The sequence below is a fragment of the Erinaceus europaeus genome, chromosome 3 (genome assembly GCF_950295315.1).
Source record: "Erinaceus europaeus chromosome 3, mEriEur2.1, whole genome shotgun sequence".
Taxonomy (NCBI): domain Eukaryota; kingdom Metazoa; phylum Chordata; class Mammalia; order Eulipotyphla; family Erinaceidae; genus Erinaceus; species Erinaceus europaeus.
In genome coordinates this window covers 63,030,516-63,092,414 of record NC_080164.1, presented here as the reverse complement: position 1 = coordinate 63,092,414, position 61,899 = coordinate 63,030,516, and the positions used below count along the sequence as shown (strand labels likewise).

At 42.6% G+C, this 61,899-nt stretch overlaps 1 protein-coding gene and 1 long non-coding RNA gene across 2 annotated transcripts; one reads left to right on the top strand and one right to left on the bottom strand.

Annotated features, from left to right (window-relative positions):
* Positions 1-1,498: 1,498 nt before the first annotated feature.
* On the bottom strand, positions 1,499-4,668 carry LOC132537668 (uncharacterized). Its single transcript, XR_009549132.1, has 4 exons — positions 4,555-4,668; positions 4,359-4,443; positions 2,381-2,469; positions 1,499-1,939 (listed from the first exon to the last, which is right to left on the bottom strand). It is a non-coding gene; the product is annotated as an uncharacterized LOC132537668 (long non-coding RNA).
* Positions 4,669-4,882: 214 nt separating this feature from the next.
* SNRNP200 (small nuclear ribonucleoprotein U5 subunit 200) lies at positions 4,883-52,804 on the top strand. The gene is made up of 45 exons (XM_060187298.1): positions 4,883-5,046; positions 5,585-5,748; positions 8,607-8,778; positions 9,913-10,105; positions 11,331-11,386; positions 15,095-15,193; positions 15,610-15,762; positions 15,868-15,967; positions 16,128-16,264; positions 18,256-18,339; positions 18,433-18,606; positions 18,854-18,991; positions 19,264-19,419; positions 20,889-21,059; positions 23,211-23,404; positions 23,752-23,875; positions 25,690-25,839; positions 26,073-26,183; positions 27,965-28,096; positions 28,619-28,807; positions 30,185-30,382; positions 31,082-31,234; positions 31,341-31,421; positions 31,916-31,999; positions 33,020-33,126; positions 34,357-34,475; positions 38,863-39,017; positions 39,134-39,323; positions 39,508-39,681; positions 41,394-41,554; positions 42,223-42,450; positions 43,156-43,347; positions 43,437-43,615; positions 43,827-43,978; positions 45,693-45,801; positions 46,720-46,828; positions 48,070-48,259; positions 48,348-48,512; positions 48,701-48,822; positions 49,061-49,204; positions 49,297-49,473; positions 49,903-50,063; positions 50,169-50,250; positions 52,201-52,293; positions 52,388-52,804. The coding sequence occupies exons 1-45, from the start codon at positions 5,002-5,004 to the stop codon at positions 52,529-52,531; spliced, it is 6,411 nt and encodes a 2,136-aa protein (XP_060043281.1). The 5' UTR covers positions 4,883-5,001; the 3' UTR covers positions 52,532-52,804.
* The last annotated feature ends 9,095 nt before the right edge of the window (positions 52,805-61,899 follow it).

Below are 61,899 nucleotides of genomic sequence, written 5' to 3'. Positions count from 1 at the left end.
TATTTAAAGTAAAAGCCTAAGTATTTAAATTGACTAACTTCTTAAGAGTGTCAACGTGACAATTCTTCATCTCCAAATTAGTCCACAACAAAATTTGTTGTTTGTTTGGCACTGTAAATCTTCTGAGAAGCATTGTCACAAATGTGTGTTGACTCTTTAAGTAACTTGAGTTTGTTTAAAGTTTAAAGTAAAATTAATTAAAAAAAAATCAATATACTTTAGTTAAATTTGGTTTAAAGATCCTGACATTCAGAGATTGATAGATAAGGTTAAATAAGCTAGACTTTAGATTTACTTCTTTTAACCCTTGATAAGTGCTTATTTTGCCTTTTACCTGTTTCACTCTAATAAAACTTCTATTGTTTAAACCAAAAAAAAATTATTGGATAGAGACAGAAATTGAGAGGAGAGGGGAAAACAGAGACACCTGCAGCACTGCTTCACCATTCGAAAAGCTTGTGCCCTGCAGATGGGGACTGGGGGATTGAACCTTGGTCTCTGCTCTGTAATGTGAGTGTTTAATCTGGTATGATAATGCTTGACCCTGATTTTTTTTCTTCTAGTTTATTTATTGGAGAGAGACAGAGAAATTGAAAGGGGTGGGAAAGATTGCAAGGGAGAGAGACAGAGAGACATCTGCATCACTGCTTCACCCCTTGTGAAGGGTTAAGAGTACACTAGGTCCAAGGGCAACAAAAGGGAATAAATAAATAAATATTAAAATTCAAACAGAGCCTTTTAAAATAGATATCACACACTTAGGGTGTGTCTCAATTTTAACTGAGTGTGACAAAAGACTAAAAGAGATATTATTGATATATATAAAGTTGTCAAGTACCTTCTCATTTAAAAAGATAAAATAAACCTAGATAAACAAAAAATAACTTGTCAATAGTTATGCTGATAAATTTCATGCCTAAAGCTTTTGCTCTGGTACCCCTCTATATATCTTTCCACATTAAAAAATATCTCATTTATTTCAAGACAGTGTCAAAAGTCTATTCTTGATAAGTTGATAGATACATATGTTTCTGATCTGATAAAAAGTTTAATATTTGATAAATCCTTATTAAACAAAATTAGTCTAAAGATGTCATTATAAGATGGTGTAAAATAAAAGATTATTTTAAACATATATGACTTTTATAATGAGTAAAGTACTATGATCCTAACATTAAACTAAGTTCTAATAATATGCTTAAATTGTTTGATTTTAAAATTATACTACAAAGATGATAATCATTTTATTATTTAAAAGGCCTTCTAAAATTATATATATTTAAACAAATTCTAAGTCATTAGATTATCAATTTTAATATTTTTCCTGGCCTTGTGTATGTCTTGCTGGTCACAAATAAAAGACTACAACCATGACAAGCCTTCACATAAAGAACCAGCCTTTCATATGGTGAAAAGTTTTCTTAAAATAAAAAATTCCCTATATGTAGCCCAATTTCAGTTTATGTGACTTAATAATGTTTTTATGTTTTTCCAAAGATAACAAAATCTCAGCTGATTCCAACAGCCTTAGTAGTCTTTACTGATGGGTCCTCCTCAAAGACAGGCCATCATTAAACATGCTAATAAAACACTAAAACAGACAATTCATGTGTTTTGAAAAATAAAAAGAGGGAGACAGGACCACAGACTCCACACAACATTCTTAATAGAGCACTCTTTACCATTAATATTTTAAATTTGGACACACAAAGAAAATCTGCCAGTGATAAGTTCTAAAAAACTACAACTAACAGTAGATATGCACTGGTTAAATGGAAAGACCCCCTGTCAGGGTCCTGGAAAAGACCAGATCCCATCCTCATATGGGGACAAGGGCATGTTTGTGTTTTCTCCCATACAGATAATGATGCTCGTTGGCCACCAGAGAGGTCCATCCAACAAACGGAAGAGGAGACAAAATGCCTGCAGATGCCGAGACCTATGAAAATTGACAGAAAGGATGGAGAGGCTGAGGCTTGAGATCACCCCGGTTGTTGTTGATAATGATTATACCGGAGAAATTAAGCTCATGATCTCCTCCCCATATGGGGTCGCTGCCATTACTAAAGGTCAACGGGTGGCTCAGCTACTCCTCTTACCCTTGACATCCACAGACAACCCCAGCTGCAAGAAAACCCAGAGAGATAAAGGCCTTGGCTCCTCTGATACATATTGGGTACAAACTGTCTCTAACAATAAACCCATGTTAATATTTCCCATGACATTGATACCCTTCAGGCCCAGATTAGCGCCATAAGCGCTTTCTCCCTAGATACTCCCGATGTTGGGAATTTGCGCAATCTCTAAAACAGGGCTTAACATCTCTCAACCCTATTAATTCTACATATTCTCATATCACTGGGAGGCATTGTTTTTGTACTAGTAATTGTTCTGCTTATTCTTCCAGTCCTCTTCAAGCTCCTCTCCAGATCCATCAGACAGCTCCAAACCGAATTCCACCACTTTAAACTAAATAAAAAAGAGGGAAATGTGCCGCCCCGTCACTATCGCCAGGGAGCCTGACAAGGTCATCTCCTCTGGACCTGCATTCAGACTTCAAGGAAGCTGGGCAGGAGGATGAGAATGGGTTGACGCATTCTCCCCGTTATTGCTACAAATAATTATACTGTCACAATTGATTAATAGTGCTTTGGCAGTGCCTGGTGGGAATGGAGAATCAGAAGCACCCCCTCTCCCTTACACAGGGGCATATTTGAAAGTTACATTATGAAAGTGGGGAAGGTGGGTCAACATAGATGGACAAAAGAAGTCATGTTATGACTTGCCCCTCAAAGAAAGAATGCAGAGATTGAGGCCTCCCTGGTACAAGTTGACGTATTGAAACAAAGAAAGATTAATAGTTAAACTGTACCAGACCTAGATGAGCAGTGGTCCACGACTAGGCAAAGATCTGTATGCTCCCCCATAGAAGATTAATGATAGAAATAGCCCTCAGCAAAAGCCAAAAACAATTCTGGGTATGACCTCCCCTGAGAACAGGGTGATATTAAGTACTGTGCCATTCTTTACAGTTATAGGGGAGTAACATGTAGCATGCCAAAGCCACAAGACTAAGCTGGTTGTTTAGGCAACCTGAATGTAACCTGAAAAAAGTATAAAAGCTAATGCAGTTTCACTATTAAAATGAGTCCAGATTCACCCTCCAATAGAGTGTGGTGTCTATCTGTTCTGCGCCGACTCCTGACCCACCCGGGAGGTTGCCTTCGAGACCCCTGACCCTCCTGCTGCTCATCCACTGTGGTGGTCCGCGGCAAGAGACCCAAAGCATACTAGTACACATGTCGCTGTCTATCCCTCTCTCACACAAGTCTGTTGGTGCCTCTGTCCCACAGAACTTGTTTTTCTCTCTACCCCCAGGGCTTGATGGAGAAAGAAGCACATAGAAAACACCAGTCAGGGAGTCAGGCGGTAGTGCAGCAGGTTAAGCGCACGTGGCGCAAAAGGCAAGGACCCGCGAAAGGATTCCGGTTCAGCCCCCAGTTCCCCACCTGCAGGGGTGTCACTTCACAAGTGGTGAAGCAGGTCTACAGGTGTCTATCTTTCTCTCCCCTCCTCTCTCCATTTCTCTCTGTCCTATCTAACAACGATGACATCAATAAAAATAATAACTATAATAATGAAAAACAAGGGCAACAAGAAGGCAAAACAAATAAACATTAAAAAATTTTAAAAAAGAAAGAAAACATCAGTCAGGCGGTAGTGCAGCAGGTTAAGCACACGTGGTGCGATGCAGGGGAGTCGCTTCACAGGTGAAGCAGGTCTGCAGGTGTCTATTTTTCTCCTCCTGTCTTCCCCTCCTCTCTCCATTTCTCTCTGTCCTAACAACGATGACATCAACTACAACAATAACTACAACAATAAAAGACAAAGGCAATAAAAGGGAAAATAAATATAAAACCAAAAAGAAAACACCAGTCAAAGGTCAGGCAGGATAGCTCACTTAGGTAGTGCCCTGCTATGCCATGTATGCAACCCCCAATCCAGCACTGCCCCATGTATTGAAGGAAACTGTTGCTGTGGTTTCTTTTTCCTTTTCTCTCTGCCTGCCTCGGTCTTTCTATCTGAAAAAGTTTACCTGGAGCCCTAAAAGTGACAAAGCCAAAAAAATAAAACAAACAAAAAGCCAAGGAGCACCAAAAAGTGGTACAATGGATAAAGCATTGGATTCTCAAACATGAGGTCCTGAGTTCAGCCCCAGTTAGTCCAAGTGCCAGAGTGATGCTTTGGTTCTCTTTCTGTTTCATAAATAAATAAATATTGGGCTGGGTGGTGGCGCACCTGGTCGAATGCACATGTTACAGTGCGCAAGGACCCGGGTTCGAGCCCCCGGTCCCTACCTGCAGGGTGGAAGCTTCACAAGTGGTTGCAGGTGTTTCTCTGTCTCTCTCCCTCTCCTCCTCCCCTCCGGATTTCTGGCTGTCTCTATCCAAGAAATAAATACAGACAACAAAAAAACAAACAAACAAAAAAATAAATCTTTAAAAAAAAAGGAAGAAAAAAAAGGAAGGAAGTGGCTGGAGGACTTAAGCACACCCTTCAGTCCTGAAGTTGAAAGGTCTGCACCCAAGGAAGGATGATATGAACCACAGGTTGGAAGAAAAGGTTTGATTGTAGAGACAGTGCAGGTCAGGATGCATTGGATTGACCTTCCGTGGTGCATCCCGTGAGTACCCATTCATTGGGGAAACTGACGATCCTTCCTAGCCGACTGAATCCACATGGAGCCCAGTCACTTTCAAAGCCATTAACTGGCTACGGAAGGGCAAACGCTAGAAGAAGTACCGCAAGCCAGGAAAGTTTTACCAGCAACAGGTCCCGCCCATTTCCGGCGCGTGACCCGGAAGCGGAAAGGAGGCCCCGAGTCTACCTTCTATGCGTATCTCCTGCGTCGTTCCCGCTCGGCTGCGGCGGAGAACGGCGGCGGTTCGCAACGTGAACTGAGTAGTTTCCGGGCTCTTCGGACCGGGAGCAGCTGCAGCCATGGCGGATGTAACCGCCCGTAGCCTGCAGTACGAGTACAAGGCGGTGCGTTTGGGCTGGGGAGCGTTAGCAGAGTTCACTGGGGGACCGCAGGAAGGGAGTTTCAGCCTGAAGGCCTGCTGATGATCAACGAGAAGGGGAGGGGAGACCCGAGGGGGCGAATGTGGGGGTGCACTTGCATCTGAAGCGGGCAGGATGGGCCAAGATCTCTGCCCGCCGGGCTTGTTCCCGGCCTCCTTGGCACTGTTAAACTCTACCCTTTCCACATGTCACCCCAACACGCCCAACACTTTCCCCAGATGTGCGTTACTGGCGGCAGTGTTAGCGGCAAGGACTGTGTAGCTCTCTGTTTGGCTGTGGGGTTTAGGCCAGCACAGTGCTGTGTTCATGTGTGTAGCGTTATATGTGCTATTTCTTAGGGGAAACAATAGGTTTTTTTTGTTGTTGTCGTTGTTACTAGTGATTTCTCAGCACCTAAGGCACTCAGATTCTTCCTTTGTTGTGAGCCATTGGTGGCCTCATTTCCTGCATTGTAGAAGTTGGACCCATTCATGAGAGAGTTTCCACAATGTGATCTTTTCAGAATTCGAATCTTGTCCTCCAAGCTGACCGCTCTCTCATTGACCGAACCCGCCGGGATGAACCTACTGGAGAGGTGTTATCCCTCGTTGGGAAGCTGGAGGGAACCCGAATGGGAGACAAGGCTCAGCGGACCAAACCGCAGATGCAGGAGGAGAGAAGAGCCAAGTGAGTAGCAAGGAGGGGAAATGGTGCTCCTCACATCCAAAGTCCATCTTTCCTTGAGCAGCATTTTTGCTGGAACACATGGTACAGAAAAAGACACCAGTGAAGTCAAGAAACTTGGTGATGGACGAGGGGGAAACAAAAGAGTTAAGGGTCTTTAATTCAACTAATGAACCTGAAGTGGAAACCATCTCCTAGACCTTTTTTTCTGGCATTTGTTTCTTTTTATTTATTTATTAGATAGAGACAGAAGTCAAGAGAGTAGGGGGAGATAGAGAAGGAGAGAGATACCTGTAGCCCAGCTTCACCACTTTTGAAGCTCTCCTCCTGCAGGTGGGGACCCCGGGGGGCTCACACCTGGGTCTTTGCACATTGTCATGTGAGCCACTACTCAGTCCCCAACATATATTTTTCCATTCTATAGAGTGATCTTAATTTTCCACATAGTATTTTCACGACCTTTGCTATTTCTTTCTCTCAATAAAATTTTTCTTCCATTATTAACTCCCCACTTTTTTATCATTTCTTCTATTATTGCCCCTTCCAACTTACTCTGCTGTTTTAACTAATGTTCAAGGATCTTCAGTGTGAAAAAGTTATTTTAATTGGTTGATATTTATTATGAAGAGAAGAAAGAGAATGAGAGACACAAGAGAGAGGTCAGAACACTGCTTAGTTCTGGCATAAGGTGGTACCAGGGATCAAATCTGCCATCTCTGGGGTCTCACTCATATATAAGATTTGTGCTCTAATAGGCCCACCTATCTCCCTGATTCCTGAGACTGTTTCAAAACTTTAAAAAATTTGAACTTTATGTTAACATTACTTTATTGTTGATCTTGGTCATCTCTGTGTCTTGTTCCTCTTAATGATAAAGTCTCAAAAATGCATAGTTCTGGACTAGGGAAATAGCATAATGGCTAGGCAAAAGACTTTCATGCCTGAAGGGCTAAGGTTGCAGGTTCAATCACCAGTACAATAAGCTAGAACTGAGCAGTGTTCTGATATCTCTATTTATTTATTAAAAAATATTTTATTGATCTCGGCGGAGGTGCGCCAGGTTCCATGGCTACTTCTCCTGGGAACTGAACACGTGTGACTCTGCTAGCTGGTAAACTTTTACACCCCTCTATAGCCATGAACAACCTTTACCAGACCTGGGACTAAACTTTTGATAACTATATCCAGACTTTATGGACCTAGTGTACTCTTTTTTTTTTTTTCTTTAAATATTTATTTATTTATTCCCTTTTGTTGCCCTTGGACCTAGTGTACTCTTAACCCTTGACGATAAGTGCTTATTTTGCCTTTTACCTGTTTCACTCTAATAAAACTTCTATTGTTTAAACCAAAACCAAAAAAAAATTATTGGATAGAGACAGAAATTGAGAGGAGAGGGGAAAACAGAGACACCTGCAGCACTGCTTCACCATTCGAAAAGCTTGTGCCCTGCAGATGGGGACTGGGGGATTGAACCTTGGTCCCTGCCCTGTAATGTGAGTGTTTAATCAGGTACGATAATGCCTGACCCCGATTTTTTTTCTTCTAGTTTATTTATTGGATAGAGACAGAGAAATTGAAAGGGGTGGGGAAGATTGCAAGGGAGCGAGACGGAGAGACATCTGCATCACTGCTTCACCACTTGTGAAGCTTTCCCCCTGCAGGTGGGGACCAGGGGCTTGAATCATGGTCCTTGAGCACTGTAATGTGTGCACTCAACCAGGTGTGCCACTGCCCGGCCCCATCTCTCTTTATTTTTGAAATAAAATATTTACAGTTTGTAGATCCAATTTTGATTAGTTATACTTAAAATGAGCAAATACATCATTGGTACTTTGTATTGTATGACTTCTTTTCAACTTTTATATATTTTATACGTTAGGAGTCAGTGACAGTAGGTTTATTTGGACATTCATCTTTTCTGTATATAAAAAAGAAAGTGATAGGAAACAAGTTAAAATATGATTGTAGGGATAGCAAGTTAGCTCACCTAGATAGTGTGACTTTTTAAAAAAATTTAATTAAATTAATTAATTTATTTTTGCCAGAGCACTGCTCAGCTCTGGCTTATGGTGGTACAGGGGATTGAACCTGGGACTTTGGAGCCCCAGGCATGGGAGTCTGTTTGCACAACTATTATGCTATCTACCCCTGCCCTTTTGTTTTTTATTTAAAATTTTTAAAAAATATTTATTTCCGTTTGTTGCCCTTGTTGTTTTATTGTTGTTGTTATTGATGTCATCGTTGTTGGATAGGACAGAGAAATGGAGAGAGGAGGGAAAGACAGGGGGAGAGAAAGATAGACAACTGCAGACCGGCTTCACCACTTGTGAAGCGAATCCCCTGCAGGTGGGGAGCTGGGGGCTTGAACCGGGATCCTTACACTAATCCTTGCACTTGGTGCCATGTGTGCTTAACCTGCTGTGCTATCGCCTGACTCCCAGTGTGACTATTTTGTTATGTACAGAACCTAAGTTCTACCCAGTCACCCACCACACTGGACAAAGCTTTGTCTTATGGCCTCTTTCCCTCTGTCTCTGTCTTTCTGTCTGAAAAGAAGTCAACTCTGAGGGGTAAAGCACTGGTGATAGTAACAACAACAAAATATGATTGTGTTGTCATAAAAAGTAAAAAAAAAAAAATCATCTTTTAGTTTATCTAGTGAGACAATGACAAGTTCCCTGTTACTCTGATCTTATAAAGAAATACTGCTGCAAGTGACTAAGACCAGATAGGAGCCATTCAGTGCTTTTCCATATTACTCGTGTGCCATACAGCTAAAGAGATGAGGATAGACTTAATTTAATCTTGCCTTTGGGAGGGAAGGCTTCCTGTTCAACATGATATCCTGTGTCTTTTAGGCGAAGAAAGCGTGATGAGGACCGGCATGACATCAACAAGATGAAGGGTTATACTCTGTTGTCAGAGGGCATTGATGAGATGGTGGGCATTATCTATAAACCCAAAACTAAAGAAACTCGAGAGACCTATGAAGTACTACTTAGCTTCATCCAGGCTGCCCTTGGAGACCAGGTAAGGCAGCTAGAGGAAAGCATGATGAGGACTGGCATAATAACAAGAGGAAGTCTTATACTCTTTATCAAAGAGCATCAAGGCCATGCTTAGGGAGTGAGAGAACCACAGCTAGGAGACACCTGAAGAATCTTGTCTCTGGATTTTCCTGTGTGGGCTATACCAATTTGAAGAAGTGGCTAATGTTTATTTTATGTGGGGGTAGTGTTTTTCATTTCTTTTTCAATCTTCATATTAACTCTGAGTGCTCTTCATACTTAACAGCTAAGTATTTTTTCATGGATCGCATTTAGGAAAAGATTTCTACAGAAAGTTACTCAGAGTCATGATAGGAACCCGAGTAGTCTTTATTTGGACCTTTACACCTGTATGCTTAGATTGACTCCCTTTATGGATCTCTGGTGAGATGGATGTTAAAGGAAGTGAGGATGAAAAATTGCCAAAAGTTTGTAGAGCAGAATAACTCAGTGTCTCAGCTACCTAGAGACATGTGACTGACCATTGTGGAAGTCATGTCCTTCAGTTTCCTAAGACGTTTATTTCTTCCTTTCTTTCCTCCCCCCCCCCCAGGATTTTATTTGATTACTAACATGCAAAAGGAGAGAGGGGGAGGGGAAGGGGAGAGGGAACCAGCATCACTCTGGCACATGCAAAGCCAGGGATAGAACTTGGGACATCATGGTTGAGAGTCCAACACTATCCACTACACTACCTCCTACTCTTCCCTTACCTTCCTTTCTGTACTCCTTCCTTCCTACCTTCCTTCTTTCTTTCCTTCCTTCCTTCCTTCCTTCCTTCCTTCCTTCCTTCCTTCCTTCCTTCCTTCTTGAGTACTATTCAACTTTGCTTATGGTGGTGCTAAGGACTGAACCTGGGATTTTGGTGCCTCAGGCATAAAATGTTCATATAACCATTATGCCATCTCTGCAGCACCACACCCCTCCATTTTCTTAAAAGGAGATGTGTCTTTTAGATGTCTGAGTCTTGGTAACAATTCTAATTAACATTAATAGAATTTATCAGAATTTAGTATGATACAGGTCTCAAATAGCTATGATTCTTCACATTCTTTTGTTGTATAAAGTTGATCAGTGATATTTTGTATGTCATTGTTAATATATTTTTTCCCACCAGCCACGTGATATCCTTTGTGGGGCAGCTGATGAAGTTCTAGCTGTCCTGAAGAATGAAAAGCTTCGGGACAAAGAAAGGCGAAAGGAGATTGACCTTCTGCTGGGTCAGACAGATGATACCAGATACCATGTATTAGTGAACTTAGGCAAAAAGATCACAGACTATGGTGGAGACAAAGAAATCCAGAATATGGGTAATTGAACTATAGATCCTGACCATATGGACTGGTTGCTTGTCTTGATCCATGTGTGTAATCTTCTAGCATCATTCATTAAGAACTTTGAATGTATCAGTGAATTCTTGTGGTGTGTGTGTGTGTGTGTGTTTTAAGGTTTTAATTATTGAGAGAGAAAACAAGAATGAGAGCAACACTCTGGCACATGCAATGCCAGGGATCAAACTTGGAACTTCATACTTGAGAGCCCAATACTCAGTGGCAGTCTTGGGCTGCCTCTGTTTGGTGTTTAATCAAGAATTGCGATTAATGGACACCAGATACCCTAGATTCCAGGAGACTTTTTTCCCCTGGGTTACTAGGGACTTGTTTACTTATTTATATTTATGATTAACAGTGGGTTAATTACACTGTATAGTTCCATACCACACTAAACCCTCACCACACCCACCACCAAGGTTCTGTGTTCCTTCCTCCCAAAGATAAAATAGATAACCATCATAGTCTGGAGGCTTTTCTTACACTGGAACCTTTTTATTGTTTAGCATAGGAAAGTCTGAACAGATGAGAAGAGCTTAAGTAGTTGTACAAGCAGAGCTTTGCTCTAGCCAAGATTGACAGGTGAAACATGGGTGGGTGACTCTTACTTTCTTCTTTACTGCCAGGATTATCACAAGAGCTTATCTGTTCTCATCAGACTTTTGGAGGTGGGGGTGCAGAGAGACAGAAAGAGTTTAAGAGACCACAATACCAAAGCTTCCTTCAGTATGGTGGGAGCCAGGCTCAAACCTGGATCTTACACATGACAAAGTAGCACACAGTAAAGGCAACTATTTTGCCAGCTTCCATCCCCACCCCGCCCCAGACCACCCTTTTTTCACCACCTCACCCCCTTTAATAGAGGGTGAGAAGTAGTGAGATAAACTGCATCAGTGTACCACCACTTGTGAAGCTTCCCTGTGCAAGTGCTCCCATGTGATGGTGGTGGTGGTGGGGCTTGGACCCTAGTTTGCAGGCATGATAAAAGTATGGCTTGGGTGACCTTTCTCTCTGCCTCCTAGATGACTTTTATTATTATTATTATTATTATTAATATTATTTTTAATGTTGATGGCCAAACTGTCTTTGTGAGTCATTAGAACTCAGGGAGAGGCAAGTCAGCAGTTGGGGAGGAAATTCGTCCCATGGTGCTTGATTTCACTAACTTATTCACTGTTTTCTTTTTCTGATCCTCATTGTTCAGATGACAATATTGATGAGACCTATGGTGTGAATGTACAGTTTGAATCTGATGAAGAGGTGAGTAATAAAGCCAATGAAATCTGTTTTGTATTAAGATCATTAAGGCAAGAGGATTGTTTCTCTCATAAAGAAGTTCCCCAGCTTAAGCCAGGTAAACTTGAGCATAGCAACCTGGGAGGTGGTACAGTGGATAAAGTGTTAGACTCTCAAGCATGAGGTCCTGAGGACACTCCAACGTATCACATGTGTCAGAGTGATACTCTGGTTCTCTGCCTTCCATTAATAAGTGAAATATTTGTTTAAAATGAACATAAATACTACTTTGTGGGGAGTGAAAGGCAGCTCATCTGGTAGAGTATACACTTAACCATGCACAAAAGGACCAGATATGAGCCCTGGCCACCACAGAGGAGTGCCTGCACAGGGCGGTTTCACCAGCAGTGAAGTAGTGCCATATTATCTCTTTGTCTTCCTCTCCCTAGATCTCTCTTCCTTGCTGCCTCTCACCCTCTGTCGAAATAAAAAGACTGCCACTAGCAGAGGAATCATGCAGGCATGGAACCCCAGTAATAGCCCTGGTAGCAAAATAGGTGTATAATTTTTTTAAGTAAATATTTTAGTAATTTTTGTTATCTTTAGGTTTTTTTTTTTTTAAGATTTTATTTACTGATTGATGAGAAAGATAGGAGAGAAAGATCCATACATCACTCCAGTACATGTGCTGCCGGAGATCAAACTCAAGTCCTCCTGCTTGAAAGTCCAGTGCTTTATGTACTGCGCCACCTCCCAGATCACTATCTTTAGGCTTTATAAAGCAAATTTAAATTAATATGTAAAATGTGTATGTTATTTTATTTTACTGAATTTTAACATGGTAGTAATCCAAGTTTATCTGGTTTAGATTTCTGTGATCTAAATATATATAGTAAGTTTTTTTTTTCCTTTATGAAGTGCCAGAAGTTGAACCCAGGGCTTTGTGCATGGGTGATAGTACTGAGCAGCTTCACTGGCCCAATTTTTTTTAAATCTTTTTTTAAAAACACATTTCTATTTATTTATTAATTTTCCCTTTTGTTGCCCTTGTTGTTTTTCATTGTTGTAGTTATTTGATGTCATCGTTGGATAGGACAGAGAGAAATGGAGAGAGGAGGGGAAGACAGGGGGAGAGAAAGATAGACACCTGCAGATCTGCTTCACCGCCTGTGAAGTGACTCCCCTGCATGGGGGGAGCTGGGGGCTAGAACCGGATCCTTCCACTGGTCCTTGCACCACGTGCGCTTAACCCACTGCGCTACCACCTGATTCTCTTTTTTTTTTAAAAAAAAAGAGCACTGCTCAGCTCTGGCCTATGGTGGTGCGGGGGATTGAACCTGGGACTTTGGAGCCTCAGGCATGAGAGTCTCTTTGCATAACCATTATGCTATCTACCCCAATTTTCTTTTTTCCTTTTTGCCACAAAGGTTTTTAAAATATTTATTTATTTAGATGAGAGCGAAAGAGCAAGAACATCACTTTGGCTCCTAGGCTGTGTGAATATAATCCTATTTTAGGGTGTTGGAGGGGCTGGAATCATCTCCGGTACTGCACTACTGCAGGCTGAGTCTTCTAGAAGGAGAGAGGCAGAGACAGAAATCACAGCTCTGAAGCTTCCTTCAGTGTTGGGGCCAGGCTCAATGTCTGGGCTGCTGACATGGCAAAACAGTGTGCTATCCAAGAGAGCAATTTTTGGCCCTGTGTGAATATTTTTAAAGATTTATTTCATGAGAGAGCAGAGTACTGCTCTAGAATATATGACTCCAGGGATTGAACTGTCTCTGAATGACCTCCATAACTGTTGTATTATAGTTTAAATAACAATTGCAGCAGCTGCTTAGTTTAACATTCCAATAAGGTTTTATTGAATCACTGAATAGGAACATAGGATACTTAAAAAGAATTTCTGAGTTGCCTTAGAGTTCTTAGTGGTTGGGCTTGAATACTGAAAGGTCTTGAAATACCATATTATATGACATGAAGAAGGGATAACATAGGATTAATAGAAAGACCATCAAACTGGCACCCAAGAGGCTCAGGTTTTGTTTTTATTTTTTATTTTTTATTAGTGATTTAATAATGATCAACAAAATTGTGGGATAAAAAGGGTACAATTCCATACAATTCCTACCACCAGAGTTCTATATCCCAGCCCCTACATTGGAAGCTTTCTAATTTCTTTATTGGGAAATTAGTGTTTTACATTCAACAGTAAATACAGTAGTTTGTACATGCATAACATTTCCCAGTTTTCATATAATAATACAACCCCCACTAGGTCCTCTGTCATCCTTCTTGGATCTGTATTCTCCCCACCCACCCACCCCAGAGTCTTTTACTTTGGTGCAATATGTCAAGTCCAGTTCAGGTTCTACTTTTCTGATCTTGTTTTCAACTTCTGCCTGAGAGTGAGATCATCCCATATTCATCGTTCTGTTTCTGACTTACTTCACTTACCATGAATTTTTCAAGGTCCATCCAAGATCAGCTGAAAACAGTGAAGTCACCATTTTTCATAGCTGAGTAGTATTCCATTGTGTGTGTGTGTGTGTGTGTGTATGTGTATACCACAAGTTGCTCAGCCACTCATCTGTTGTTGGACACCTGGGTTGCTTCTAGGTTTTGGCTATTACAAATTGTGCTGCCAAGAACATATGTGTACACAGATCTTTTTGGATGGATGTGTTGGGTTCCTTAGGATATATCCCCATGAGAGGAATTGCAGGGTCATAGGATAGGTCCATTTCTAGCCTTCTGAGAGTTCTCCAGACTGTTCTCCACAGAGGTTGGACCAATTGACATTCCCACCAGCAGTGGAGGAGGGTTTTTTTGACCCCACAACCTCTCCAGCATTTGCTGCTGTTACCTTTTCTGATGTATGACATTCTCACAGGAGTGAAGTGTTATCTCATTGTTGTCTGAGACCCAGATTTTGATCCTTTATGTTGAAAGATCGTTTTGCTTCAGTTTCTCCATCTAAAATGAGATGATTGACATAGATGACTCATTTTCTACAGTATAGTTAATAGGACAGGACATTATGATTCTTAGTAGGAGATGACAGAATGTTTTTCTCTGAACAGTTTAAGATACTAAGTATATATAACACGAAAAGGTGTGTGTATATATATGTATGTATGTATGTATGTATAGATATGTCTTGAAAAGGTGTGTGGTTAAATACAGTGGTGAGCAAGTTAAGCATGCTCTCTACATTTCTGAATCACTGTATTTTATTTATTTATTTATTTTTATTTTTTAACCAGAGCACTGTTCAGCTCTGGCTTATGGTGATGCGGGGGATTGAACCTGGGACTTTGACGCCTCAGGCATGAGAGTTTGCTTGCATAACCATTATGCTATCTACCCTCTGCCCATCACTGTATTTTTTAAGCATGCTTCTGTGTAGCTTTTTTCTCCTGTCTTCTGTGTAGCTCTTTTTCTATTTTTTTTTCCTCCATTGATTGTGTGTACATGGAAGAGTGACTAACTTCATTGCCACTTTGACAGCATGAAGTGAGGAGAAGGAAAAAGAATAGATGCATCTGAGGAGTCAGTGCTAAATGTTAAATGTACTCTGGAATAAAAGTGACCCTGGTTCCAATAAGCTATTTGTTTCATTCAAAAGCAATTGCTCTATCCATAGGCCTAGCTTTAAGTATCTCAGAAGAGCTATTCTGTTAGGTAGGATCAGTTCTTAATCATGACTTGGGGTTGTGGCCATCTCCACAGGAAGGTGATGAAGATGTTTATGGTGAGGTTCGGGAAGAGGCATCTGATGATGACATGGAAGGGGATGAGGCTGTTGTGCGCTGTACCCTCTCAGCTAATGTAAGTCAAATTTGCTCTTTCCTTACGCCTGCCCTTGCCCTTTTCGCCACCTGCGCTTAACCCGCAGCGCTACCACCCAACTCCCTAATTTGCTCTTTCCAGGTGCTCTCAGGCCAGGTTATTTTCTAGGCATGCATGCCCAATTTTGTTTTTCCCACACCTGTTACTGCTATTTTACCACACTGTGTAAGGTGAGCTGCAATAAACATTTCATGTCTTGATTTTCTTTAGATTTCAGTCAGTCCTTCTCCTTCCCAAATGCATACATTCACGAAATCCTAGTTTGAACTTAATATTAGTAAAGTTTTCCTTCCTCTTGAGTGTTTTCAAAAGGAAGTGGGCTATGGCCAGTAAAGCTTTGTTGCAGGATGATAAGAAAGAGACAAGGTGAGCTCAGTGCCTGGTTATTTTTGTAGCTTGTGGCCTCTGGTGAATTGATGAGTTCCAAGAAGAAGGATTTGCATCCTCGAGACATTGATGCATTTTGGCTACAGAGGCAGCTCAGTCGCTTCTATGATGATGCCATTGTGTCACAGAAGAAGGCAGATGAAGTGCTGGAAATTTTGAAGGTATAGCCAAACTAATATTTTTATATTAGGGTATATCTTAGCAGATGGAACACTGTATGAGCAGATGGCTGCATCCTTAATTATGACATTGCCTTCTCTCTGCAGACTGCCAGTGATGATCGGGAATGTGAGAACCAGCTGGTTCTGCTCCTTGGTTTCAACACTTTCGATTTCATTAAAGTGTTACGGCAGCATAGGATGATGAGTGAGTATAGTGGACCCGATGGTAGCATGTGCGCATAGTTGTAATAGAGATTAATTTGCTTTCCTAGCTTCAGCACTTACTTTGTTTTTCTTCTCTAAAGTTGATTTCAAGATAATGATTGATCTTCTCTCTCACTTTCTTTTCCTTTTGCTGTTGACAGTTTTATATTGTACTTTGCTGGCCAGTGCACAGAGTGAAGCTGAAAAAGAAAGAATCATGGGAAAGATGGAAGCTGATCCAGAGCTTTCAAAGTTCCTCTACCAGCTCCATGAAACTGAGAAGGAGGATCTGATACGGGTAAGGACTGAGTTGGTTGGTTTATTCAATTCCTGAGATAGTGGTTTTTTTTTTTGTTTGTTTTTTCAAGAAGAAACTGGATAGATCGTAGTATAAATCTAATTTTTTAAAATAATTTATTTTATTTTAGCAGAACACCAGTGGCTAATGGTGATTCAGGGGAATTGAACCTAGGACTTTGGAGGCTAAAACATGAAAGTCACTTACATAGTCAATGTGCTGTCTCCATCCCTCTCCCCCATTATTATTGTTTTAACTTTTTAAAAATTTTATTTATTTATTTATTTATTTTTCACCTCTAGGGTTATTGCTGGGGCTCGGTGCCTGCACTACAAATCCACTGCTCCTGGAGGCTGTTTGTCTCCTTTTGTTGCTCTTGTGGTTATTGTTGTTGTTGTTGTTATCATTGTTGGATAGGACAGAGAGAAATGGAGAGAGGAGGGGAAGACGGGGAGAGAAAGATAGACACCTGCAGAGCTGCTTCACTGCTTGTGAAGCGATCCCCCCCCCATCGCCGCAGGTGGGGAACCGAGGGCTTGAACCGGGATCCCTACACCAGTCCTTGGCGCTTTGCGCCATTTGTGCTTAACCCGCTGTGCTACCGCCCAGCCCCCCAATTTTTTAATTTTTAATTTTATCTGATAAGATAGAAATTGAGAAAGGAAGGGGAGATAGGAAGAGAGAGAGATAGACACCTATAGACCTGATGCACTGCCTATGAAGCATTCCTATGATAGGTAGGGAGTGGGGGCTCATAACACTATATGCGCTTAATCAGGTGTTCCCCACCTGTCCCTACCTCATTTTTTATTAAAGAAGGTATTAAAGCAAAATGCTTCTCTGAGATGTTTGTTTTTTAGAGTTAGGGCTGTCAATGAGACAAGTTCCCTGTATACCTCTACTATTACTCGTGACATTTTTTCTTTTTTTATTAGATAGAGACGGTTAGAAATGGAGAAGGGGAAAATAGAGAGGGAGAGACAGAGAGACACCTGCAGCGCTGCTTCACTACTTGCAGAGCTTTCCCCTCCAGGGGCTGGAACCTAGATCCTTGAGCATTATAGCCCCTTTTTTTCTTTTCTTTCTGGTATTTAATTTTTTCTATTGCCACCAGGTTTATAACTGGGGCTTGGTGCTAACACTACAAATCCACTACTCCTGGTGGTGGCTGTTTTTTTCCTTTTTTTATTAGGACAAATAGAAATTGAGAATTGAGAGAGATAGCTGTAGACCTGCTTAATTACTCGTGAAGCATCCTCCCTGCAGGTGGGGAGTGGGGACTTTAACCCAGGTCCTTGTGCATGGTGATGTGTGCACTTAACCATGTGTACCATTGCTCTGTCCCTTTTCTTTCTGTTTTGATAGTAGGTGAGAGATGGGGGGGGGGGGGTTGGGGGTGGCAAAGAGCAATAGAGAGGGAGAAGAGAGGCACTTACAGCATTGCTCCATCACTTGGAGAGCTTCCCCTGCTGTAAGTGATTTGACCCCAGGTCATTGCACATGGTAACATGTATCTTCTAGGCATGCCACCTCTCAGCCCCTTCTTTCAATGTTTGGGGTTTATTGGCAAGTACATATTATAATCAACACATGCATGTGGTGTGATCAACAGACCACTAACCTGCTGCTCTCCTTACCAGAACCATGGGGTCCTATAGTGCTCACACTATAAGCCATTGGTGTTAACTGAAAACACAAGTACAGAATATATGTGTTCGCTGAACACAGGAACCATATTGCTATTCAGAAAATGTCCTTGGATGCTGTATTGTTGAATGTCTACTTCTGATATTTCTGCACTGTGCATTGTCCCATTACATCTCTTTTTGCCTCCATTATGGTGATCCCTGAGGCAAGTATAATGGACCATCTTTTTTTTTTTTTTTTTTTTTTTTTAAGGCTATGTGAGTTAAGTAGAGACTGAAAAGGACAGGAACCAGAGATCTGAAGAGTTGTTGCTTTTTTTTTTCCCTTTCTCTCTACCTTCACAGGAGGAAAGGACTCGAAGAGAACGTGTGCGTCAGTCCCGGATGGATACAGATCTAGAAACGATGGATCTGGACCAGAGTGGAGAGGTAGGCATCAGGCTCATCCATAGGATTATTTTGGAAGGAAAACTTATTTCTCAACTCACTCAATTCTTTCACATTTTTCCTTCATACTCTCAGGCCCTGGCTCCACGGCAAGTTCTGGACTTAGAGGATCTGGTATTTACTCAAGGGAGTCACTTCATGGCCAACAAACGGTGTCAACTTCCTGATGGTTCTTTCCGTCGCCAGCGCAAGGGTTATGAAGAGGTGCATGTGCCTGCTCTGAAGCCCAAGCCCTTCGGCTCAGAAGAAGTGAGTGTGTGTGTGTGTGTTTCCTCTCAAATCTCTGGTCAGTTCACCTGTCCAATTTGAGTCTTAACACATTGACCAAAATGCAACCTGTCTCATAATTTATTCCAGAAATGGAAATTGCTTCAGAATCTTTTTGTTTTGATTTTGAACCCTGGAGACAAAATTGAGCTCTCTGATCTGGTCTTCTTGGAGAGTTATTCAGGGAGGTTGTTGCTACTGTAATGTGAATGGTATTTCTTCTTTCTAGCAACTGCTTCCAGTGGAGAAACTGCCGAAGTATGCCCAGGCTGGATTTGAGGGTTTCAAAACTCTCAATCGTATTCAGAGTAAACTGTACCGTGCTGCCCTGGAGACAGATGAGAACCTGCTACTGTGTGCTCCTACTGTAAGCACTGTATCAGCTGCTTTTGTTTGTTTTTTCCCCTCATGGAATGTGGCACATAAATTTGTTGGCAAACTTATCTTCATCTCCATCTATACCTTGTGGTCCTCCCTCTCTCCCTTCCCCAGTTTATTATCCTTTGGTCCATGAGATGTTAAATGGTTGGGGGGAAGTTCCCAGATGCTTTATTTTCTATTTTAATGATAAACTTAGGGAACTTATGATAACATAACCAGATAAACAGGTCTCTCTCTCTCTCTCTTTCTCTCTCTTAGGGTGCTGGTAAAACCAATGTAGCCCTAATGTGTATGCTCCGAGAGATAGGGAAACACATTAACATGGATGGCACTATCAACGTAGATGACTTCAAGATCATCTACATCGCGCCCATGCGGTCTTTGGTGCAGGAGATGGTGGGCAGTTTTGGAAAGGTAAGGGGGTAGAATTTTCTTCAATAAGATAAGATACTAAGTCCAACTATAAAGTATTGAGAACCCTGTTTCTTCTATAAGGACATCACTGGGGTAGCTGTATTGTGTTCTCCCCTCGCACCCCAAACTTGGCAAAAGATTAGTGTTTCTGAAGTAAGAATGTCCTGGGAATATTACTGGCGTTTACAGACTATTTCTTTTCTTTTTCTTTCTTTCTTTTTCTTTCCTTTTTTTTTTTTTTTTTTTTTTTTGCCTCCAGGGTTATTGCTGGAGTTCAGTGCCTGCACTATGAATCCATTCCTCCTGGAGGCTATTTTTCCCTTTTGCTGCCCTTGTTGTTTATCGTTGTTGTTATTATTGTTTTCATTGCTGTCATTGTAGTTGGATAGGACAGAGAGAAGTCGAGAGAGGAGGGGAAGATAGAGACGGGGAGAGAAAGATAGATACCTGCTTGAAGCACCCCTGTGCAGGTGGGGAGCTGGGGGCTTGAACAGAATCCTTGCGCCAGTCCTTGCGCTTTGCGCCATGTGCGCTTATCTTGCTGTGCTACCGCCCGACCCCCAGACTGACTGACTTTCTTTCTTTCTTTCTTTCTTTCTTTCTTTCTTTCTTTCTTTCTTTCTTTCTTTCTTTCTTTGTTTCTACAGTTGTTATAGTTTGCATTATTGATGCACTTGCAAATCACTTGAAGCCAAAGAACAGGACCCACTGCTTGGTGCCATAGAAAGCCAAACTTACACAAAATTACATAAGACTTACACAAAAATTTCCTTTTCCTTTCCCTGAAGGAAAAATCTGCTTTGTTGTGCAGTCTAAGACCTGGGTACCTTTTACTCAAATCAACCCTTCTTCCAATAATGGCACTTTTTATACTGGTGGAGATGGAGGAGGGCAGAAACATCGGGACCAAGATCCTCCCCTTCCCCAAGGGACTTACCCCCTCAACATTCTGCCATAGGATCCTGGGGTCATATGTGTGTGTGTGTGTCCACCACAGCCCCCAGTTGCAACTCAGAAATGAGTATGGCCAGCAGAAAGGAGTGGAGTTAGTCCCTGAGGTTGTCCTTTATTTACAGACTCACATGCTAATTGCTGGAGTTAAGTTCAGCCTAATTCATCAATCCCTAACCATCTCTTCCTTCCCCCATTCCAAACTTGGTCCTTTTAGGGACTCAGTTGGACATTCACACAAATGTATTGATAGTGGGTAGACCTATAGGTGTTATTCTAGGCCCTGTTAGTTATATGTTCCCATTTCTCCCTTGTATGTATAGCACTTCCAAAGAGCCTTTGCTCAGTTTGACTGAATGTAAACTTAGATTTGTAATAAAAGTATGTTTATATCCATATAATTCACCTGATATTTATCTGATGGGTTGATCCTTCTAATACCTTTGCTCAAATTTCCCAGATGGTGTAAGGTCTTTGTCCCCTCAAGCATTGTTACCTTGAGTCCTTCCTTTTCCCAGCGCCTGGCCACATATGGCATCACAGTTGCAGAACTGACTGGTGACCACCAGCTATGCAAAGAGGAGATCAGTGCTACACAGATTATTGTCTGTACTCCAGAAAAGTGGGATATCATTACCCGCAAGGGTGGGGAGCGTACCTACACCCAGCTGGTGCGACTCATCATTCTGGTAAGTGAGGAGTGCTTGTTGGGAACAAAGGGACTACTGGTCCTCTTCAAGGACAGCTTCCTGGGTTTTCATGATGAACATTTCTTCAAAATCTTTTTTTCTAATTACAGACATTTATATTGATAGCTATTGATAGTATAACTGTTGCCATTAATGAGAATACCTAGCTGAAAATTTTCAGTTCAGTGAAATATATGGGGTTTATAACAACATTCTTTCTAATTTTTTTTTTTTTTTTTGCCTCTAGGGTTATGTTATTGCTGGGGCTCGAATCCACTGCTCCTGGAGGCCATTTTTCCCATTTTGTTGCCCTTGTTGTTACCCTTGTTGTTATTATTATTGTTGTGATTACTGTTATTGTTGTTGGATAGGACAGAGAGAAATCAAGAAAGATGGGGAAGACAGAGGAAAGATAGACACCTGCAGACCTGCTTCACTGCCTATGAAGCAACCCAGCTGCAGTTGGGGAGCTGGGGGCTCCAAGTGGGATCCTTGTGCCGGTCCTTGTACCTTGTGCCATGTGTTCTTAACCCACTGCACTACTGCCCCCCCCCTGTTTTTTTTTGTTTTTTGGCAAGGTGGGGGAGTTGATGGGACTTCATTGCTCTGTGCTGACTTTTTGAGATAGACACAAAAAGAAAGGAAACTATAGCACCAAAATTTCCCTCAGAGGTAGAGTTCATGGGCTGGAACTTGGATCATACACATAATAAAATAGGCACCTTTCTAAGTGAGTTATCTTGCTGATCCTTTGTATTTTCTTTGTGTCTGGAATATTTTGAAGTAAACATAAGTAGCAAATAAAAAATTATTAAAATCAGTGTAATGAGCCAGGACTGAGCCATGCTCTGCTCTGTTCTGTTTCTCTCTATATATATCATAAATTAAAAAAAAAAAAAGGTTGGGGAGAAATATCATAAAGGTTATGCAAAAAGACTAGTGCCTGGGACTCTGAAGTCCCAGGTTCAGTCCCATACACTACCATAAGCCAGAGCTGAACAGTGCTCTGATTAAAAAAAGAAAGAAAGAAAAAGAAAAATTTAATCTTTCCTTCATTTAATTTATTGACACGAGAGAGAACCAGAGCATCACTCTGACATACATGATGCCAGAGGCTCTATCCACTGTGCAACTTCTAGAGCTGCAAGATAATAAAATCTTAGAAAAGAAGGAGTGGAATCTTTGGCTTCTTTCACACCAACTGAAATAAAATCTTTTTTTTTTTTTTTAAACTATTCTGTTGTATTCTCTGTCCCCTTTAATATATTTTTAATATTTATTCCCTTTTGTTGCCCTTGTTGTTTTATTGTTGTAGTTATTATTGATGTCGTTGTTGGATAGGACAGAGAGAAATGGAGAGAGGAGGGAAAGACAAAGGGGGAGAGAAAGATAAGACAGCTGCAGACCTGCTTCACCGCCTGTGAGGCGACTTCCCTGCAGGTGGGGAGCCATGGGCTCGAACCAGGATCCTTACTCTACCTGTACTTGACCCGTTGCGCTACCGCCCGACTCCCTGTCTGTCCCTTTCTATCCTGCTTCCCCTCTCAGTTTCTATCTGTCTTATCAAATGATAATTTAAAAAATAAAAGGGAGTAGTGGACTTGTGACATGGGTTCAAGGCCCTGTTCCCCACTGCAGGGAGGAAGCTTCACAAGTGGTAAAGTAGTTCTGCAGGTCTGCAGGTGTCTCTCTCTGTTCCTATCTCCCCTTCCTCTCTCTGTTTTTGTCTGTCCTATCAAAAACAAAACAAAAAAAAAACAACTTTACTCTTGTATGCATGATTAGCACCACCTTTAGTCAAATTAACTGATTATTTGATGCAGGGTATATTTTGCTCTTGGTAATAGGTTCTAAGAAGTAATAAACTTCTGGATATGTTCTGCTCAGAAGCTCCAATTTTAGTAAAGGAATATACCATTGAATAAAGTGATAAGCTCATTTACCTGAAATAACAGATTTTCTTTACCATAAAACATTATGGTTCACTGAGCTATAGGTCATAGAAGATACTATTCTCTGAAGTATGTCATAGTGGACATTATCTTCATTCTTTACTTTTCTCTGGCTTAGGATTCCTTCCATACCTTCTCTTAGGAATAGGGGTTACCTTTCTGTGGTCCTCTAGATAATTTGTGATACTTGCATCCTTAGGATGAGATCCATCTTCTCCATGATGATAGAGGTCCTGTCTTGGAAGCTTTGGTGGCAAGGGCCATCCGAAACATTGAGATGACCCAAGAGGATGTTCGACTCATTGGTCTTAGTGCCACTCTCCCCAACTATGAAGATGTGGCCACATTTCTCCGAGTTGATCCTGCCAAGGGCCTCTTCTATTTTGACAACAGGTATAAAAAAGACGGAGGGTGGGGAAGATAACATATGATTATACATAACGCCTGGGACTTCAAAGCCTCAGGTTCAATTCCCTGTACCCACTATAAGCTAGAACTGAGCAGTGTTTTGATGATAAGAAAGAAGCACAGACAGACTGGGAGAAATTTAACCAGGGTGATCTTTCATCATTCCATCTTTCCAAGGAGTTCTATTAAAATGGGCTTTAGATGGACCTTTGAGTGATGGTGTGGTAGAATCCAAAAGGAATATTCCTCCCAAGGTAATGAAAATTAACTTGTTATTTTCTCGGTATTTTTTTTGCCAAAAGTCTTACTTGTTTTAATTGTTGAACTTCTAGCTTCCGCCCAGTGCCTCTTGAACAGACTTATGTGGGTATCACAGAGAAAAAAGCTATCAAACGATTCCAGATCATGAATGAAATAGTCTATGAAAAAATCATGGAACATGCTGGAAAAAATCAGGTCTGTCTTTGCTTCTCTGTTTTTCATGAGCTCTGTTCTTTTGAAGAATTTCAAGTATAGATAATCGAATTGAAAAAAATAGAACCCATTACAGTGTACAAGGACCCTTGTTCAAACCCCCAGTCCCCACCTGCAGGAGGAAGCTTCAGTAAAACAGTGCTATAGGTATTTATTCCTCTCTCACTCTACTTCCCCCACTGCTCTCATTTTTTCTCTATCCAAAATAAATAAATAAATAAAATAATTGAAAGAAAGACATTAGGCCAGGGGAGTTGTTTGGTGGTAGATCACATACCTGTTTCAGATTTTCAGATAGCCCTTGCCGCCAAAGCTTCTAAGATAGTACCTCTATCAGTGAATTCCCAACAGTGTATTAAAATTCTAACTCTCCAAAAAAAGAAAATTCCAGGAAGTCTGATAATTTTGTAAAACACTGTTAAATCACTAAAAACAAAACTTTTTTTTTTTTTTTAAAAAGTAAAGAGAATTAAAGGGAGTTGGGTGGTAGCGCAGTGGGTTAAGTGCAGGTGGCACAAAGTACAAGGACTGGCATAAGGATACCGGTTCCAGCCCCCTGTTCCCCACCTGCAGGGGAGTAGCTTCATAAGTGGTGAAGCAGGTCTGCAGGTATCTTATTTTTCTGTATCTTATTTATCCATCTCTCTGTCTTCCTCTCCTCTCTCCATTTCTTTCTGTCCTGTCTAACAACAATAACAACAATAGTAAGTACAACAATAAAACAACAACGGCAGCAAAAGGGGATAAATATTTTTTTTAAAGTGTTAAAAAAAACCTCTAAAATATATATATATATATATATATATATATATATATATATATATATATGAGAATTAAAAACTAGTGACCCAGTGATGAGGTGTACAGTAGAGTGATACATGACTGGAGAATGGCCTAGTTTAAGCCCCCAGTCCCCATCTATAGTGAAGAAAGCTTTAGGAGAGGTAGAGCAGTGTTACATGTGTCCCTCCTTTTCTTCTCCTTTTTCCTTTCTTTCTCTTCCCCCTGTTTCCCTGTCTTTCATGTTTATTAAAGAAAGGAAAACAAATAGCTGTCAGGAGTGGTGAGGTCCTAGTGTAGTCACTTAGACCCAGCCCCAATGATAACTCTGGTGGTAAAAGTTAAATGAATGAATGAATCAAATGAGTCGATGCATACATACAAGATAGCATTTTAATAGAAAGTATGTATGTTGTAATTTTTTTTTTTTAAGATCTTATTTGTTTATGAGAAAGATAGGAGAGAGTAAGAACCAGACATCACTCTGGCAAATGAGCTGCTAGGGACCGAACTCGGGACCTCATGCTCGAGAGTCCAAAGCATTATCACTGCACCACCTCCCAGACCACTGCAATTTTTTTTAACTTAACAGTTAAAGAAAACAGTTAACCAAGACAAAAAGTAAGAGTAAATAACAGGTTATTTATCTTTGTATGATAAAGAAAGAAATATATATGGATTTAGATGAAGAGACAGATCTTGCCACTCATTTTGCTTCCTTAGTGTATTTCAGTTTGCTGTTAAAGATAAGGCTTTTAAGGCTACTTAAGTTCCCCAGTTCCAGCACTCTTGTCACTGCACTTGGTGATTCCTTTTCTTTTGGTCCTGCCATTCTTTTACTCTTCTTCTGAGCTAATACGTACTCCTGCCGTTGCTCCTCTTTAAGACCTTGGCTCTGGCCTTATAATGGTATAGCCACTACTTCCTGCTACTGATACTTCTGACTGTTGAAACTGTATTTCTTGACTGTCTATGTGTATGTAAATTTTTAAATTTTATTTTATTTATTTTTTTAGGTGCTGGTGTTTGTTCACTCCCGGAAGGAAACTGGAAAGACAGCCAGGGCCATCCGGGACATGTGCTTGGAGAAGGACACTCTGGGTCTGTTTCTGAGAGAGGGCTCAGCCTCCACAGAGGTCCTTCGGACAGAAGCTGAACAGTGCAAGGTGAGGAAGAACAGGTCCTGTTCTCTCTTTCCTACCTGGTGACTGATTCATTCCAAGGTCCTCATATATACAAACAAGACCTCCGGGACAGTAGCCTAGTGCTGTTGTTTCAAACAGATTTAAGGTGATTCAATGGTATTATGTGGAGGAGATAAGGAACAGGGTGTCAGGAAATGATTTAGTCTCCAAAGTTGCTACAGAGAGGATTACATCTTCTTTTTCCTGTTCCTCAGAACCTGGAGCTGAAGGATCTTCTGCCCTATGGTTTTGCTATTCATCATGCAGGCATGACCAGAGTTGACAGAACACTTGTGGAGGATCTTTTTGCTGATAAACACATTCAGGTAGGGTTGGGCAAAATTTCTTAAATTGTGCTAGATGTTTGTGACTGCTACCTTTATCTGGTTTGGGTGACCCAAGTAGAGGGTTGTAGTAGATAAAGTGAACATAATTTCATGCCACTTCTCCCAGGCATGCGGGAAGATTAGTGAGGTTAGAAAAATATCTGAGAAGTATAGAAAAGGGGGCTGTGCAGTAGGACACATGGTTAAACACACATAGTACAAAGCACAAGGACCTGCTTCTGGTTCGATCCTGGCTCCTGGATCCTGGTTCAAACCCTTGGCTCCTCACCTGCAGGGGGTCACTTCACAAATGGTGAAGCAGGTCTGTAGGTGTCTTATCATTCTACCTCCCCCTCTTTGTCCTATCCAATAAAAATGAGGGGAAAAAAATGGCCTCCAGGAGCAGTGGATTTGTAGTGTGGTCACCAAGCCTCAGAGATAACCCTGGAGGCAAAAATAAAAAAGTATAGCCTACCTTCTGCACCCCAAAAATAACTGATCTATACTTCCAGTGGGGCAGAAATGATAGGAAGAAGATAAGAGGGTTATGAACTCCAGCTCCATCAGGTCCCAGAGAGAGATAGCAAAAAGGGGAGAGATATTTGGATGTAATAGTAGGGTTTTATTTGGCTTGGAGAGAGGATTGGACTTGGAAGAAAAGGGGAAATTATATACAAATGTAGTTAGATAGTTATAGAGATGACAGTGAACCCATATTCGCAACCTTGGGAGAACGGTGGTGGTTGCAATGGGGGGACTTGGGATTCAGAACTCTGGTGGTGAGAATGGTGTGGAATTATACCCCTGTTGACATGCAATTTTGTGAATCAATATTGAAAAGCTAATAAAAATAAAAGAAGTTGAAAAACAAGGTCAAAGGTGACAGGACATTCTTCATTTCCTCTGAGGATAGCCTGTGTTTTTAGTTGCCTTAAGCTGACTAATATTGGTCTGTACTTCTGCCTCTTAGGCATGTCTAGTGGTATGTCTCGAAAAGTGGCCCAGCTTGGTGAAATCATGCATGTGTGAGGTCCTGACTTTACTATATATTAAGAGACAGGGTCAGAAGAGCAGTATTGGCATATGTATTGTCAGTGATTTGATTCAGGGTCTTATGCCTGCAAGTTGTGTACTCTGTCTGCTGAGCCACCTTCCTGGCCACTCAGGTGCTTTTCTGAGTCTTCAAAACTTCTAGTTCCAAGATCTTTTTTTTCTTTAATATTTATTTATTTATTCCCTTTTGTTGCCCTTGTTGTTTTGTTGTCATTGTTGTTGTTGTTGGATAGGACAGAGAGAAATGGAGAGAGGAGGGGAAGACAGAGAGGGGGAGAGAAAGATAGACACCTGAAGACCTGCCTCACCACTTGTGAAGTGACTCCCCTGCAGGTGGGGAGCCAGGGGCTGGACCGGGATTCTTAATGCCGGTCCTTGCACTTGGCACCACCTGCGCTTAACCCACTGTGCTACCACCCAACTCCCAGGTAGGATATTCTATTTACTAATGGTTAATGATGAGTGGGAGAAAGATAGACACCTGCTTCACTGCTCGTGAAGTGTCCCTGTGGGTGGGAAGGGTAGGGGGAGGCACTGGGGAGCCAGAGCTTAAACCAGGATCCTTCATACTATGTGCGTTTAACCGTTTAACTGGGTGCATCACCACACAGCCCCCAAGACTTAGTGCTTTATTTGTCACATTGACATGTTTGTCTCTGAAGCCAATTACCTAGAGAAGTTGGGGATATTAACTCTGTTGGTAACATCTATTTCTATTATCTCTGTAGGTTTTAGTTTCCACAGCAACTCTGGCTTGGGGTGTGAATCTCCCCGCTCATACAGTCATCATCAAAGGGACCCAAGTGTACAGTCCAGAGAAGGGGCGCTGGACAGAACTGGGAGCACTGGACATTCTGCAGGTATAGAGCCTTTGTATTTTCCATCCACCTATTTGTATATCTATGATTAGATTTCTATATTTATGAAAGAGATACAAGAAAGAGAAAGCCAGATACTGCTCTGGTATATGCATTGCTAGAGACTGAACTTTTGACCTCATGTTTGAGAGTGTTTTATTCACTGCATCATCTCCTGTACCACCAAGTTTATCTTCTCTCTCTCTCTCTCTCTCTCCCTCACCCTCTCCCTCTCCCTCTCCCTCTCCCTCTCTTTCCTTTTTACCAGAGCTCTGGTTTAAAGTGGTGCGGGAGATTGAACCTGGGTCTTCGGACCCTCAGGCATGAGAATCTTTGCATAACCATTATGCTGTCTATACCTATCCCCACCAAGTTTATTCTCAATTGGGGAAAGTACCTTGTGCATGAAATGCAAGGATTCTGGGAAGAGAGCAGTTAGAAGGTCAAGTCTGTATTGTAGAAACCTGGAATCAAAGTTAAAGGCTTTGTGACCACGCCCTTCTTATTTTGTTCTCTCTGACTTAGATGCTGGGACGTGCTGGAAGACCACAGTACGACACCAAGGGTGAAGGCATACTCATCACATCTCATGGGGAGCTGCAGTACTACTTGTCCCTCCTCAATCAGCAACTTCCTATAGAAAGCCAGATGGTATCTAAGTTGCCTGACATGCTCAATGCGGAAATTGTGCTGGGGAATGTACAAAATGCAAAGGTGAGTAAGGGCTGTGTCCATGGGACTTCTTGCTTTCTCAGAAAAGATCAAGGCACAGGATTGGGGGTGGTCCCTACCATAGCATAGTGCTGTGTGCCACCAACGTGCAGCGTCTTTCACCCCTGCCCCCCAGAGCCATCTCTCATAAGCTTTTGGGTTCTGTAACTGGTAGTTCCCCTTGTTACCAATATCTTGGGGTTGGGGAGGCGGCTCAGCACATGCCCTATATATGTAATACCCTCAGTTTATCTCTAGTACTGCACTGCATAAAAACAAAAACCTACATATATATAGAACTTTATAAAAATTGTTGAGCACACGTTAGTTACCAGTGTGCAAGGACTCAGGTTCTAGACTGCTGCCCACCTGCAAGGGCAAGTTTCATGAGCTCTGAAGCAGGCAGGTCTGCAAGGTTCATTTTCTCTCCCTCTGTCTCCTCCTCCTGTCTCAATTTCTCTCTGTTCTATCTAATAGAAAGAAAGGGAAAAAAACAAAGTAAAAGAAAAAATTGCCACCAGGAGTGGTGGATTCATTGTGCTAGCATTGAGCCTCAGCGATAACTCTGGTGGTGGCAATAATAAAAAGGTCATCATAGGGAGCTGGGCAGTAGTGCACCGGGTTAAGTGCACATAGTGCAAAGCGCAACGACTGGCACAAGGATACTGGTTTGAGTCCCCAGCTCCCCACCTGTGGGGTGTGTGTGTTGCTTCACAACCAGTAAAGCAAGTCTGCAAGTGTCTTTCTTTATCCCTCTATCTTCCCCTCCCTTTCCCTCTCTATCTTCCCCTCCCCTAATTTCTCAGTCCTATCCAACAACAACAATAATAACAACAATGGAAAAAAAGATGGCAACCAGGAACAGTGGATTTGTGTTGTAGGCACCAAACCCCCAGCAATAACCTTGGAGACAAAAAAGAGAAAAGAGGGGGGGGGAAAAAAATCTTTTAACCTCTGTCTTCTTGGTTCTTTACTCTCACACCATAATTTAAAAAGGGGCTCAGTTTTTTTGCTTACTGGGACCTTTTGCCTGCACAATTCCATTGTTCCTGGTAGTTGACCTCCCTTAAATTTTTAGACAGAAAGTAGAGAGATGAGGGGAAAACACCACCACCACACTAGTCCACTATTCATGGAACACTTCTAGGTGCTACACATTGTGTTCCCTTGTGGTGCCTGGGATTCAGGCTCATTTCCCTGAACTTGGTAAAGTGTTTGCCCATTGAGCTTATACTCTGTGTGTTGTCTTTTTTAATAAGGAAATTTTATGAGGATTGAGAAGATTATCATATTCATAATGTTGGGAAATAATTTTCAAGTGACCCTTGGAAGCATTTTATTTTCTTAACCATCTTGAGACCCACAAGTTGTCTTTTATAGGATGCAGTGAACTGGTTGGGCTATGCCTACCTGTATATCCGAATGCTCCGGTCCCCAACGCTCTATGGCATCTCTCATGATGACCTCAAGGGAGACCCTTTGCTTGACCAGCGTCGTCTTGATCTGGTTCATACTGCTGCCTTGATGCTGGATAAGAACAACCTGGTCAAGTATGACAAAAAGACAGGCAACTTTCAGGTGAGTGGTTGAGGCAAAGGCCTCAGCAAAAAGTTACAAGCCTAGGAGAAAAAATTTTGGCTTTCTCTGTTTTCTTTCATATATATATGTATTATTTTGCTTACCAGATACTGCACACCTCTGGCATATGGTGGTGTGGGAGAATGGACCTGGGACTTTGGAGCCTTAGGCATGAGAGTCTCTTTGCATAACCATTATGCTGTCTACCCCTGCCCAGTGTTCTGCTCTGTTTTCAACCTGGGTTGGTTCATGCCTCCTTATGCTGTCTGTTGGTCCTCTACTTCTAAGAGATTGTCTTACTGATGCACACTTACAGTGAACGCCCAATATACATAGCACACTACAGCCTGGAACTCCTAGACCCAACAAAATCTCCTGTACTGGCCTCTGCTTTAGTTGGAATAATAGGCACACAGGAGAAAATTTTTCATATTGCTCTCTTGAGTTGACTAATGTTTATCTGATTGTTCATTGCTTAGAATAGTACACACACAGATCCCTTTGAACCTAGGAATGTTTAAAATAATATATTGATCTGTAACAGTTGCTTCTTGCCTATAAATTAGGTGACTAAGCTCAGTTTATTGCTTCATCTTTCTTGCTATGACTAGACTAGACACTTGTGTTGCTATGAGTTCTTCCAGTGAGAGTTGTAGCATGTTAATGATCAATGTTGGATTGAGTGTTCCTTGTCCGTAGGTGACAGAGCTGGGTCGTATAGCCAGCCACTACTACATCACCAACGATACAGTGCAGACTTATAACCAGCTGCTGAAGCCTACCCTGAGTGAGATTGAGCTTTTCAGAGTATTCTCATTGTCCTCGGAGTTTAAGAACATCACTGTGAGAGAGGTGAGCCTGTGTAGTATATTGGGATGGGGAGCTGGTACTCAAGCCAGTTCACTGGATGGGTTTTCTTTTTTGCAACTCGGCTTTTCCTTGATCTGTTTCTTTGTAGGAGGAGAAGCTAGAACTACAGAAGTTGCTGGAGAGGGTGCCCATCCCTGTAAAGGAGAGCATTGAGGAACCAAGTGCAAAGGTGAGCTCTTCTCTCTAAGATCAGATCATTTTCATAATCTAGAAGGTGAATTTTGAGTTTGTGCTTAGTAACGTTAATCAGTATTTCTGGTTTTGCTTTGTCTTTTTTTATCCTTCTCACATGGTCTTTTAATGTGGAGTAACAGGTACTTGTCTGTAAATAAAGAACTATGGAAGATCTTACCAAGCATGAATACCTAGGATAGATAGAAATATGATTTACTCCCCACCTACAGGGGAGTCGCTTCACAGGCAGTGAAGCAGGTCTGCAGATGTCTATCTTTCGCTCCCCCCTCTGTCTTCCCCATCTCCATTTCTCTCTGTCCTATCCAACAACGATGACACCAATAACAACAACAATAATAGTAATTACGAAAACAATAAAACAAGGGCAATGAAGGGGGGAAGCAAATTGAAAAAATAATAAGAAATGTGATTTACTTTTTTAGACTGTTCAATGATTAGTCTCTTTCCGACTAAACTTTATTTTTCCAGATCAATGTGCTTCTCCAGGCCTTCATCTCACAACTGAAGTTGGAGGGCTTTGCACTGATGGCTGACATGGTGTATGTTACACAGGTGAGGGTTGTAGACTGTCTATGGGAAAGAGGCTTAATCAGTTCCAATTCCTTGTATGTTGAAGGTGTCTTAGAGAAAGTAGGTCTGTTACTATTGACATAGAAAGTGTGCTGAGTTTTGCTCTAGTTGGCCTATTGACGCATGTGTGGGATAGCTACTGTGTTACTGGTCTTGAGCACGTGGGAAAGGTAAGACCTTTCAACAGAAAGCTAGGATTCCATAGGGAGACCTTGAGACGCTGTCAGCTTTATTACAGAGTGGTCTTCCACTGTGATTGCTAGCTTTATCCAGGAATGACACCTGGCTTTGTTTATCTACTCTCTTTTTTCCCCTTTTAATAATGTATTTTATATTAATGAGAGATAGAGACCAGAGCACCACTCAGCTCTTGCTCATGGTGATGCTGAGGACTGAACCTGAGAGTCTTTTGCATAACCATTAGGCTGTCTCCCCAACCCTCTACTCTGTCTTTACCCCTAAGATCAGTTTACCAGCATCCTCACTTTTTGCTAGAACACTAAATGTGAAATGAGCCAAAAGATCTAAAATAATGCAGCAAATATTGAGTTAAAATGGGGAGTCAGGCTTTAGTGCAGGGGAGTCGCTTCACAGGCAGTGAAGCAGATCTACAGGTGTCTATCTTTCTCTCCTCCTCTCTGTCTTCCCCTCCCTCTCTCCATTTCTCTCTGTCCTATCCAACAATGACAACAACAATAATAACTACAACAATAAAACAACAAGGGCAACAAAAGGGAATAAATAAATAAAATAAATATTTAAAAAAAATTTTTTAAAAATATTGAGTTAAAATGTGATGTGTGTCACTTTGCTAACCTACAGAGTTAGGTTAGCAAACATCTATATAGAGGAGGTAAAGAGCAGTTTTAGAGAGACTTTATTTTTTAGCTGGTTTGGGTGATTAAATCATACACAGCTTTAGGCTGTCCATGTGTGAAGAGGCTGCTTTAGGCCTGAGAATAATGGGATCTTATTAGATATAATTCTTCCATCTTTTCTTAGTCGGCTGGTCGGTTGATGCGTGCCATTTTTGAAATTGTACTGAACCGAGGTTGGGCACAGCTTACAGACAAGACTCTGAATCTCTGCAAGATGATCGACAAACGCATGTAAGGCTTAGTGAACCAAAAGTTAGTTTCCCTGAAGGGGGTGAAGGATGGGGCATTCCGTTGGCTGAGGGTGTGATAGAAAAGCCTTACTGTGTGTGTTTCTATGGTTTTGATATGGAACTATGAGGTGAACTGGTTGAAAGTTGAGAACATGGAAGACTAGCCCTTAGACTAGAGTCTGGGTGAAAAGTATAGAGAATGGGTAGAAAGTATAGTGGCCAGTGTTAACTGTTAGCTTTCAGTGCTGGCCTGGTTTTGATTTTTTTTTAGACATTTATTTATTTATTAGTGAGAGAGAACCAGAGCATCACTTGGCATATCCTTTACCGGGTTCAAACTGAGAAACCCATCCATGAAAATCTGGAGTTCTATCACAGAGCTATCTCTTCAGCCACTTGAAGTTTTTTAATTCTGAGCCAAGATGAACCCGCGGCCTCACACATATGATACTGTTATGCTTCCTCCCCAGCCTTTTTATTTTTTATTTTATTTATTTTTAACCAAAACACTGTTCAGCTCTGGTTTATGGTGGTGTGGGGGATTGAACCTGGGGCTATGGAGCCTCGAGCATGAAAGTTTTATTTGCATAACTGTTGTGCTGTCTACCACCCATCCCCCAGCCCTTTTTTCCCCCTCTAAGGTTTTTGCAGGGGCTTGGTGCCAACACTACAAATATACTGCACGTGGAGGCCATTTTTTCCATTTTTTATTGGATAGGACAGAGAGAAGTTGAGAGAGATGCGGAAGATAGAGAGGGGAAGAAAAAGGCAGACACCTGCAGACCTGCTTCACCACTTGTGAAGTGACTCTTCTGCAGGTGGGGAGCCAAAGACTCAAACTGGGGTCCTTGTGCGGGTCCTTGCACTTCCTACAATGTGTGTTTAACCTGGTGCATTACTGCCCAGCCTGCCTCAGCCCAACTTATATTCTATATTTTTAAAGACTGATAGAATAAAAAATAGTTGGACACCAAAGCACCATTATTGCATGGAGCTCCAGCTGCTTTGTGGTTTGCTGTCCGTGGTGCTTTTATGTAGTGCCACGGACCAGGCCAGAACCTCAACATGGAATTCATATGTTCTACTTGAGCCCACTGACTCACCCACTGAAGGCATTTCCTTAGTGTTTATGTCTGTGTGATCATAGTTAGTCTGTTGGAAGCCATAGTAAAGGTAGTTTGTTACAGGCTCTGCACAAGAGGCTAACAGTTTTGTCTCCTTTTTTGGATAGGTGGCAGTCCATGTGTCCTCTGCGCCAGTTCCGGAAACTCCCTGAAGAAGTAGTAAAGAAAATTGAGAAGAAAAACTTCCCTTTTGAGCGTCTGTATGATTTGAATCATAATGAGATAGGTGTGTTGAAAATTGTCATTTCTCTTGCCCATATAGCACACATATTCTTTCTTTCTTTTTTTAAAAAATATTTTCATTTACTTATTTATTTATTTGTTTATTTATTTTTAAAGAATTTATTCATGAGAAAGATAGGCAGAGAAAGAACCAGACATCACTCTGGTACATGTGCTGCCGGGGATTGAACTCAGGACTTGAACTCAGGACTTCATGGTTGAGAATCCAGTGCTTTATCCACTGTGCCACCTCTTGGACCACAAAATATTTTTATATATATATATATATATATATATATATATATATATATATCATGAGGAAGGGGGAGGGAATGAGACAGGAGATACCTGCAGCTGTGCTTCACCACTCATGAAGATTTTCCCCCTGCAGGTGGGGACCAGGGGCTTTAATCTGGGTCTTTGCACACTGTAATGTGAGTGCTTAGCCAGGTGTGCCACCACTCAGCCTTCTTCTCTTTCTTTTCTTTTTAGATATTTATTTATTCCCTTTTGTTGCCCTTGTTGTTTTATTGTTGTTATTGATGTCATCATTGTTGGATAGGACAGAGAGAAATGGAGAGAGGAGGGGAAGATAGAGAGGGGGAGAGAAAGACACCTGCAGACCTGCTTCACTGCCTGTGAAGCGACTCCCCTGTAGGTGGGGAGCCAGGGGCTCGAACCAGGATCCTTATTGCTTGTGCTTCGCGCCACGTGCACTTAACCTGCTGCACTACCGTCCGACTCCCTCTTCTTTTTCTTAATGATTCATTTTATTTATAACAAATGAAACAGGGTGTTTCACACAAGGCAGAAGGGGAGAGAGAATCTGCAGTACTCTGGCACATGCAGTCACTGAGATTAAACTGGAAACCTCAGACTCTGTTACTTAAGCTATTTCCCTGACTGCTCTTCTTTCTTTTTCCTTTTATTTTTAATTTTTCCTTGTTTTCTTCTTTTCTATTAGAGAGAGAGAGAGAACGAGAACCAGAGCATCACTTTAGCACATGCAATACTGAGGCTAAAACTTGGGCCTTCATGCTCCTAGGTTTCATACTTTAGTACTGTACCACAGGGACTATGGGTTTTATTTGTTTGTTTTTGTTTTCTTTTCTTCTTAGATTATTTGGGCCAGGAAATAGAGCTCAGTAGACAACATACCTTTTTTTTTTTTTTTTTTTTTTTTTTGCATTGAACCCTGGCTTGAACCCCAGCATTACAAGGGAGCACCACTTACAGCACTAGGAGAGCTCCATGGATAATGGAACTGAGTTATAGTAACTCTAATTTGAATGGAAAAGTGGCCCAGCTTGGTGAAATCATGCATGTGTGAGGTCCTGACTTTACTATATATTCTTCTTCTTCTTCTAGCGTTTGCCCTTCTTCCATAGCCAGTCAACAGCGTCAGGTTGAGCCTGATGTAAAGTTTCGAGACCTCCTTTGAATCTGGAGAGGTGGCAGTCGTTAACTATGTGGGTCATAGTCTGTCTGTAGCCGCAGGGGCAGTTCGGGTCTTCTCTGGCTACCCAGCGATAGCGATTGAGGAGGGCCCAATCATAACGTGCTAGGTCAAAGCCGGGTTGACGCTTGCAGGGCTCTGTGATGAGGTGTTTGTTCTTGACCTCAGCTGACTGCCAACTCTGTTTCCAAGAGTCTGGAACAGAGAAGTTCAGTGTAGGCGTAGGGGACCAGATTGGGTGACGAGACGTCAAGCGTTGGACAGGGTGGGCGAAGATATCCGCGTATATTGGCAGGTCCGGTCGAGCGTAGACGTGGGAAATGAACTTAGATGATGCCGCATCCCGACGAATATCTGGCGGGGTGACATTGCTAAGAACTGGCAGCCATGGAACCGGGGTGGAACGGATGGTTCCAGAAATTATCCTCGTGGAGGAATATAATTTGGAATCGACCAAGTGGACATGGGGGCTACGGACCATACTGGGGCACAGTATTCTGCAGTGGAATAGCATAATGCCAGAGATGATGATCGTAGTGTGGAAGCGCTCGCGCCCCATGAGGAGCTGGCCAATCTTGCAATGATGTTATTCCTCGTGCCCACCTTTGCTGCAGTTTTTATGAGATGTTCGTGAAATGACAGAGTGCGATCGAGAGTAACGCCAAGATAGACTGGCTGGGCTTCATGCCAGATTCTCGTATCACCAAGCTGCACATTAAGCTCACGCGAGGCCGAGGCATGGTGTAGATGGAAAACAGATGATACCGTTTTTGCAGTGCTAGGGATTAGTCACCATTTTTTACAGTAATCAGATATCAGAGACATGTCTTTTGTGAGTGTTTCCTCGAGGATGTCGAACTTGGATGCCTGAGTTGCACAGCAGATGTCATTGGCGTAGATGAACTTCCTTGAAGAAGTTTCTGGGAGCTCATTGATGTAAATATTAAATAGTGTAGGAGCCAGAACAGAGCCCTGGGGGAGGCCACTTGAGACAAGTCTCCATCTGCTAGACTTGTCACCCAGATGCACCTGGAATCTTCTGTTTTGGAGAAGAAACGATATAGTGTTGGCCACCCATGGAGGCAGGCATCTTGAGATCTTGACTAGGAGACCACGGTGCCAGACCGTGTCATAGGCTGCTGTGAGATCAACAAAGACAGCACCCGTCTTTAAATTCTTCTGGAATCCATTTTCAATGTAAGTTGAGAGGGCCAGGGCTTGTTCGCAGGTAGATCTTCCTGGGCGGAAACCAGCTTGGGCGGGTGATAGGAATTTCTCTGTAAGATGAGAAATACGTGACAGAAGCAGCCTCTCAAGGAGTTTGTAATACACGGAGAGGAGAGAAATTGGTCTATAGCTGGCGGCCAGTGTTGGGTCTTTCTTTGGTTTCAAAACCGCTATAATCTTCGCACAACGCCAAACTTTGGGCACTCACATTCCAAGATAGGGTCAGAAGAGCATATGTATTGCCAGTGATTTGATTCGGGGTCTTATGCCTGCAAGTTGTGCACTCTGTCTGCTGAGCCACCTCCCTGGCCACTCAGGTGCTTTTCTGAGTCTTCAAAACTTCTAGTTCCAAGATCTTTTTTTTTCTTTAATATTTATTTATTCCCTTTCGTTGCCCTTGTTGTTTTGTTGTTGTAGTTATTATTATTGTTGTTATTGATGTTGTTGTTGGATAGGACAGAGAGAAATGGAGAGAGGAGGGTAAGACAGAAGGGAGAGAGCTTGTTTGGAGGTTCTAGCAGGGGAGCGCAGCTACTCGTATACCCTCGACTGAAGACCGGTCCATCTCTATTTGGGGAAGGCCGTCCTCTTCGACCGAGCGCGCAGCTTTGGGAGGGAGCGGTGAGGGAGGAAGGGCACACCCACCTACCCAACCAGATCAGCCGAATCAACCCTGGCGATCAATGGGGTGACAGATGTCGCAGCCAGTTTGTCCTCACATCCCAGAAGGGGATAGAAAAATAGACACCTGCAGATCTGCTTCACCACCTGTGAAGCAACTTCCCTGCAGATGGGGAGCCGGGGGCTGGAACGGGGATCCTTAGGCCGGTCCTTGTGCTTTGCACCATGTGCGCTTAACCCTCTGTGCTACTGCCTGATTCCTAGTTCCAAGATCTTATAATTGTTTGTGTTCATTGCTTTTATCCCACTGAGGTGGTATAAAGGCTAACATTTGGGACTTGAGACTGGATCCTCTGGGCTCCACTGGGAATAAAGAGAAGAGAGTGTGGGGGATGGATAGTATAATAGTTATGCAAAAAGACTTATGTCTGAGGCTCCCAGGTTCTGTCTCATGAACTACTATAATCTAGAGCTGAGTGAGCAGTGCTGTGGTTAAAAAATAATAAATGGTGGTCCGGGAGTTGGCACAGTGGTAAAGCTTTGGACTCTCAAGCATGAGGTCGCAAGTTCCATCCCCGGCACCACATGTGCCAGAGTGATGTCTGGTTCTTTTTCTCTCCTCCTATCTTGCTCATAAATAAAGAAAATCTTTAAAAAATAATAATAAATGATAACATTGATTATTATTAAATCACTTATTAAAATGAAAGAATAGGGAAGTTTCCAATGGAGGGGATGGGATACAAAACTCTGGTGGTGGGAGTTGTGTGAAATTGTACCCCTTATATCCTGTCTTTCTCCTCTCTGCTTTCCCCTCCTCTCTGAGTTTCTCTCTGTCCTGTCCAATAACAAGAACTACAACAATGGGAGGGGGAAAGATGGCTGCCAGGAGCAATGGATTCATAGTGCAGGCACTGAGCCCCAGGAATACCCCCGGTGGCGGGGGGTGGGGGTGGATAGTAATAATAAAGAAAAAGGAAAAAGGAGAACCTGTACCTGGAGCAGAATCTGCTGGTTTCTCACAATGGCCCTCAGGATCCATATTGTCAGGACATGAGACAGTCCCCATACTTTCATGTCCTTACAGGGGAGCTTATCCGAATGCCAAAGATGGGCAAGACCATTCACAAATATGTCCACCTGTTTCCCAAGTTGGAGTTGTCTGTGCATCTGCAGCCTATCACCCGCTCCACCTTGAAAGTGGAACTCACTATCACGCCCGATTTCCAGTGGGATGAAAAGGTAAAGGTTTTGCTGGACGGAAGATGTGGTTTCAGATGATCTTGGGAATAACTGGGTTTCTGGGGCCAAGTTCCTGTGCTGTCACTTACTCCTTTAACTTGTGCCGATATTGATAGGTCCATGGTTCATCGGAAGCATTTTGGATTCTGGTGGAGGATGTGGACAGTGAGGTGATTCTGCACCATGAGTATTTTCTACTCAAGGCAAAGTATGCCCAGGATGAGCATCTTATTACCTTTTTTGTGCCAGTTTTTGAACCGCTGCCCCCTCAGTACTTCATCCGAGTGGTGTCTGATCGCTGGCTCTGTGAGTGTATCTCTTTTTCTTGGTCCCCTAGGACTGTGTCCTTGAAGAAAATAAGAATGTCTTGTAATTTGGATATATATTGTGTTGGGTTTCAGCGGTGTTCGCAGAGGGGCTGCAGAGAACCACTGGGTAAAGAAGATACTATTAACACTCTCCTGTTTTTTTCTTTCTTTTTCTTTAACAGCTTGTGAGACTCAGCTTCCTGTCTCCTTCCGACACCTGATCCTACCAGAGAAGTACCCACCACCAACCGAGCTTCTGGACCTGCAGCCCTTGCCTGTGTCTGCTCTGAGAAACAGTGCCTTTGAGAGCCTTTACCAAGATAAATTTCCTTTCTTCAACCCCATCCAGACCCAGGGTAAGTGTTTCTACTTTTAGGAAGTCATTTCACCTGGAGGTGTGTTAATATCACCTAGAGACAGATGTGTTCTGTGGCAGAGGGGGGAGTGGGGTTTCAGGTACATGGCTACTGTGGGAACTCAGTGCCAATGGCTAGAGCATAGCAGGACATTTTTGTATTTTGAAAGTCCTTGCTTACTATAACATTTGCTTTGTTTCTTTTCTTTTTATTTAATATTTATTTTCCCTTTTCTTGCTCTTTTTATTGTTGTAGTTATTATTGTTATGATGTCATCATTGTTAGGATAGAGAGAAATGGAGAGAGATGGGGAAGACAGAGGGGGAGAGAAAGACAGACACCTGCAGATGTGCTTCACCACCTATGAAGCCACTCCCCTGCAGGTGGGGAGTTGGGGGCTGGAACCAGGATCCTTATGCCGGCCCTTGCGCTTTGTGCAACGTGCGCTTAACCCGCTGCGCTACTGCCCAACTCCCTGCTTTGTTTCTTTACATATCTTTCTGAGGAATGGTTACAGAAAGAAAAAGAAAAAAAGGAGAGAGAGAAAAAAATAACAGCAATGATGCATTGCCACTTCTCAGATTCAGAAGTAGATATCTTTCCCTGGTGCTCAAGTTTTGACCCAGTCACTACAGTGTTGACTGAGGCCTCCTTTGCCCTCATTGTTTGAAATAACTGCTACATTCATTGAATTCACACTGTTTCAATTTTTTGTGACTGAAACATCATGGGTCTTTTCTATTCCTCCCACCAATCTAATGAGGCATTTGCTATTTGAGATACTACTACTGTGAGTATCCTATTTTATAGTTGAGGAAACAGGCATAGAGAGATACCCCCATTGAACCAACTAATAATAGAGCTCAGATTCTTATCTAGACTTAATGCCAGGGCTCAGGTTTTATTCTTTCTTTCTTTCTTTTTTTTTTTAATATTTATTTTATTTATTTATTCCCTTTTGTTGCCCTTGTTGTTTTATTGTTGCAGTTATTATTGTTGTTGTTGGATAGGACAGAGAGAAATGGAGAGAGGAGGGGAAGACAGAGAGGAGGAGAGAAAGATAGACACCTGCAGACCTGCTTCACCGCCTGTGAAGCGACTCCCCTGCAGGTGGGGAGCCAGGGTTCGAACCAGGATCCTTATGCTGGTCCTTGTGCTTTGCACCACCTGCGCTTAACTTGCTGTGCTACAGCCTGACTCCCAGGTTTTATTCTTTCTGTAAGACTGTTTCTAGGAAATATAAGTGTATTAGGGGAGTGTGTGTATGTGTGTGTGGTGTAGATAGCTGTATTGTTTTGTTTTGCTTTTTTTTTTTTTTTTTTTTTTTTTTTAAATCAGCCCTGCTCAGCTCTGGCTCATACTGGGGCTTTGGAGCCTCAGGCATGAAAATCTTTTCTACATGACGATTACACAGTCTTTCCTGCTGTGTAGCCAATTTTCACTTGCTTTCCCTGAGGCCAGCAAGACCACCTTGCTTATCTTTGTCATTGTCTTGTAAATCTCCATGGGGCCTGCCATCTTGATCTGTACTCTTTTACATGTGTGCAAGGGAGGACATGAATGGGGAAGGTGGAGCAGGACTGCCTGAGGCTAGAGCCTTTATGCCTTCATCCTTCATTGTTAGTTTTCATGAGTGATGAATTTCTTGGTTTGTCCTCTGTTCTGGATCTCTTCCCCATCAACACTAACACTGCTTCTCTGTGGGTTTTCAGTGTTTAACACTGTTTATAACAGCGACGACAATGTGTTTGTGGGGGCTCCTACGGGCAGTGGGAAGACCATCTGTGCGGAATTTGCCATCCTGAGGATGCTGCTGCAGAACTCGGAGGGGCGCTGTGTCTACATCACCCCCATGGAGGCCCTGGCAGAGCAGGTATGCCATGTGCTAGTATGTCACATGTGAGTTTGTCCAGAAGCTGTTTTTATCTGTGAGTCCAGATGAAGGTTTCTAAGCCCTGAAATTTATTTGCAGGGTCAACTGTGGCAAAGCTGTTTGCTTTCTCTTGATCATTTCCTCAGTCTGTGTACTAAAGAAACTGTTGAAAGTCTCCATGACTGGACAGTTTAGGGAGTAGACTGATAGTCCCCTCGGGCCGTGGTCAGTCTCCCCTTCAACATTTAAAATAAAAAATAGAAACTATAGGGAGTCGGGCGGTACAAGGTATGGCGTAAGGATCCGGCTCGAGCCCCCAGTTCCCCACCTGCAGTGGAGTCACTTCGCAGGTAGTGAAGCAGGTCTGCAGGTGTCTATCTTTCTCTCCCCTTCTCTGTCTTCCCTTCCTCACTCCATTTCTCTCTGTCCTATCCCAACAACGATGACATTAATAACTACAACAATAAAAAAGAAGCAAGGGTGACAAAAGGGGAAAATAAATAAATAAAACATATAAAAAAATAGAAACTATCAGAAATTGGTGTGGGTTTAAGTAACTTGCAACCACAGATGAACAGATGTCTGTTTGCATTCTCAGACATTTTCTCAGAATAAACAAAATGTTGACTGGAGTGACCTGTTATTTTTCTGCTTCTACTGCCTGCCAGGTTTACATGGACTGGTATGAGAAGTTCCAGGAGAGGCTCAACAAGAAGGTGGTGCTTCTGACAGGAGAGACCAGCACAGACCTTAAACTTCTGGGCAAAGGCAATATTATCATCAGCACCCCTGAAAAGTGGGACATCCTGTCTCGGAGATGGAAGCAGCGCAAGAATGTCCAGAACATTAACCTTTTCGTGGTGGATGAGGTCCACCTTATTGGGGGCGAGAATGGGGTATGACTTGGCCTTGCAGCATAGATTGGCCATGACTGGCCATGTCATTTTGGCAGTGTGTCTTACATTTGGGTTTGAGGGCAGTGACTGGGGCTTGCATTAAGAGGATTGGGCTTGGGGGCAGGCAGTGGTGCAGCGGGTTAAGCGCACATGGCACAAAATGCACAAACTGGCTTTGGGATTCTGGTTCAAGCCCCCGGCTCTCCACCTGCAGGGGAGTGGCTTTACAGGTAGTGAAACAGGTCAGCAAATGTCTGTCTTTCTCTCCCCCTCTCTGTCTTCCCCTCCTTTCTCGATTTCTCTCTGTCTTATCCAACAACAATTAAAGCAACAATAATAATAACAATGATAAACAACAAAGGCAACAAAAAGGGAAAAATTAGCCTCCAGGAGCAGTGGATTCATAGTGCAGGCACCAAGCCCAACAGTAACCCTGGAGGGAACAAAAAAGGATTGGGCTTGCCAACCTTATTCCATAAAGATGGTATAAGACATTTTGTAACTACTCTCAGGAAATAACATTGCTTAAGAAAGGTGAAACAAATAACATTGTTCTAGAGGAGGCAGAACTAAAGGCAAGATCCTTTAATTACAAGGAAGGAAAAGGTGTCAAGGCTGTTGGACTATATACAGAGGATTAACTCAGGGTTGAGGATGGGGCCCCTGGACCTAGAGTTACTAACTCCGTTCCTCCCTCGTTCCTAGCCTGTCCTGGAAGTGATCTGCTCCCGTATGCGGTACATCTCCTCTCAGATTGAGCGACCCATTCGCATAGTGGCGCTTAGCTCCTCCCTCTCCAATGCTAAGGATGTGGCTCACTGGCTGGGGTGCAGTGCCACCTCTACTTTCAACTTCCACCCTAATGTGCGTCCTGTTCCCTTGGAGTTGCACATCCAGGTAGGACCTGCTCTTCCTACTATAAGCCATCATATCCAGAGTACTCCAGTCTTGTAACCTCTGTATCTCCTATAATCCTTGATTCCCAGGGCTTCAACATCAGCCACACACAAACTCGCCTGCTCTCCATGGCCAAGCCTGTATACCATGCTATCACCAAGCATTCTCCCAAGAAGCCTGTCATTGTTTTTGTGCCATCTCGCAAACAGACCCGACTCACAGCAATTGATATCCTCACCACATGTGCAGCAGACATTCAGCGGCAGAGGTGAGAGTGGAGCCTGGTGTCCATCCAGGCATGTGTGCCTGCGTATGCATGTATGTTGTGGGAGTTAGTCGTGGGAGGCTGGCCCATCTTGAAGGATGTTTATGAGGGTGGGGGTCACCCTGGCTAAGGAAGGTTTGGATGACTACATTTGGAGGGGTATTCTTTAGAGACTGGAACTCCTCTTGGTTGAATTGGTATCAATTCTGCCCAGGTTCTTGCACTGCACTGAGAAGGATCTGATCCCATACCTGGAGAAACTAAGTGATACCACACTCAAGGAAACACTGTTAAATGGGGTGGGCTACCTGCATGAAGGGCTCAGTGCCATGGAACGACGCCTGGTGGAACAGCTCTTCAGCTCAGGTAAAAGAAAGCGTCATGGTATAGAGTGACCAGGGTGTAAAGGTGACATGAATCAGCGTTTAGGTTGTGAGTTATTTTCTAAAATGTTCTAGTTATTTTCAAAATATTCTTCTGATATAGGTGAGGCCAGTAAAGTCTACTTGCTAGATCAGAACATTGGTAGTGGCCTGGGGAGTGTCACAGTACGAAGAACACAAGACTTGCATGTGTGATATAGCTCAGGTCTAGTTCCTGTTACTACTTATGCCTGAGCAGAGCAGTGCTTTGGTCTCTCTTCCTCTCATATAATACATAGATATTTGCAATGGGGAGGGAGGCTGCTAGGCACATAGGATAGACTTTCTTTTTTTAATAGAGATAGAAAGGCAGGGGCATAGGGTAGATAGCATAATGGTTATGCAAGGAGACCCTCATGTCTGAGCCTCCAAAGTCCCAGACTTAGTCCCCTGCACCACCATAAGCCAGAGATGAATAATACTTTGGTAAAAAAGAAATGGAAGTGGTGGGGGTGGGCAGAGGGGTAAAGAGAGAGTGAAGGAGACCACAGTACTAAAGCTTCCTTCAATGCAGTGGGAGTTGGGTACGAATCAGGGTTGAACACATGGCAAAGTAGCACACTATCCAAGAGAGAGTTCTTTTGCCTGCCTAAAACCTGGTTTTCTATGCTAGGACCTCTAGCCACTTTTATTTTTTATTAGAGCACTGCTCAGTTCTGACTTATGTTGATAGGGGTTGAAACTAGGACTTTGGAGCCTCAGGCATGAGAGTCTCTTATTTTTTGAAAATTTTATTTATTCTTGAATAATGATAGGTGGAGAGAGAGAAAGAACGAGACATCACTCTGGCACATGTGCTATTGGGGATTGAACTCAGGACTCCATGGTTGAGCGTCCAATGCTTTATCCATTGTGCCACCTCCCGGATCATGGCATGAGAATCTCTTTGCATAACCATTAAGCTACATATTCCTGGACACTAGATATTTTTTCCCCCATGGACGTCAGAGTCACTAACGTTGTTAGACCTAAGAGATTTGTTAAGTGGTGGGGCAAGGTGGTGGCACCTAGTTGAACACACGTTATAAATGCTTAAAGATCCAGGTCCAGGTTCATACCCCTGTTCCCCACCTGCAGTGAGGGAAATTTCACAAGTGGTGAAGCAGTGCAACAGGTGTCTCTCTATCTCTCCCTCTCTATCTACCTCTGCCCTCTCAATTTCTCTCTGTCTCTAATAAATAATATATAAATAATATAAAAAAGAGATGTGGTTAAGTGGCAAAATTGTAAGTTTCTTTGGGTGGTCTGTTGCCACTGCCCTGTAGACACGTAGCGTAGCATTTCATGTACAGTATTAACATTTTGGCACTGCTTGGTAGAACCACAGTGAAAATACTTGTGTCAGAATCATTTGTCATCACTGTGTAATCCTTGAATCGGTCTGATTTGGGACACCCTTAGAGCTTGATTTTGTTTCCTTGTAAAGCCAGTCAAGCAGGAGTCTGAGAGTAGAGATGGTTTTGGATTCTGTTCCAGGATTGCCTCCTTCCCTCAAGGCATGAAGCCAGCCTGGTAGTACTGCATTAGCCCTCTCATTCAAATTAGACCTTGTTCTAGCAAGCTTTGCTTCTGAGTTTTCAATTCTGAAATGTAAGGCAAGATAGCCCCTGCCTGCCTGTGGAGCCCTACACTTAAGTCTTGTTCCTTCTGCCACTCAGGGGCTATCCAGGTAGTGGTCGCCTCGAGGAGTCTCTGCTGGGGCATCAATGTAGCCGCCCACCTGGTGATCATCATGGACACCCAGTACTACAATGGCAAGATCCACGCGTGAGTCCAGCTGTGCCTTGTTTTAGTAGAATCTCCCATCTAAAATGAATGCCTGTAAATTGGGGTGGGGGGAGCTATTATGAAGAAAAGGGTGTTAGGAAAATAAAAATAAGCCAAGATTCCACCATGGCAGGCTTTTGAAAGAATTTCAAATCTTGCATTAACTTTTTCAGTCATTGTTCTTCCATATTTCAGCAAACTGGAGAATTAGGAACTTCAAATCAGAAAGAACTTTAGAGATTATGTAGTTAACTTATTTTACAGTTTGGGGAAAATATCTTGGTTGTGTTGTGTTGTTTTTATATATATATATACATTTAAAAAAATATATTCCCTTTTGTTGCCCTTGTTTTATTGTTGTAGTTATTGTTGTTGTTATTGATGTCATTGTTGTTAGGTAGGACAGACAAAAATGGTGAGAGGAGGGGAAAACAGAGACAGGGAGAGAAAGATAGACACCTACAGACCTGCTTCACCACCTGAAGCGACCCCCCTGGAGGTGGGGAGCCAGAGGCTCGAACCGGGATTTTTACACCCGTCCTTGAACTTTGTGCCACATGCACTTAACCCACTGCGCTACTGACCGACTCCCGGTTCTGTTTTTAATGGGCTTATTTTTAAATTTCTGAACCTGTTTCTAGGTTAAGATGTGTCAACTCAACAACCCATGACATAATGTAGCTGTCAAGTTTGGGAAGGTTGACTTATATATTTGATCCTTTAAAAAGGAGTTCTATTGCCTTTGTTTATAGCTTTGTTTCAGAAACACTGGACAACAAAGTTATGACTCTTAAAACTATAATGATACAGATATTAGCAAGTGAAACTAATGTCTAAGCAAAAGAACTCATTGAACAGAGTTTGGCTGTTATCTCCTCACGTCTTCACATTATTCTCTGACTTCTTTTCTGTCTCCAGGTACGTGGATTACCCCATCTATGATGTATTGCAGATGGTGGGGCATGCCAACCGCCCTCTGCAGGATGATGAGGGGCGCTGTGTTATCATGTGCCAGGGCTCCAAAAAGGTTGGTCCTTCTGTCTTTCACCTTCTTGACATCCTGGACCTCAGTAACCTTTCATATTTTGATAGGTTTTTATTTATTAAATATTTATCTATTAATGAGCAGGATAGGAGGAGAGAGAAAAAGAGCCAGACGTCACGCCAGTCATCTGCTGCTGGGAACTGAACTTGGGAGCTCATGCTTGAGAGTCCAACACTTTATCCACTGCGCCACCTCCCAGACCATGATAGATAGATTTTTACATTCTTGTTGTGTATTTCTGCCTGTTTTACAACAAGCCTCTTGGCCTCGTGGAATTGGTTAACTTGTTTTTAGTACTGCTGTTGACTATGTATGGAGTCTGTTCTCTGTCTCATCCATCCTTCCTTGTGCACTGCCCAGCCTGCAGCCTTGGCCCATCACTGTTCCCGCTGTAAAAGGAACCATACTGCTAGTGTGTATGCCAGACTTAACAGGTCTAGACCCAGCTCACCTCATCTGTGCAACAGATTTGCTGTAACTTTGTGCAGTAGACTTTTTGTTTGTGTGTTTTAACCATGTCCACCACACAAGGATCATGTTCTTTTCTTTTTTGTTATTATCATCTTTATTTTTTTCACTTTATTTTCCCTTTTGTTGCCTTTGTTATTATTGTCATTGCTGCCGTTGTTGTTGGATAGGACAGAGAGAAATTGAGAGAGGAGGGGAAGACGGTGAGAGAAAGAGAGACACCTGCAGACCTGCTTCACCACCTGTGAAGCAACTCCCCTGCAGGTGGGGATCTAGGGGCTCAAACCAGGATCCTTACGTCTGGTCCTTGTGCTTTGCGCCACGTGCACTTAACCCGCTGTGCTACTGCCAACTCCCTATCATCTTTATTTATTGGGTAGAGACAGTCAGAAATCAAGAGGGAAGGGATAGGGAGAGAGACACCTGCAGCACTGCTTCACCATTCACAAAGCTTTCCCCCTGTAGGTGGGGACTAGGGGCTCAAACCCGGGTCCTTGCTTATTGTAACGTGTATTCAGTGAGGTGCACCACCATCTGGCCTCCTTTCTTTTCACCGGAGTACTGCTTAGCTCTGGCTTATGGTGGGTGGTGTGTTGGGGGGATTGAACTTGGGACTTTGAAGCCTCAGGTATGAGAGTGTCTTTGCATTAACCATTATGCTATCTCTCCCACCCCATTCTCTGTTGATTAGCCTATTGCCTTTCATAACCATGTCATTGTCTATTTATCACTATCTTCTCTCCCCTAACCCACAGGATTTCTTCAAAAAGTTCTTATATGAACCATTGCCAGTAGAGTCTCACCTGGACCACTGTATGCATGACCATTTCAATGCTGAGATTGTCACAAAGACTATTGAGAACAAGCAGGACGCCGTGGACTACCTTACATGGACCTTTCTGTACCGGCGCATGACACAGAACCCCAATTATTATAATTTGCAGGGTCAGTGCACTTGAACTGTCCTTCTGTGATTTTCATAACCCTTGCTGGCTTTCTCCTGTGACTCCTGACTTACCTTTTACCTTAACAGGCATCTCCCATCGTCATCTGTCTGACCACTTGTCTGAGCTTGTGGAACAGACCCTGAGTGATTTGGAGCAGTCCAAGTGTATCAGCATTGAGGATGAAATGGATGTGGCACCTCTGAACTTGGGCATGATCGCTGCCTATTACTACATCAACTACACCACCATTGGTGAGGACTAGTAGGGGCTTGTGTCTGTGGGGAACCCAAGCTAAAGCAAATTAATGTTGTGGTCTGTACACCAGGAGGAGAGATGACTGGGCTTCAAGTGCCCTGTATATTTGGGGCTGAGCAAGGGTAGATCTTCTGTTCTCTGCTTCTTTTGTGCCTTCCATTGATTACTTCCATATCTCCTTCAGAGCTCTTCAGCATGTCCCTGAATGCCAAGACCAAGGTCCGGGGTCTCATCGAGATCATCTCTAATGCAGCAGAGTATGAGAATATTCCCATTCGGCACCATGAAGACAACCTCCTGCGGCAGGTGGGGATGTCTGACGTTGGAACATCATTGGAATTGGAACTGGGCTTCTGTGATCAGAGGACATGGTATCCCTACCACCACAGAAACACTCAAATACCTTCACACCTCTCTTCATGTGCTTTTCTGTACCCTTATGTACACATCTGAGTTTTGAGGGGTTGTAGTACTTTAGAATGGTCTCAGCATAGGTTACCTATTCGTCACTAGGTGTTTTTTTTTTTTTTTTCCCACTCTCCAGTTGGCTCAGAAGGTGCCCCACAAGCTGAATAACCCTAAGTTCAATGACCCACACGTCAAGACCAACCTGCTTCTGCAGGCTCACTTGTCTCGAATGCAGCTGAGTGCTGAACTGCAATCAGATACAGAGGAAATTCTTAGCAAGGTATAGTGTGGGCCAGGGCGGGGTGGATGGGCTAGGGTGGCTTATCAAGTAGCAGTTCCAACCTTGCCTGTTCTTACACTTCTGTTTTGCAGGCAATCCGGCTTATCCAGGCCTGCGTGGATGTCCTTTCCAGCAATGGGTGGCTCAGTCCTGCTTTGGCGGCCATGGAACTGGCTCAGATGGTTACCCAAGCCATGTGGTCCAAGGACTCATACCTGAAACAGCTGCCACACTTTAGCTCAGAGCACATCAAACGTTGCACAGACAAGGTAGGCTCATTCTGGGCCTGGGGCTTTGATTGGCTGAGCGTCGGAACTGAATACCCTGGATGGGTGGTGGATTGAGAGAATGAGTCATAGCCAGGGAAACTATTCTGATTCCTCTGAGGGTATTACATGAAATGCTAAAAATGCTAGAGATGTCTATCAGTTTTGTTTTGATTTGTTGGTTTTTACTGTTCTCTTTCTTAGACATGTATTTAGTTAATAGAGAGACTGACCAGAACACTGGTCTGGCCATAGGCACTATCGGGGATCAGATGATTTGCAAAGCGTGTGCTCTATCTGCTGAGCCCCCTCACCAAGCTTTCTTTCTTTAGATGACCTGATAACATAGGAAGTAAATGAGTAGATATTTGGAGCCATTTTCATTTGCTATTAACATTTTTTTCCCTCCTCACTTCTGAATGCCTACTGCAGGGTGTGGAGAGTGTTTTTGATATTATGGAGATGGAAGATGAAGAACGAAATGCATTGCTTCAGCTTTCTGACAGTCAGATTGCAGATGTGGCCCGCTTCTGTAACCGCTACCCTAATATCGAGCTGTCTTACGAAGTGGTGGATAAGGACGGCATCCGAAGGTAAGACAGAGCCACCCAGGTGCTTTGCCCTGGGGTATTTTTGGTGACCCTGCTTTGTGACTCGACTCCTACCTTGCTGACTGCTGCCTTTCTTTGCTCCCTCAGTGGTGGACCAGTTGTGGTTCTTGTGCAGCTAGAGCGAGAAGAGGAAGTCACAGGCCCAGTGATTGCACCTCTCTTTCCACAGGTATGTCCAGGTAGCTGGCTTTACTAGTGTGTTTACTTGAGATTTTCTCCACTGGTTAGTCTATGTTGTATTTCACTGAAGAGGATCTACTGAAGAGCAGTAGATCATAAGGTTACCTGCAGGGGGAAAGTTTCACAAGTGGTGAAGCAGTGCAGCAGGTATCTCTCTGTCTCTATATCCCCCCCTCACCTCTCGATTTCTAGCTGTCTCCAATAAATAAAGATTAAAAAATTAAAAAAGGATTAATTTGGGGGGGACAGAGCAGGTAGGGGTGCATCCAATGGAATGCACATGTCATAATGTGCAAGGACCCCACTGCAAGCCTCTGGGAAGCTTCACTAGCATTGAAGCAGTGCTGCAGATGTTTTTCTTTTTTATCTCCCTCTCAGTCTCCCCCTTCTCAATTTTTCAGTTATTATCCAGAGTAAATAAAATTTTACAAGTTAATTTTGGTGGGCTAGGAAGATAACTGTTAGAGTAGCAGCTTGTATGCGTGAAACTCCAGAGGCCATAGCTTTAGTCCCTATTACCTTTTTTACCAGAGCTCAGCAGTGCTCTGGTCCTCTTTACCTCCTCTTCCTCAAAATAAAAGTAAATAAATCTTTATAAAATAAAACTATAGTCCTTAAGAATAATTTTTAAAATTAAAGGGCTATGGTTGAATTTTTCTTTTTTAAACAATTTAAGCTAGGTGGCTGGTCATTATTTAAAACATCAGCTTTGGTCATCCCTGTGTCTGTTAAGATGCACTTGTCTTTAAATGGCTCTGCCATTTTACTGTATTTCCATTCACTTGTCTTTACCACCAGAAAGGAAATCTGATCACTTTTATTATTCAGTTAAAGACTGAACGCTGAAACCAGATACTTAATTTAAAAGTATACTGTGTGGGCCTTATAGCAGTGTAGTGACCAGCACAGGTGGGGTCTTTTTAAAAAAATATTTATTTATTCCCTTTTGTTGCCCTTGTTTTTACTGTTGTAGTTATTATTGATGTTGTTGGATAGGACAGAGAAATGGAGAGAGGAGGGCAAGAGAAAGATAGACACCTGCAGACCTGCTTCACCGCTTGTGAAGTGACTCCCCTGCAGGTGGGGAGCCAGGGGCTCAAACCGGGATCCTTACTCCGGTCCTTGCGCTTTGCGCCACCTGCAGCTTACCCCACTGCACTACCACCCAACTCCCAAGGTGGGGTCTTTTATGTGTTATTGTATGGTGGTTAAGGGTTTATAGTACAGTTATTGACACTTGCGTATAATCTATCATCTCTACCTGACAGGTGTCTATAGCACTTCCACCCCCAACAGGATTTCTTAATAGAGGCAAAGCCTACTTTGATTTCTTTCCTAGAAGGCTCATTTCATGTTGGTTTTGTTTGTTTGTTTGAATGATTTATTAACTAATGAGAGGGAGAGAAAGAACCAGAGCATCACTCTGGCGCGTGTCATATCAGGGATGGAAGTCAGGACTTCATGCTTGAAAATCCAGTGCTTTAACTACTGCACCACTTCTTGAGCTGTTTAAAAAAGTTCACTGAGGAACTGAAAGTTGTCTGGGTTCAAACACTAGATCTTCAGTATCTGAATCTTGGATTCAGTGACAAGAACTATATCAGAAGGTATTTTCAGACAAGGAAATGAGCCAGAACTATTGATAATTGAGTTCACCTACTCTAAGTTGTGGCCCAAGGGTGAGGGAAGATAGTATAATGGAGAGATAACTCACTGGGTAGAGACCTGTATGCCATGCAGTAGTCCAGACACAATACAGGAGACGGATGATGTGGCAATGGAACAAGCTTCAGTGTTATATTACCTCCTCCCCTTCTCTGAATGGGGGAAAAAAAGGTGGCCCACAGCAGTAAGATCATAAATATATCAAGTCTGGGTACCACCAAAATAAGTAGTAGTAGTTTTACATGCCACAATTTTTGCCTTTTGTTAATTGCAGAAACGTGAAGAGGGCTGGTGGGTGGTGATCGGAGACGCCAAGTCCAATAGCCTTATTTCCATTAAGAGGCTTACGCTGCAGCAGAAGGCCAAGGTGAGTGTATCTACTGATCCCAGCATTTGTTATGAGGGGGGCAAAAATGAGAACACTTCCTATATATGCTCTGATTTCTGTCTGCTCTCTCTAGGTGAAGCTTGACTTTGTGGCTCCAGCCACTGGTGCCCACAACTACACTTTGTACTTCATGAGTGATGCTTACATGGGATGTGACCAGGAGTACAAATTCAGCGTGGATGTGAAAGAAGCCGAGACGGACAGTGACTCAGATTGAGTGGGGAAAAAAGAGTTGAGCCTATAATTAGAACAGGTACAGTTAGTTGTATGGGGTCTCAGTTGTGGAGACCAGCTCTGTCAGTGTGAGTCAGTGTCAGCCAGTCAGTGCAAGTGCTGTCTCAGCCCACTCCACTGCTTTTCTTTTGCTACCTTGCCATGCACACTTTTGATCTAGTGTCAAATCACTGCAAGCATAAACTGTGCAGCATCTTCTTTGTAGTAGTTTGTTTTAAGTTCCGACATTTAATAAAAACAACTTAGAATAATCATTTATTTTGGCAATGATTCCAAATGTTGCCTTTTGAGAGTCCAGCCTCCACCACACTGAAGGAAGTACTGGTACTGTGGTCTCTTGGACTCTCTGCCTGTCTACCAAAAAAAAAAAAGGGTCGGGCAGTAGGCACAGCGGGTTGAGTGCACGTGACACCAAGTGCAAGGACTGGCATTAAGGATCCCGGTTCGAGCCCCCGGCTTCCCACCTGCAGGGGAGTCACTTCTCAGGTGGTGAAAGAGGTCTACAGGTGTCTTTCTGTCCCCCCCCCCCCCCGTCTTCCCCTCCTCTCTCCATTTCTCACTGTCCTAAAAAAGAAGTAAATTCCTTGCTCCAACCTAACACCCTTAGCCAAAACGGTTGTTTGTTGTTTTCCCCACCAGAGCACTGCTCAGCTCTGGCTTATGGTGGTGCTGGAGATTAAACGTGGGACCTTGGAGTCTAAGGCAGGAAAGTCTTTGCACAACCATGTTATCTCCCCAGCCCCCTTTTTCCTGGCCATTGAAGTTACTTACAGCCATATCTTCAGTCAGGCTTATGCCTCTGAACCACCTGTAGTATGTTACCCCGGTGGCTGTACCAATGTAGGAACTAGTGGAGATAGTAGCAGCTTAGTTTTCACAAGGTCTATAGTGTCCTCTCCCATAGGGAGGCAGCACCAGAAGAGGCATTAATATGTGGTGGTTAGAAGCAGGAAAATAGCTCACCATAGGAGAGCACACTATTTACCATCCACAGAGATCTGGAGTCAAGCCCTTAGAACCACATGGATGCATGCACATCACAAGAGCAAAGTCCATGGACAATGAAGCAGTGCTACATTATCTAAACAGGGGATGGACAGGGGACAGGTAGTGGTGCACCCAGTTAAGCTCGTACGTTAACACGCACACGAAGACCTGGATTTGAGCTACTCTACCTGCAGTGTGGGGAGCTGCAGGAATGGTGAAGTGGACCTGCGGTGTCTCTCCCTCGCCCTCCCCTCTCAGTTTCTATCCTAATAAAAAAATCGATCTATATATAAAAAAAGGCTACCAGGAGTGGTGGATTTGTTTTGCAGTCACAATGCCCCAGTGATAAAATTTTTTTAAGAAACTGAAAAGGGGGTGCCTAGAGCAGTGGGATGATGTAAGCACAAGGAGCTGATGGCAAAAGTGTCATCAGGTGTGACCCCATCTAGATTACCCATTTATGTAGCCTAGAAGTAAAAATTCCCTTTTTTAAATGTCTTCCTTATATATGCATGGGAGTCGGGTGGTAGTGCAGCGGGTCACAAGCACATGGCTGTGACTGGCGTAAATACCCCAGTTCAAACCCCCGGCTCCCCACCTGCAAGGGAGTCGCTTCACAAGCAGTGAAGCAGGTCTGCAGGTGTCTTTCTCTCCCCATCTTCTCTTCCCGTCTCGATTTCTCTGTCCTATCCAACAACAGAGCAATAACGATAAACAAGAGCAAAAAAAGGGAAAACCAGCCCCCAGGAGCAGTGAGTTGTGCAGGCACTGAGCCCCAGAGCCTGGAGGCAAAACAAAAAAAAAAAACTGGGAGATGACCGTGAAGGGCTGCTTTCCTAGGTCAGCAGTTTTCTTAATGTTTTAATTTTTGTCTAGAGGCAGAGGAATTGAGAGGGGAGGGGAAAGCACAGGGAGAGACACCTTCAGCCCTGCTTCACCACTTGCAAAGCTTTCCCCCTACAGGTGGGGACCAGGGACTTGAACATGCAACCCTGTACACTGCAATGTATGCACTTAACCAGGTGCACCACCACTTGACACCCCCCCCCCCTCCAGTCAGCAGTTTTCAAGTTTGGTCTTAGGATCCCTTCACACAAACACACACACAAAATAATACCAAAAAGCTTACTGTCAGGAGTCTGGCAGTAGCGCAGCGGGTTAAGCGTGCATAGTTCAAAGTGCAAGGACCCCCGTAAGGATCCCGCTTTGAGGCCCTGGCTCCCCCCCTGCAGGGAGTCGCTTCACAGGCGGTGAAGCAGGTCTGAAGGTGTCTATCTTTCTCTCCACCTCTGTCGTACCCTCCTCTATCCATTTCTCTCTCTCCTATCTAATGATAGGACAGAGAGATGACAACACCAGTAACAACAACAATAATAACTGCAACAATAAAACAGCAAGGGCAACAAAAGGGAGTAAATATTAAAAAAAAAAAAAAATTGTTGCTCCTGGCTCCCAACCCGCAGAGGAGTTGCTTCACAATTGGTGAAGCAGGTCTGCAGGTGTCTTATCTTTCCTCCTATCTGTCTTCCCCTCCTCTCTCCATTTCTCTCTGTCCTATCCAACAGCTACAACAACAACTACAACAGAAAACAAGGACAACAGATCAATCCTGTGGGGATTCGACTTCCGGAGGTGGAGCTACGAGCAGCAGATCGCTTTCTCTCCTATCCTCTCCTCTCCTGTCCCGGATCAACTAGGAATACCAAAGGAGACCACCCGGACCGAAACAAGACAGGACTAGAATGACCACAGGAACCCAGTAAATCACCCGTGAGTACAAACACGCGTGGCTGGTGACAGAGAGGAGAGAGGGGCCTAAGGAGAGATTAAGTGACTGCTAACAGTTCAACAGTTTGTCAGTTGAGACACCACCTCCAGTCTGCTCCACCAACAAGGGGACAGCTGAAGGGAGGAAAGGACTCCCCAGAGACTCACCAAGTGCAACTCTGAGTCTCCATTGCTACTACCCTCAGAATCTGGAGCAGCAACGGAGGGACACCAGGGTACAGAGATCTAACCGGGAAACTCAGGAGAAGACCTATACCTTGGTGGCATAGCTGAGGGGCTGTGAAAGTCTCTTTGCATAACCACTCGATTATCTCTGCCACACCCTGCTTTATCTCTTGGTCAGGAGTCAGTGATTAAGCTAAGAAGCCTATTGATAGTTTAAAAGCCCTCAGGCTCCCACAGCCTACAGGGGGAAAAAAAAAGGCTTTTACACCACTGAACTCCAACTCAGGGATTGAAAAAACTGTTAACTTATATAAAATGGTTAAAACAACAAGGAAAAATATTGGAGACTTGAACCAGGACAAGAGTCCAGCTAAAAGTCCTCCAGAGGGTGAAGCACAAAACAACGAGTTCAACATCCAAACATTAGCTAAGGAAATAATAACAGGAGTGAGTAAAGAATTTGAAAAAATTGTAATCAGAACTGCAGGAACAACAAATGAGAATATGGAAGAAAATTCTAATTATCTCATGGTTATTAGAGAGCTGAAAGCTGAAATCGCTGAGCTAAGAAGGCAACTAGCTGAACAAGCTAAAACAGTATCAGAGCAGGGCAACAAAATAGATGAACTCCAGAAAGCAGTAGAGGGCAGAGAGAATAGAATCAATGAGGCTGAAGACAGAATTAGCAAGATTGAGGATGAATTAGAGACAACTAAAAAAGAAGTAAGAGATCTCAAAAAGAGATTACGAGATGCTGAAAACAACAACAGAGTCCTATGGGATGACTTCCAAAGAAACAATATACGCATTATTGGCTTACCAGAGGAAGAAAGAGAAGGGGAGGAAGAAAGCGTTCTCCAGGCCATAATAGCTGAAAATTTCTCTAGTCTAGACAACACCAAAGACATAAAGATTCAAGAAGCCCAGAGGGTCCCAAACAGAATTAACCCAGACCTAAAGACACCAAGACATGTCATACTTAGATTGGAAAGGAATAAGGATAAAGAAAGGATCCTCAAGGCTGCAAGAGAAAAAGAGTCACCTACAAAGGAAAACCCATAAGATTAGCAGCAGACTTCTCCATACAAACACTACAGGCCAGAAGAGAATGGCAAGATATCTATCGAGTGCTCAATGAGAAAGGCTTTCAGCCAAGAATACTATATCCTGCTAGATTGTCATTCAGACTAGATGGAAGCATCAAAACCTTCTCAGACAAGCAACAGTTGAAGGAAGCAACCATCACCAAGCCTGCCCTGAAAGAAGTTCTGAAAGGTCTCCTATAAACAACCAGACCACCACAAATAGGACATATATCAAAACACTCTAAAACTCTACAAGAATGGCGTTAAAATATCTTCAATCTTTGATATCAATAAATGTCAATGGCCTGAATTCACCTATTAAAAGACACAGAGTAGGAAGATGGATCAGAAAACACAACCCAACAATATGTTGTCTACAGGAAACTCACCTAACGCAACAAGACAAACACAGACTTAAAGTGAAAGGATGGAAAACTATCATTCAAGCCAATGGCCCACAAAAAAGGGCAGGAACAGCTATTCTCATATCTGACATGATAGACTTTAAAATAGATAAGATTAAAAAAGATAGGAATGGACACTACTTAATGCTCAGAGGATCAGTCAATCAAGAGGACTTAACAATTATTAATATCTATGCACCCAATGAGAAGCCATCTAAATACATCAAACTTCTACTGAAAGAGCTACAGCAATATATTAACAGTAACACAATCATAGTAGGGGACTTCAACACCCCACTATCTCAACTTGATAGATCATCCAGGCAGAAAATCAGTGAAGACATAAGGGAGCTAAATGAAGAGATAGACAAACTAGAACTATTGGACATTTTCAGAATCATTCATCCCAAGAAACTGGAATACACATTTTACTCAAATCCACATGGATCATTCTCAAGGATAGACCATATGTTAGGCCACAAAGACAGCATCAGCCTATTCAAGAGCACTGAAATCATCCCAAGCATCTTCTCAGACCACAGTGGAATTAAACTAACACTTAACAATCAACAAAAGATTAGTAACAGTACCAAAATGTGGAAGCTCAACAGTACACTTCTTAACAACTTGTGGGTCAAAGAGGAAATCAAGGAAGAAATCAAAATGTTTCGAGAGTTCAATGAAAATGAAGACACAAGCTATCAAAATATTTGGGACACAGCTAAAGCAGTCCTAAGAGGGAAGTTCATAGCTATACAAGCACACATTAGGAAACAAGAAAAGGCACAAATAAACAGCCTGATTGCACATCTTAAAGACCTAGAAGAAGAACAACAAAGGAATCCTAAAGCAACCAGAAGGACAGAAATCACTAAAGTTAGGGCAGAAATAAATAACATTGAGAATAGGAAAACCATACAAAAGATCAATGAAAGTAAATGTTGGTTCTTCGAAAGAGTAAACAAAATCGACAAACCTTTAGCCAGACTCACAAAACAAAAAAGGGAGAAGACCCAAATAAATCTGATAGTAAATGAAAGAGGAGAAATCACAACAGACACTGCAGAAATTCAACATATCATGCGAGGCTTCTATGAACAAGTATATGCCACCAAGCTAGAGAACCTGGAAGAAATGAATGATTTCCTAGATACCTACCAACTTCCAAAACTAAGTAAAGAGGAAGTGGATAACATGAACAGGCCCATCACAGCTAATGAAATTGAAACAGTTATCCAAAATCTTCCCAAAAATAAAAGTCCTGGACCAGATGGTTTTACAAATGAATTCTACAAAACTTTCAAAGAAGAACTAATACCTCTACTTTTAAAAGTCTTCCAGAAGATTGAAGACACTGGAATACTCCCTGCCAGCTTCTATGAAGCCAACATCACCCTGATACCAAAAGCAGACAGGGACACAACCAAAAAAGAAAACTACAGACCAATATCTCTGATGAACATAGATGCGAAAATATTGAACAAAATTCTAGCCAACCGGATACAGCAGTATATCAAAAAAATTGTTCATCATGACCAAGTGGGGTTTATCCCAGGCATGCAAGGTTGGTTTAATATACGTAAATCAATCAATGTGATCCACCATATCAACAAAAGCAAGACCAAAAACCACATGGTCATATCAATAGATGCAGAGAAAGCCTTTGACAAAATACAACATCCCTTTATGATCAAAACACTACAAAAAATAGGAATAGATGGAAAATTCCTGAGTCTATATAAATTCCTGGAGTCTATATATAGCAAACCTACAGCCAACATCATACTCAATGGTGAAAAACTGGTAGAATTTCCCCTCAGATCAGGTACTAGACAGGGCTGCCCACTATCACCATTACTATTCAACATAGTGTTGGAAGTTCTTGCCATAGCAATCAGGCAGGAGCAAGGAATTAAAGGCATACAGATTGGAAGAGAAGAAGTCAAACTCTCCTTATTTGCAGATGACATGATAGTATACATGGAAAAACCTAAGGAATCCAGCAAGAAGCTTTTGGAAATCATCAGGCAATACAGTAAGGTGTCAGGCTATAAAATTAACATTCAAAAGTCAGTGGCATTCCTCTATGCAAACACTAAGTTAGAAGAAATTGAAATCCAGAAATCAGTTCCTTTTTCTATAGCAACAAAAACAAAATATCTAGGAGTAAACCTAACCAAAGAAGTGAAAGACTTGTATACTGAAAATTATGAGTCACTACTCAAAGAAATTGAAAAAGACACAAAGAAGTGGAAAGATATTCCATGTTCATGGGTTGGAAGAATTAACATCATCAAAATGAATATATTACCCAGAGCCATCTACAAATTTAATGCTATCCCCATCAAGATCCCAAGCACATTTTTTAGGAGAATAGAACAAATGCTACAAATGTTTATCTGGAACCAGAAAAGACCTAGAATTGCCAAAACAATCTTGAGAAAAAAGAACAGAACCGGAGGCACCACACTGCCAGATCTCAAACTGTATTATAGGGCCATTGTCATCAAAACTGCTTGGTACTGGAACATGAACAGACACACTGACCAGTGGAATAGAATTGAGAGCCCAGAAATGAGGCCCCACACGTATGGACATCTAATCTTTGACAAAGGGGCCCAGACTATTATATGGGGGAAGCAGAGTCTCTTCAACAAATGGTGTTGGAAACAATGGGTTGAAACATGCAGAAGAATGAAACTGAATCACTGTATTTCACCAAATACAAAAGTAAATTCCAAGTGGATCAAGGACTTGGATGTTAGACCAGAAACTATCAGATACTTAGAGGAAAATATTGGAAGAACTTTTTTCCGCATAAATTTTAAAGACATTTTCAATGAAACGAATCCAATTACAAGGAAGGCTAAGGCAAGTATAAACCTATGGGACTACATCAAATTAAAAAGCTTCTTCACAGCAAAAGAAACCACTACCCAAATCAAGAGACCCCTCACAGAATGGGAGAAGATCTTTACATGCCATACATCAGATAAGAGTTTAATAACCAACATATATAAAGAGCTTGCCAGACTCAACAAGACAACAAATAACCCCATCCAAAAATGGGGGGAGGACTTGGAGAGAATATTCAGCACAGAAGAGATCCAAAAGGCCGAGAAACACATGAAAAAATGCTCCAAGTCTCTGATTGTCAGAGAAATGCAAATCAAGACAACAATGCGATATCACTTCACTCCTGTGAGAATGTCATACATCAGAAAAGCTAACAGCAGCAAATGCTGGAGAGGGTGTGGGGTCAAAGGAACCCTCCTGCACTGCTGGTGGGAATGTAAATTGGTCCAACCTCTGTGGAGAACAGTCTGGAGAACTCTCACAAGGCTAGAAATGGACCTACCCTATGACCCTGCAATTCCCCTCCTGGGGATATATCCTAAGGAACCCAACACATCCATCCAAAAAAATCTGTGTACACATATGTTCTTGGCAGCACAATTTGTAATAGCCAAAACCTGGAAGCAACCCAGGTGTCCAACAACAGATGAGTGGCTGAGCAAGTTGTGGTTTATATACACAATGGAATACTACTCAGCTGTAAAAAATGGTGACTTCACCGTTTTCAGCCGATCTTGGATGGACCTTGAAAAAATCATGTTGAGTGAAATAAGTCAGAAACAGAAGGATGAATACGGGATGATCTCACTCTCAGGCCGAAGTTGAAAAACAAGATTAGAAAAGAAAACACAAGTCGAACCTGAAATGGAATTGGAGTATTACACCAAAGTAAAAGACTCTGGGGTGGGTGGGTGGGTGGGGAGAATACAGGTCCATGAAAAATGATGAATGAAATAGTGGGGGTTGTATTGTTAAATGGGAATCTTGGGAATGTTATGCATGTAAAAAAAAAAAAAAAGAAGTAGAAACGCAAAGCAGAAATTGACTGAGTTTGGAGTATGGCACCAAAGTAAGAAAGCAGAAGTACACTAGAGTTTGCAGTGAGTACCTCCCTAATACTTCCTCTCCACTTTTCCAAGCTTTGGGTCCATGATTGCTCAACAATTTGTTTGGCTTTGTATGTTAACTCTCTTTTCAGTCACCAGGTTCCAGGTGTCATCAGGATGCCGGCCAGACTTCCCTGGATTGAAGACCCCACCAATATGTCCTGGAGCTCAGCTTCCCCAGAGATCCACCCTACTAGGGAAAGAGAGAGGCAGACTGGGAGTATGGACCAACCAGTCAACGCCCATGTTCAGCGGGGAAGCAATTACAGAAGCCAGACCTTCTACCTTCTGCAACCCACAATGACCCTGGGTCCATGCTTCCAGAGGGATAGAGAATGGGAAAGCTATCGGGGGAGGGGGTGGGATATGGAGATTGGGCGGTGGGAATTGTGTGGAGTTGTACCCCTCCTCCCCTATGGTTTTGTTAATTAATCCTTTCTTAAATTAAAAAAAAAATAAATAAAAATAAAAGAAAAAAAAGAAATAAAAAAAAAAAAGAAAACATGGACAACAAAAAGGGAATATTAAAGGAAAAAATAAAAATCTTCAAAAAAATTAAAAGTAATTGTCAATTTACAGGGTCAGTGCACAAATTACTATGCATGATGTCCAAGATTGAAGCCCCCAGTCCCCACCTGCAGGGGAAAGAAAAAAATAAAATGAAAATGGAGGCTGAGGAGAGAGCATAATGGTTATGACAAAGACTTTCTTGCCTGAGAGGCTAAGGTCCCAGGCTCAGTCTTAGCACCGCAATAAGCCACACCTGAGCAGTGTTCTCTGTGTGTCTGACTCTCTTTCTGTATTTCTCCCATTAAAATAATCACAACTTTAAAAATGAAGGAAGCTGACTGTGCACATATATGCTGAGAAAGAGTATTTAAACTATTTTTAGTTATTGTAGCCATTTGATAGTACATCTTACAAGCAGTGATTTCTTACACGCCATGTGGAATCTGAAGA

Excerpts from the sequence above, each read along its gene's own strand:
- SNRNP200 (XM_060187298.1), top strand. The coding sequence starts at position 5,002 with ATGGCGGATGTAACCGCCCGTAGCCTGCAGTACGAGTACAAGGCG. Across the intron at positions 8,779-9,912 it reads AGGCTGCCCTTGGAGACCAG|CCACGTGATATCCTTTGTGG; the intron begins GTAAGGCAGCTA and ends TTTTCCCACCAG. Across the intron at positions 15,968-16,127 it reads ACGGCAGCATAGGATGATGA|TTTTATATTGTACTTTGCTG; the intron begins GTGAGTATAGTG and ends TGCTGTTGACAG.